This window comes from Triticum aestivum, chromosome 7B (assembly GCF_018294505.1).
Source record: "Triticum aestivum cultivar Chinese Spring chromosome 7B, IWGSC CS RefSeq v2.1, whole genome shotgun sequence".
Lineage (NCBI taxonomy): Eukaryota > Viridiplantae > Streptophyta > Magnoliopsida > Poales > Poaceae > Triticum > Triticum aestivum.
The window spans coordinates 670639002-670711090 of record NC_057813.1 but is presented as its reverse complement, the minus strand read 5'-3'; the positions used below and the strand labels follow the sequence as shown (position 1 = coordinate 670711090).

Below are 72089 nucleotides of genomic sequence, written 5' to 3'. Positions count from 1 at the left end.
TTTTCTTCTTGATTCAATCTCACGGTGCTGCCGGCACTCGGTCCCGAGCCAACATGGCGCGGCTCCATCCAGGGCAGCGTCGCCGGCCACTTCCTCCACGGCGTCGCTCCCTCGGCGGCGACATCCACATCAGTAGGAGCTGCTGGTACTTTAGCTCTCGCTCACGCTGCTGCTCTGCTCTTGCTATTGGTCCCCTACCTGGTCTGCTCTTGCTATTGCTCTTGCTCGCGCTGCTGCTCTTGCTCTTGCTCTTGCTTGCGATGCTGCTCTGATTTAGCTATACTTCAGTCGACTGAATCGACTTTTGGGTCAGTCGATTTTCAGGGGGTGGGGGGGCTCGCCGGGGTGAAGGAAGAACCAGCCGCAGTGGGGAGGGGGGCTCGCCGAAGAGGTACCCCACTATCTATCCTAGGGTTCAGGATGGGGGCGGTGGTCGCCGGCGGTGGCGGGGCGGTGGCATGGGGATCGTCGGAGAAAAAGCTCGGCACGGGGGAGGGGGGCTAGAGGGATGGCCGGGGCGGCGACGGACCGGCGGTGGGGAGTGTTTTCGGGGCGGGCGGGGCGGCGCACCACCTGCCGCGGGCGGCGGGGGGCTGCTGTTTGGCCGGTGGTGGCTGGCGGCTCAGGGGGGTGGAGGTTGAAGATGAACCGCAGGCCCTTGATTTCGTATCCAACGGCTGCAAAATTGACTAACCAGAGATGAAAAAGTCAGTCAACTGACATGTAGCCTCACCTTGCTAGTGTTCAGTTTCGACAGCAAAATTCAGTTCTGACAGCAAAATTCAGTTTCGACAGTTAAGTTCAGTTTTGACAGTTAAGTTCAGTTTCGACAGTTAAGTTCAGTTTTGACAGTTAAGTTCAGAATGAGCGGCTGATGTATTTTACATCAAGCACTTTGTGGTTATGTATTTTACGTCGTGTATTGGAGATGCTATTAGAATTCCACTCAGGTTAATGTTGTTCGTTGTCTCTCTTGTCCTGCTACAGCCTCGGCGTCGTACAACTCACCGGAGCTGCTCCAACGAAGAAACCCTCCATCACAGTGGAGCAGTACCTCGGGCTCCATCTCCAGATGCCTAAGATCTTCTTCCCCTCCCCCGACAGCCAAGTCAGCCGGAGCATCCTCACCCGCCAACCCAATCACGCTAAGATCGACATGGCTTCGCCAAAGAGGTTGTACACTTGTTGCATCTCTTTTTTACTCTACATGTTATATATATTATCCACTGAGCACTCATAGTAACGGGAAATACGATTATTTTATCCTACTATATGACAAGCAGTGAGGTACCAAGCAACTTAGCTATCCGTGATGGACTCTCTTGAACACCATCATTATTTATTTCTGCGCGTTTGAGCTGTGCATTTGTCGATGGGCCTGGGAATTGAGCTAGTATGGCAGTGGCCTGGGTCCAAAGTAATAGAAGTAGCACAAAAACATTTTTTTAGTGTAGGATTTTCCTTGCTCAAGCCTGCCTACTAGAATCGCCAGTGCTTGAAAGGAAAAGTGAATGAAAAACATAGGAATTGGAAAGTTTCCTATGGTACTAGTTTTCATGAATTTGGTGCAAAGGAATGGAGCAAAGGAAAATTGTAGGATTTGTTCCTTTAGTGTCTCCTTGAAAGAAAAACCGTAGGAATTCTAATTTCCACTTTTCCTCCTTTTCATATTTCTATTCATCAAGCACAAGACTAAGAGATAGTAGCATAATAGCATTATAACCGTACATTTTCTTGTGATTTGACTTAATCTCACCATGCTTTTTTGCATCCTGTGATCTTCCAATTGTTGTGAATCAAGCACCTAGTTTGGCAGAAATCCTGTGTTTTTAAATTCTCTGTTTTGCACGTGCATTCCTATCCTATTCCTGTCTATTTCATATCCCTGCATTGTTAGAATCCTCAAATTCAAACAAGCCCTTACTCAATTACTTCTGTTACAGATATGTGTCAAAGAAAACCTTGTGTGGTTTGTCCTGCTCCTGCGGCGCTGTGTTCCACCCCAGCTCAGCTGCTCCAACGACGGAAGGGTTCACCACAGCAGGGATCCGCTCTCCAGACTGTCTTTCGCCACCTCAGATCTTCTTCCCCGCTTCCGGCAGCCACGACAACTGCATTATCATCATCAACTGAGCAGATGACCTTGAGGACTACACGAGTCCGCAAGAGAGGTCGCACTCTTCCATGTCTGCTTACGTTATGCGTCGCTTAATATGATGACATGCTACATTATCGTCGTGTTCACCTATTAGACTTCGAGTCAGGTCCAAACTAATGCTGAAACTTGAGTTTTTAAATGGTTGTGGGGTACATGTTGGGGCAGCAATCAGTACTATCTATCTACTATCTAGTTAATCTCCGGTGTCTACTATGAGTTTCATGTTGGGTGCAAACAAACATTAAAGGAGCAATTATCTGTATTTTTTTAACTAAAGCTATTATCTGCCTGCTATCATTGGTTTTGGGTCTATCCACAGTTTGCTACCATCACTCTGGATTTGTGCATGCACTCCTTACATAATCTCACTATGTTTTATTCCTATGCATGCTAGTTATTGTACACAATGGAACTGATCATGTAGAGAAAAAGAGACGAGCCTTGCGTGGCAATAAAATTTGATGCAGACGTCGTTCCATGGTGGGCGCAAAGGCACCCCTTCCACCCATTTCGGATCGTAATCAAGAGGAAGATAACTGTTCTGAGGGGGATTCAGAAGGAGAAGACCACTCCTATTTACCCCATGAGGTCTTCGCTCTAACTTGGCATGTTGATGTTGGTAATATCATGCATATAGTGCCTTGCATTGCTTACTGTATACATTAAAGATGTCATCTGCTTAGTTTAGACATGCTTTGTGTCAATGCCATCTGTTTAGTTTCTTTATCGTATATGTGAATCATGCAATGCCATCTTGTCTAGCCAGGCATCATATATGTGAATTTTGCAATGCCACCCTGGTTAGCCAGTCATCTTATATGTGAACTATATCATGCCATCATTTTTTATTACGTGTTAAATCTGTCAACAATTTTAGTACATTCAATTAATCTTCCTGTGCATCAGCCATTCGGCACGGTCATGGAAAAAATCTGGAGTGGAAACAAGGTCTTCAGAGCAGACAATGATATCTGATGAAGCGCATGTCTTGCTGGTTACCGATAGCTCCTCGGAGGAGGATTCAGAGACAGATGACCAGTCATATTTCCCCCCCAAGGTGCATGCCCTAACTTGGCAGGGTTATGTTGCTCATATAGTGTATATGGTATCTTGTGTTGCTATGTCATTTGCTTAGTTTAGACATGCTTTGTGTGAGTGCCACCTGTTTAGTGTCTAATTACCATATATGTGAATTATGCAATGCCATCTTGTTGCAAGACATTATATATGTGAATTATGCAATGTTATCTTGTTGCAAGGCATTATGTATGTGAATTATGCAATGCCATGCTGTTTAGGCAAGCGTCATATATGTGAATTATATCATGCCGTCCTTTTTGTATTTCTCATTGCTTTTGTCGACAATGTTTGTATATTCAACTGCTCTTCCTGTGCATCAGCCATTTGAATTGGTGATGGAGAAATCTGGAGTGAAAACAAGGTCTTCAGAGCAGACAATGCTACCTGCTGAAGCAGATATTTTGCTGGTTACAGATAGCTCTTCATAGGAGGATTCAAAGGCAGATGACCAGTCCTATTATCCCCCTGACGTGTATGCTCAAACTTGGCAGGGTTATATTACTCATATAATGCATATGTTGTATTGCAATGCTTAGTTTTTACATCATATACACAATATTGAATGCCATCTCCTTAGTTGACACATCATATATGCGATTGCCCTCTGCTCACTTCCTTAGTATATAAATCATATATTTGAATTATGTCATGCCATGATGTTTACATAGACAGCATGTATCTGAATTATGCCATGCCAACTCATTTTCTAAAGACATAATATAGTTATATCATCTCATCCTGTTTACATAGCCATCATATTTTAAATTATGTCATTCTATCCGTGAATTATATCATGCCATCATGTTTCCATCGATGGCATGTTTGTGATTTATGGCATGCCAACCACTTTAATAGACACATCGTATAGTTATATCATGTCATCCTGTTTACATAGTCATCATATTTTGAAGTATGTCATTCTATCCTGTTTAGTTAGCCATCATACATGTGAAATTGTGTCATGCTATCCTATTTAATTAGCCATCATATATGTGAAATTATGTCATGCTATTCTCTTTGCTTAGGCAACATAAATGTGAATTATTTCATGCCCTGTTTTCTTCCCGACTATCCATTACACCTGTCTATCTTACAATGTCTGTACATTCAATTACTTTTCTTGTTTATCATCCATTTCAATTGGAGGGAGTGATCGCAGTATCTGTGGGAGTAAAAACACGGTCTTCAAAAAAGATCGTGCTACCTGTCAATGCAGATAGAACCACGGTTGTACTTGCCCAAGAACCAACCCCACCACACATAACCCACACTCATGCAGATTGTACCCCTACCCAGTTGGACAGAGAACCAGCTACACCCCTTCTAACCCCAACCCCAGCAGATAGACACCCAGTTCCCGTTGACACAGCACTGTCTCCACCACAGAGCACCCAAACATGAGCATTTAGTAAGGCAACTGCAGTGCCCAAATCACGAGGACCACCACTCCGAACCCGAAGTCAACACTTAAAGCAGAAGAAGAATTGTTCTCAGGTCAGGTTCTGTAGCTATGGTTCATACTACTTTGCTCTTGCATCACTGTATTTACAGATACCAACCAATTTCAAATTTGAAGGATGCAATTAAAACTCCAATGGCGCAACAGGTATGTTTTAAACCTATTTCTTCAACGTGTTTGGTTGTTTGCTGTTGTAACTTGCTCTATGTTGATTTCAATTTCAATTGAATAAACAGTTATGTTCTCATGCCATGCACATTACAAGTGTTGTTATTGCTGTGTAGTTTCCCGCACTTATATTCTGTCTATGCTGCTTTGTCTTAAATAGATATGATTCGAACTGTATCTATCTTGATTTGGCAACATAAACTAGAATGATATAAGACCATACAATGACCATACTACATAGATATATGTTTGTTTCATGCTGTTATCCTGTCCACCTTACTACTAAACTGGTTTACCAAAATGAGTTTCATATACTACATTGTAAACCTGAGATATGTTTGTTTGTTTCTCTTTTAGAACGCGGATAAAATATTGGAGAAGAGTACCCTGTTATGCAATGGTAAAGGAAGTAATGCAGATAAGGTTCAAGATAGTGAGATGTCCCTGTTGGTCTCCAAGAAAGCTGACAAAAACTATATTGAAGACACTGAGACAACCCCAAAGTCCTGTCTTGATGTAGTGTCCGAGTTATTGGCTACCACTGCTGGCACCAGCTCTTCGAACTCGTTGCCTGAATCAGTTCGGCTTCTTCAGTCTCAACTTCAAGTTGAAAGACATCGATCAGATGTTATGCGACAGGAAGCCGAAGGACTGAGGAAGTCCCTGCAGAATTCAGATGCATACTTTCTGGTGCAACAGCAAGCGCTGGAGGACTTAAGCGCCAAACAAGAGAAAGTTAATAAGCTTGCTAAGCATCTTGCCAGCATTATGGGTACCCAGGATATTGTTTCTTGAGCTCTTCTGAAGTGGTTTCAGTTCTGGACTTGTTTTGTTGCGGCGTTTATATGCTGATGTGTTCCCTATATTTGCACTGGTGGCGAACTTTGATGCCCAATGGATGTAATATGTGTAATAGCCGTGATAGCCTAGCATAAGTTGCTTGCTTATTTATTTCCTTGTTGTCTTCTTTATTTGTTTGCTTGTAGTTAGTGCAGTTCTTTTTCTGCGGTTTGCTAGTGGCTGCAATAACCTATTTTTTAAAACTAGGCCACAATAACCATGGGCTAATATTTACTGTAGTGACACTGGGCCTCCTACGGGCCATAGAAACAGTGGGCCTTCTATGGGCTGTATAAACTGTGGACCTTCTACGGGCCGTAGAAAAAGTGGGCCTTCTACGGGCTGTAGAAACAATGGGCCTTCTACGGGCCGTATCATCAATGGGCCTTGTATGGGCCATATGATCGATTGGCCAAACATGGGCCAAACAGACCGCATTCTGGCCGTAAACGGGCTAGAGTTGGAATCGTCCGTTCATGGGCCGACCATAATAGGCCATCGTTAATAGGCCGTATTTGATGACGCTATGAAAATGGCCCAATGTATTAACGGACCACAAACGGGCTGACTGTAACCACGGGCTGAATTTGGCCCACAAGTAGAAAATGACAGTAACAGGCCATAAGTAAATGAATGCTGGAAATGAGCCCAAGAATAAATGGGCTCTGAGAAGGCCGAAAGATAACATGGGCTGGAAATGGCCCAACAGAATAACGGGACGTTAATGGGTATAAAGTGATACACTGTTCTTTACGGGCCAGTTTCACCACGGGCCGTTAATGGGTGTAAAGTGATACACTGTTCATTACGGGCCAGTTTCACCACGGGCCGTTAATAGGCCAAGAGTTACATAGGGCCTCATATGGGCCGAAAGACGTCATGGGCCATACATGGGCCAGAAGTGAAAACGGGCTGGAATCATATTGACGCTACTGGGCCTAATTCGAATAGGGCGTATCAGGCCTTGGGTTAGCAGGTTGTAAATGGGCTATATGCTAACATGCCGTTAACAGGCTTTCCATGGGCCGACCCGCCACCTTTTGACCAAGTCAAACGGGCCGGCCTTTTCACAGGAATGGGCCTCTGTTGGGACGTGCCACGTGTCGACGTATCATAGGCGCCTTCTGTCCAATGAGTGGATGACATCTGTCCCAACGATGAGCCGACACGTGTTTCCTCCAGCCAATGATGATTTTACACGTGGAAAATCCCCATTGGTCGGGGTTGTTAACGGGATATCGGATCCAAAACCCGACCCGATAGCTTAACGGTGTTCCGTTACGGTGGATGCCACGTGTCGATCACCCTTGACGAAAGCACTTCTGTGACGCCCGATTTATCGTCATGGAAGTGGACACTTCCGTGATGATAATTTTGGTCATGGAACACTTCTACGACAGCACAGGTATGACTATCTTGATTCTGTCATAAAATCGTCATGGATGTACATGCATGATAGAAAACGCGACCTACTGTGACAAACATGTATCATCACGAAAGTGTATTTTTTGTAGTGAGGGTGGGGGCGTGCCCACCCTCGTGGCCGCCTCGTTTGTTGGTTGACGTCCACTCCAAGTCTCCTGGTTGGCATTTGTTCCAAAAAGATCGCTCCCGAAGGTTTCATCCCATTTGGACTCCGTTTGATATTCCTTTTCTTCAAAACGCTGAAATAGGCAAAAAAAACAGCAATTCGGGTTGGGCCTCCGGTTAGTAGGTTAGTCCCGAAAATGATATAGAAGTGTAGAGTAAAGCCCATAAACATCCAAAACGGGTAATATAATAGCATGGAACAATCAAAAATTATAGATACGTTGGAGACGTATTAGAGAGCAGCAGCGAACCAAGATGCCTCGGACAGCCAGTCTCATGAAGGCTCTGACTTAATGCTCAACGATGTCACTATGGAAGAGCTTGACCGCAACAGAAAGAGAAGCGCTCTTGCTGAACAAAAAAACCACACATCTGCAACACCCTGTGCTGTCAAACAAAAACCTTCTCATGCTGCCACCGACAATCCCCCAAGCCCCACCTCGAAGCAGGAGACAAAGAGAAACAAGAGGAGTCCTTCAACTGCTGAGACAATCACAACAAAGAGTGCGACACCTAGCAAGACCCTTGATGCGTGTTTGGCGAGCTCCCAAGGAGGTTCGCCTAGTGCAATGAGTCTCCTATGCTGGAACTGCCGCAGAATTGGCAAAGCCGCGACAGTTTGGGAGCTTCGCGATCTTGTGAGGCAGTTTGCCCCCTCTATTCTTGCATTCTTGAAACACAAATAGAGGGTTCGAGGGTAGAGAAGTTGGCACATGGTTTAGGGTTCAATAAAAGTTATGCGGTGAGTAGTTCTGGACGGAGTGGTGGTCTTTGTATTTTTTGGAACGATGAAATAAAAGTGGAAGTTATCAGTTATTCGAGGTACCATATTGATGTTCTAGTAGATAATATGGTGGATATGCAGGTCAGAATCATGTTTGTCTAGGGAGAGGATCAAGTACCGGACAAGTAAAATACTTGGACTACTTTGAAGAATATAGCCGAGTCGCAGAACAGGCCATGGGCGGTCATCAACGATTTCAACTAGGTACTGAACCTTAGCGAACACGATGGTGTTGGAAGCCGGAGCCAAGCTCAGATTGATGGTTTTCGGGAGGCAGTTGATACTTGTGGATTGTCAGATATAGGGTATACAGGCACAAGCTGGACATTCAAAAAAGGGTGGCTAGAGGCACCTTCACCCGAGTACGGCTGGACTAATGCTTGGCAAACCCAGAGTGGGTGGTAGCGATGTCAGCGTCCACTCTGCATCACAAGATGGCAGCGAGCTCCGATCACATCCCGATCCTCCTCACACTATGTGATCAGCATGCATGCAAGGCGGGCCCCAAGGCCTTTAAATATGAGACCATGTGGGAGAGAGACAAATCTCTCTTCACAACAGTGGCGGGTCAGTGGAGCATGCAAGAAGGGGGGACTGTGCAATCATTGCACGCAAAGCTAGGGGATTTAGGTGGAGATTTGTTGGCTTGGGATCGGAATAGCTTTGGCTCATTGTGGAAAGAGATAGCTCAACTAAAAGGTTAGCTACAGGACCTGCGTGCCACCTCAGGAAGATCCGGCCCCACTCGGGAAGAGACAAAAGTCACAGATCGGTTGGTTGAGATGTTTCATGGTGGGTGGAGTGGTTAGCTCATGGTGACAAAAACACTTATTTTTTCCATCTAAGGGCGAGTAGAAGGCGCCGCAAAAATCAAATCAAATCGCTACACGATGAGTAGGGGCAGGTCATCGAGGATCTAGCTGGAATGGAAGAGATGACAACGGCGTACTACAAAAACTTATACACGTCCGAAGGGGTGCATAACATGGGGGAAGTGCTGAGACACGTGCCAACCAAGGTAACATATGAGATGAATGACCTTTTGAGTGCTCCATATACCCAGGAGGAGGTAAAGTGCGCCTTGTTTCAAATGTTTCCAATCAAAGCACCTGGCCCGGATGGATATCTAGCTCATATTTCCAGCGTCATTGGGAGTTGTGTGGAGAAGAGGTCACAAGTGTGGTCCTCAAAATCGTTGAGGGTACTGAGTCAGCAGCTTGCATCAACAACACGATACTGGTTCTCATTCCCAAGGTAAAAACCCCCACACTTCTCAAGAAGTTCAGGCCGATCAGTTTGTTCAAGTGCTCTACAAAATTGCGTCTAAGGTAATATCCAACAGACTCAAGCAAATACTCCCAAATATTATCTCACCAGAGGAGTCAGCTCTTGTTCCCGGCAGATTAATTACAGATAACATCATAACAGCGTATGAGTGCTTGCATTTCATGAAGAGGAACAAGGCCAAAAAACATCAGTCATGTGCCCTCAAGTTAGATATGATGAAGGCCTATGACAGAGTTGAATGGGCCTACCTTTGAGCGATAATGCTTAAGCTGGGTTTCACCACTAGGTGGGTTGATATTGTTATAGCATGGTATCCACAGTAAAATTTCCAGTTCTGTTCAATGGGAAAAAACTTGAGGAGTTCTGTCCTTCATGTGGTATCCGACAAGGGGACCCGATATCTCCATACTTGTTCTTGTTAGCAGCAGAGGGCCTATCGTGCCTGTTAAAATCACAAAGAGAATCATCCAACCTAGGTGGGATTCAACTGGCACCCTCGGCGCCACTGGTTAACCATCTCCTATTCACTGATGACAGCCTGCTGTTCTTCAAGGAAAACCGTGTGGGTGCTACCGAGGTGAACCAAGTGTTGGATATATATTACAATGCAACAGGTCAGCGTATAAACTTTGACAAATCATCTATATTTTTCAGCAAAGGTGTCCCTGAGTCGGTTCGCAATGACATAAAAAATATTTTGAACGTCCGTAATGAAATCCTGAATGAGAAATATCTAGGTATGCCCAAAGATGTGGGGGGCTCGAAAAATGGTTCGTTCAAATATTTGAAGGACAGATTGTGGAATAAGATCCAAGGATGGGTTGAGAGGACGATGTCCTCTGTGGGCAAGGAGGTGTTGGTCAAAGTCGTGGCACAAGCAATTCCAGTCTATTCCATTTCTTGTTTCAAACTGCCGAGGGGGCTATGTGAGCATCTGAACATGTTGATTAGAAAGTTTTGGTGGGGGAGTCAGAATGGTCAACGCAAACCACATTGGGTTTCATGGAAGGCGATTGCTCAACCTAAGAGCATGGGAGGCTTGGGGTTCAAAGACTTCGAGCTTTTCAATCTAGCTATGCTAGCTAGACAGGTATGGCGCATGTTGCAGGACCCTACCTCTCTAAGTGCGCGCATGTGAAGAGCATCTACTTCCCGAATACCACCATATTGGATGCTTCACTTGGGAGTCACCCAAGTCATATATGGAGAGCCCTAGTGGAGGGACGTGACACTTTGAAGCTGGGCCTAATCAGACGCTTTGGAAACAGAGAGAGCACTGACATTTGGATAGACAATTGGCTACCCCGTCCGGAAATGATGAGACCATATGTTTGTATTGCCAATATACCTCCGGTCACAGTAGCGGAATTGATAGATCATACAAGTGCAACTTGGAACACACCAAAGATTGATGCTACGTTCCTTGCATTTGACGCCAAGGTGATTCTCAACATACCGCTGTCCACGACACCCATGGAGGACTTCTGGAGTTGGGCACATGAACGAACTGGCCAATTCACGGTTCGATCGGCCTACAACATGCTTGTGGCGGCGAGGCAAAGGAGAGAAGCCTGGCTGGATGGTGCTTCAGAATCCTCAACAGCACAAGCACATTCCAACTCGTGGAAGACCCTTTGGAAGACAGAGGTACCATCGAAAGTGTGTATGTTCTTGTGGAGGCTATCGAAGCAGTCACTGCCAACTGAAGATGTGAGGGCGCACCCAAAAATGTCGACGACGAGCACCTGTGGCTTTTGCGGCGCTTCGGATTCATGGCGCCACTCCCTTCTTGAATGTACCGCCTCAAGATGCACCTGGGCGCTTGTTGACGAAGAGTTGGGTAGCGCCTTGGTGGCCACGAGTGAGAACCAAGCCAAGAGCTGGCTCTTCAACTTAATGGGATCTCTCTCGCATGAACAGTTTACTCTCATGGCAGTGACATTGTGGGCTGTGTGGACATCTCGAAGAAAAGCCATACATGAAGGAATATTTCAGACTCCACATGCGATAATGGCCTTTGTAACATGGTACATACAAGATCTCGATGTACTCCGAAAGCCGAGGAAACAACGCCGTGTGGTGACGACCGGGACATCATTGATTCGGCGACCAAGGGCACCTCCGGCAAATTTTTCAAAAATACATGTAGATGCAGGAGTTCGGCCACAGAGAGGAGGTTCAGCCGTAGCGATCTGCAGAGACAGCCAAGGTGCTTTTCTGGGCAGCTCAGCTTTCGTGATTGCCGGAGTCTGGGATGGACCGACGCTGGAAGCAATTGCGTGTCGCGAGGCTATTGCACTGGCAGAAGATCTCAACCAACATCACTACATTGTGGCATCCGATTGCAAGCAGGTGGTCGAAGACATAGCTAAAGGAGGCCAGGGAGAATATGGAGTCATAATCACGGAGATTAGACTTAGATCACCACCGACTAGCAAATTTACTTTTGAAAGGCGTGAGGCTAATTTCGAAGCCCACAAGTTAGCTAAATATGCTTTGTCTTTACTTCCAGGGCGTCATGTGTGGCTTGGCCAGCCACATGACCAGATTTGTATCCCACGCATTATGGACTTTGAGTAATAAAAGGCTTTTACCCTAAAAAACTCGTCGCAAAGATCACTCCAACCTTTCTAGGTTACGACAAGTGGCATGCTGCATGTGCGCCACTTGTCGCAACCCGGGAGTTTTCCCTTTTTTTCATAGATCCGTTTATTCAAAACGTTTTATCTCTTAAACCGTGCGTCAAATCTTGAACCGCTTCCACCGTTGGATTCCTCGCGCCGAGATCTTGAAAACTAGATCCCATGTTGATAGGTTTTGACAAGCTTTGTTTTTCACGAAAAAACGGACGAAAAACCGAAACAGGAGCACGGGTTTTTTCCCTTTCTGAAAGAGGCACGTCCGTGCCTCTCACGAAATCAAAACCGTGCCTCTCACGGAAGAAAACCGTGACTCTTGCGGAAGGAAAAAAAGAAGAGGCATGGCTGTGACTCTCGCGAAAGCACAACCGTGCCTCTCGTGGAAGCAAAACCGTGACTCTCGCGAAAGAAAAAAAACGCGTTTTTTCCGTTTTCGAGAGGCACGGCCGTCTCGTGAAAGTACAACCATGCCTCTTGCGGAAGCAAAACCGCGACTCTTGCGGAAGGAAAAAAAATATAAAAATTGTGTTTTTTCCGTTTTCGAGAGGCACGGCCGTGACTCTCGCTAAAGCACAAATGTGCCTCTCGCGGAAGCAAAACCGTGACTCTTGCGAAGGAAAAAAAATAGAAAACATGTTCTTTTTTTCTATTTCTGAGAGGCACCGTCGTGACTCTCGCGAAAGGAAAACCGTGCCTCTCGCGGAAGCAAAACCGTGACTCTCGCGAAAGGGAAAAAACACGTTTTCCAGCACAAATTTTTTTTCGATTTTTTTATTGAAAAGCTTAGGAAGACCGTGGAAAATCAAAACGTCGAAAATACCCAGAAAAAACCGTTTAAAAAGCCGAAAACGCTTGCGGAAAAATTAAAAAAAAATTGAAGCCCAGAGCGCGACATGTGGCGAATGGCTGAGAGTGCGCCAAGTGGCGCTGATCGTTGCGAGGCTCCCGAAGGAGTGCTCGTTAACTAGTTGCTCTCGGATTTGACATTGCCAGAGCACATTGAAAAACTACATACACACGTTTCCTATAAAAAACCTTATCTCATAGTATAAGCTGTTCTTGCAAGGTAAAATAGTTTGCAAAAATAATACTTCATCCGTTTCATAACATAAGATATTTTTGCAAATTATGTTAGACGGAGAGAGTACGTACACTCGTCGCTTTCTTGCAAAAGATTTGTAAGGCGAATAAACCGTCAATTCCTACCTTGAGATCGCTCCTGAGAACAAAATTTCTCAGTGATGACGGTAGGGCCGTGAGTCCATGCTCCAGGAAGTTCAGCTCCGAAACTACTTGGAATTTTCGGCACGCACGCACGAGTGAGAGCCCGCCTTGTTAATAGAAGCAACACATTGAGTGAAGTAACATGTTGAAAAGATGCAAGGGCAAAGATGGTAGAATGAAAGAGACTAACGAAGGTCATAGACGAACTGAAGAAGGGAATGATAGAATGAAAGATAAACTCAAACACTATGCGCGAGGCTGGTAAAATGCTCGAGAAGATACATACTGAAAGCATAAGGAGGACAGTACTATTACCCGTGTTAACATCGGCAACGGCGTCGCTACTGCCTTCTGGCTTAACCTTTTGGCTCGACGACAGTACTCTTGACGCTCGCTTCCCGAGCCTGTTCTCTCACGTCACCAAAACTCATGTCTCTGTTGCGTTAGTGCTCTCGGACCCGGACCTCTGTTTAATGTTACAGCCGCGCCTCTCCAACGCTGCTACCGTCGAACTGGCATGCTTACGTGCCCTATTAGCCACTGTTACACTAATGTCGCAGGTTCCGGATACCCGTTTATGTAGGATCAATGACCGGCCCCTCTCCTCTGCTTCTGCATATATATTTTTTTCGAAAAAGGGACTCCTCGGCCTCTGCATCAGATCGATGCATACGGCCACTTTTATTAAAAAGTGAATAGGTCTCAACAAGGTCTTAACGTCTGCAAACATAAGCAACAGCGAGCTCACATAGAGCGTCAGCTGCAAAACAAAAATCCCAAAAGCCACAACCGGCTGGCACAATAAAAGATAGGTAAATTAATTGCCTATCCTATTACATGATCGTCATCCAAACCGGTTGAAGATATCCCGCGCTACCGTCTCCCACCGGACAGATCCAGTAACCAAACGCTCCCTGGCCTCCGTTGGAGTGAGTAAAGACCGCATACGGATCAGTGATGTAGCCCGGAATAACACCTGCAAAAAATGAATATTTGTTGTTCTGTTAAAAGCCAAATCATTTCTGCAATTCCAAATTGCCCATAACAACGCGCATACTCCTACACAAATGTGTCTGGCTGTTTCGGACTCTATCCCAACAAGCCACGCCCCAAATAACGTGTTGACCGAAGTCGGAGGAGTAATGTTAAAGGCAATTTGCACGGAGCGCCACAACCCTCGTGCCAACGGACAGTCAAAAAATAAATGCTTGATAGTCTCGTCCCGATCACAGAAACTACACCTAGTAGAACCTGTCCAATTGCGCTTAACTAGATTGTCCTTTGTTAAAATTACTTGTTTATGCACAAACCACATAAACACTTTAATCTTCAAAGGAACCTTAACTTTCCAAACCTCTTTGGAACTAGGGATCACAGTAGAGTTAATGATATCGATATACATCGATTTAACTGTGAACACCCCAGATCTAGTCAGCTTCCAATATAACTGATCGGGCTGAGGAGTTAGCTGAACCTCCATCAGTCTGCGGACCAAGTGAAGCCATGCTTCCCATCGATCCCCCACAAGCACCCTCCTGAACTGAATGTTGAGAGGAATAGACTGCATAACCGTGGCAACAAGAGCCACACGACGCTGAACAATACGATATAGGGACGGATATTGGGTCGCCAACGGCGCGTCACCAAGCCACGTATCCTCCCAGAATCGCGTATTAGCACCATTACCGACAATACACCTCGTTCTGTTAAAGAAAGCAGCTTTGATCCTCATGAGCCCTTTCCAGAACGGCGAATCCGTAGGTCTCAGAGTAACCTGGGATAGGGTCTTTGACTGTAGATATTTACTACGTAAAATCTGCGCCCACGTTGCCTCTGTCTCAGAAGACAACTTAAACAGCCACTTACTGAGAAGGCATCTATTCTTGACTTCAAGATTTTCAATACCAAGACCCCCTTGGTCCTTTGGTCGACAAATAATATCCCATTTGGCCAGTCTGTACTTCCTCTTAAGCTCATCACTCTGCCAAAAGAATCGAGATCGATACAAGTCCAGCCTTTTCCTAACCTCGACTGGGACCTCAAAGAAAGATAAGAGAAACATAGGTAAACTCGTGAGCACCGAGTTGATAAGAATCAACCGGCCTCCATAAGACATGAGTTTTCCTTTCCAGCAACTCAGTTTCTTCTCAAACCGATCCTCGATGCACTTCCACTCACCATTTGTTAGCTTACGATGGTGAATGGGAATACCAAGATACGTGAAAGGTAAAGCCCCAACTTCACAACCAAACAATTGTGTATAAGCCTCTTGTTCGTCTTTGGCTCTACCAAAGCAGAACAACTCGCTTTTATGGAAATTAATCTTCAGCCCCGACAACTGTTCAAAAAGGTATAACACTAACTTCATGTTCCTCGCTTTTGCCAAATCGTGTTCCATGAAAATGATTGTATCATCAGCGTATTGCAGGATGTACAAACCACCATCAACTAGATGAGGCACCAATCCCTCCACCTGACCGGCCTCCTTGGCCCTCCCAATCAGGATCGCTAACATATCAACCACAATATTGAACAAAATAGGCGACATAGGGTCGCCCTGTCTCAAGCCCTTGTGAGTTTGGAAGTAATGACCTATGTCGTCATTTACTTTAATTCCAACACTCCCTTTTTGCGTGAATGCTTCCACCTGGCGTCGCCAAGTTTCATCGAAGCCCTTCATTCGTAAAACCTATTGAAGAAACAGCCATTTGACTTTATCATAAGCCTTCTCGAAATCCACTTTGAAAATAACACCATCAAGTTTTTTCGTATGAATTTCATGTAGCGTTTCATGAAGGACCACAACCCCTTCCAGGATGTTCCTGTCCGGCATGAAAGCCGTTTGAGAAGGCTGCACCACGGCGTGCGCAATCTGTGTGAGCCTGATCGTCCCAACCTTGGTAAAAATTTTGAAACTGACATTCAGAAGATAGATAGGCCGAAATTGCTCAATTCTCACGGCCTCTGTTTTCTTAGGCAACAGGGTTATTGTTCCAAAATTAAGTTGGAAAAGCTGCAAATGTCCCGAGAACAAATCATGGAACATCGGCATCAGGTCCCCTTTAATAATATTCCAGCACTTCTTATAAAACTCAGCCGGGAAACCATCCGGCCCCGGTGCCTTGTTACATTTCATCTTGGAAATGGCCTCGAAAACCTCCTTTTCCGAGAAAGGGGCAGTTAAGATATCGTTCTCCACAGCAGTAAGTTGAGGTACATCTTGAACCCTAGACTCATCCAGGGACACATAGTTCTCCTCTGGCGGTCCAAACAAACGTTTGTAGTACTCAGTAATATAGAGCTTCAGGTTATCCTGACCGATAATTGTACCCTCATCTTGTTCTAGCTGGAAGATTCTCTTCTTCCGATGTTTGCCATTGGCTATCATGTGGAAGAATTGAGTGTTCGCGTCCCCCTGGACCACTTTCCGCACCTTGGCACACAGTGCCCACTTTAATTCTTCTTCACGAAGTAACTCTTTCAACCTCATCTCAGCCTCATGCTTGATATGAAGCTCGGTGGCTAACAAAACCGTAGTTTCTGCTTTTATATCTAAGGTCTAAATAAGGGTAAGGAGTCGTTCCTTCTCCACCTTATACACTCCACTTAGATGTTTAGCCCACCCATGTAGGAAACTTCTCAGATGCCTAATCTTATTCTGCCAGCGCTCAAGCGCATTCCTACCGCCTGCATCCTTAGCCCATTCTCTGGCTACAAGATCTAGGAAGCCTTCTCTTTCGAACCACGCAAGCTCAAAAGAGAACAAATTCTTGTTGCCTGAGTAGGTAGCCCCACGAGAGTCAAGCAACAGAGGCATGTGATCAGAAATCCTGCGAGAGAGAGCCTGAACAGTCACAAAGGGAAACTTCTGTTCCCATTCGACACTAGCCAGAACCCGATCCAACTTCTCGAATGTTGGATTTGGCAACGCGTTAGCCCATGTGAACTTCCTACCTGAAAGCTCAATCTCTCTCAAATCCAAGCTTTCAATAATAGTGTTAAACATGAATGACCATCTCCCGTCGAAATTGTCATTATTCTTTTCATCCCGTCTTCTAATAATGTTAAAGTCTCCCCCAACCAGAATTGGAAGTTGCTCAGACCCGCAGACTCTAACGAGATCGGCCAAAAAATCCGGTTTGAATTCGGCCTGTGCGGCACCATACACCGCCACCAGAGCCCAGTCGAAACCATCAGCTTTGGACCGCACCCTGAACTTAACAGCAAAATCTCCCATGATAACACTTCGAACTTCGAGAGAGTCACATCTAACACCAAGTAAGATTCCGCCTGACCTTCCTCTCGGTGGAATACAATGCCAGTCAAACTCAATACCCCCCGAAAGAGTATTGAGAAATTGTGGTGAGAAATTTGCTCTGCCCGTTTCCGACAATGCAATAAAGTCCAATCTATGCTCGATGGACGCTTCTGCAAGGAACCTCCTTTTAGCCAAGTCCTTAAGACCTCTTCTATTCCAAAAGATTCCTCTCATAACTCATCATGGAATTTTTTGGCCGTGCGGATCCTAGCACTCCTACAGACCGCGGACATCGGATATATCTTGCGCTTCCACTTGCGCTTAGGGCTAGTCCTCGTGCCCAACCGGTCCACACTCCCCGTACCTGGGGGTCTAACTACCTCCATGTCGACATTCTCGTCCTCCTCCTCCGGCTCCTGGAGGGGCGGTGCGAGATCATCACAAAATTTATCAAGCATCCGAACTCCCAAAGCATCAATCTCAGAATCGTTCATGGGTTTGACAGCGGCTAAGTTACGAATCAATTCTAAAGCCCTCTCGGCTTCAAGATCAAGCAAATTATTTACGGAATTAGACACTTCACCCTCATTACTACCAAGTGAAATTCCTAATTGGTTTGCCTTATCAACAATCTCATCATTTGAAAAATGCAAGATAGTATTGGAAGTATTCACGGACATACCAGTAGTGACCTGAACGTCACGAAGCTTTGCCGCCCTCATGGCACAGCGCTGCTGCATGTCGTCCACCTCCGGACGGCCCTGAAGCCGACAACTCAGCCGTCGGCCCTCGGATGCCTGGTCCGGAATACCACCGAACTGAATAACCTCCTCCCGCGAGAATTTATCCAGGGAGCGACCGCCTGTCACTCCCCGAACATTCACCCGGTCCCCATGACCGGGTGAGGACGCCGAGTCAGCTGATGGGGAAGCAAGGGCCACCTGCCTCTGCCCCCATCCACTCCAGACCGCATGCCAGGAGTGCACATCGGTGGCGCGAGCGGGGTGATCCCCCTGGGCGCCGAAGGTGAAGAAGGCCTCGAGGCCACCTGCCCCAAGCCCTCTCCAGACACCTGTCCTGCCGCCTGCAGTGCCGTCCCAATGCAAGGCGAAGAGGGTGCCGAGGCCACCTGCCCCGGCCCCCCTTCCGAAGGCCCCTCCTCTCTCCCGGTAGCCCCAACCGGAACAAGAGGAGAAGGAGATGTCGAGGCCACCTGCCCCGAACCCCCAGACAAGATCGGAGCGCCCTCCTGTGGCTCAGCCACCTCACCACAATCCGAGGGAGGCGAGACCACGATCTCCAGCCTCCCTTCCACACCAGAACTCTCCACTCCCGGGTCCTCAAAGTCCAACGCAGGTAAAGAGTGCTCAAAAGCCTCAAGAGACTCCACCCGCTCGCTCCATAGTCTCGGAGGTGCAGTAGCGGGCTCAATGGAACCAAATCTCAAAGTGGTCGACGGCATAGAAGCATTAGGCGCCGTCCCTCCTCCTGTCGCCTGAGAAGTCGACCCGGTCCCTTGGCCATCTCGCGCCCAGGATCAGTGGCCGGAGTCTCCTTACCTGCCATACCATCATCACCCTCGCTCATATCATCACCAACGACAGCAGGTGCCTCAGCAAAGAGGTTGTCATCCTCAAACTCAATCTCAAGGCTGTAAATCTGACCTCGATAAGCCCACTTAACCACGTCCGGCACAAACTCAATGTCCAAAATACTGACCAATAAGCGAGCAACCCCATGAGCTCTAGTAAAGGCCATATCCACTCGCTCGGTCTTTCCCACCATGATACCCAGACTAGCAACGACCCTGGCATCCTGCAGGAGCGTGGAAGGAGCTCCCGAAAAGCGCAACCAGGCTTGGGTGAGAGGTTTACCCTCAGGCTCAATCAACTTCCACTCCTGGAACTCAAGGATGCCCTCCGTACCTGGTACCTTACACATCCCAAAGCTCAGCAACCTCTGTAAATCCTCCACAGTCGGGAACTGAACCCTGAATAAGTTGGCCTCCAGACTGACAAGCTCCCAGTGGAAGTCTCCTGGTGCCAGCTCCCGGAGCCGCTGAATAATCTGGGACTCAGACACTTGACCTTTAGTCACTTTAACCACCCCAGTTGTCATACTATGCACCTCATAAGGAACCTCCCTCTCAGTCGGCGACTCAAAAAACGTGAGCTCAGAACAGAATACTCCATACATCATAAGACTCGGTGTCTGCTCCCGCAAAAGTGGACAAGCCCCTGACTCATGGGCTGGCTTACCACAATTATCACATAAAACAGCCACACACTCAGCAATAAAATGGCCCTTATCACCACAACGGCAACATAGCATTCTTTCCTTCTTTCTTGCAAACTTTGCTGCCCTGTCCAGCTCAGTCCTGTCAGAAGCCTCCACCGACATAGGCTCGATCTCAGCATTATCAAGAATCACCACATCCGCCAGTGCCGTCACCACTTCCATAGCCTGGCAAGACAGCCCAGTCTCCTCAGTAACTCCGCCAACTGCCGCCTCATCAACGACAACACGATGCTGCCTTAGACGGTATCGTCCCCCTCGGCCACCTCGGCCACCACGATTACCACAGAAACCGCCTCGGTTGCGATTGGCCGGTCCAGATGCCGCTTTGACGAAACCACCCGTTGGCCCCAAAAAAGGTCTCTTGGTCGATCCATCGCTCTGCCAGGCATACCCCCGGCCACCACCTGTGGACGAGGATCCCGATGCTGCCCATCACCATATGCATTGATCCCATCGTCCCCCCACTGACCACGAGGCACTGATGAGTCATTCCCCCTAGTCGAGGCTTGCGGCAACTGCGCCTGCTTCAGCACCGGCGCCGTCGAGTTCTGCGCCTGCCGTGCCACAAAATGCGGTGGTCGAGCCCCGGTTTGCACCACCACCGGTCTGAGCTGGCCACCTGAGGCCGGAGACGGCGGCCTCAGAGTCGGGGTACCGCGATCCGCGATGGTCACATAAGTCGGCCCCGGTGGCCTGAGGCCACCCCGCCCCCAAGCCGGCGTCGGAGGCCTAGCGGCCGCAGGCGGCCCGCGGCCAGCCGCTCCAGACCCGAGCGCCCCACCAGCCAGTGGTGGCCTAGGGCCGCCGGCCTCTTGCACCGGCCGGCCGGACCCCGAAACCTGGACCGGGGCAGTGCCACCCCGTCCGGTCTCGAGCGGGACCCCAGCACCGGCGCGCCCCGTCCCCTGTGGCAGCACGTCTCCGCCGCGGCCACCAGCAGCTGGTTGCGCCTGCCCACCCCGGCCCGCACCGGCCGGAGCGGCAGACTTGGCAGGGGGCAACCCTCGACCTGCCATGTCGCGCAGAGGTGGTACGCGCCGAGCACGCCCCACGCCGCGCTCGAAGAAAGACGATCGGCCGACAGAACTACGAACCCTAGAGATAATCGATCGGGAAACCACAGAGAGGGCGTCGGACGTGCATGGGGGTGTAGCCAGATTGTACTGGGCCTCATACCCAGTTACAACCGGCCCAGACTCGATTGGGTCCGGCTCACACAAAGCAGGCCCACCCCCAGGCCCACCGATCCTGCGGCCCGGGAGAGCGTTCAAACGCCCCTGCCGCATCACGGAGATCTCGATCGGCCGCCCCGCCGGCAACGGCGCCCCGGCCGCCGCCGGCCGCCGGGACTCACCAACATTCCGGGAATGGGGTACTTTCTTCTTCCTCTGAACCTTAGTCCAGGAATCAGCCGGAATCAAATCGAAGAGGGTAAGGTTAGGAAGACTAACCTTCGGAAGCGGTCCCTTACATGGCTTGACCGCCGTCGCCGACGTTCTCCGATGCACGACGCGACGCACCATCTCCTTCCTCTCGCCCGCGTGAAGCCCAACTCTCACCGAATCATCTACCGGCAAAACCCTGTCCACCGTAGAGGCAACCTCATCCTCATCATAGCCCGAATGAAAAAACTCGCAGAACAGATCGGAGGGAGTCGGTGTTGGCGGAGAAGCCCCCAGATCATCGCCGTCTCCGTCCACCTCGTCCTCCTCGTCTCCGGCTAGCGCCCAAAACCGGCCACCAACCCTAGGACGATCCACCGGCCCCGGGATCACAGGCCCGGCGATCATCGGACAGCGCCCCGGGTCGCCCCCCCCCTTGTCGCCCTTCATCCGCTACCTGAGCCCCCTCCCCCCCCCCCCCCCCCCCCCCCCCTTAAAAATACATGGTGATTTTACTTTATTGCTTAACTCACGGTCCTGCTTCTGCATATGAGGCAGACTTTTTGTCTAGGCCGGACGATCTGTTCGCAGATTTCATGTGGAGGAAAAATTATGCGACTAACCGGTGCAGGTTGTTTCTCTGGTTGGCGCACCGTGGAAGATTGTTCACTAATGATCGCAGATTCCGTCGTGGCTTGACCGACTCGGCATCCTGTCTGTTCTGTTCAGACACATAAACCACTTCACACATGCTGCTTCACTGCGCCGTCGCTTCTGACACTTGGTTAACCGTGGACTCCCTCATCAACCCGGCCGAATGCTCAACCATCAACGACCTCCAGAACCTTCAGCATTCTTGCAAGGTCCGGAACACGGTTATTTTGGCTATTCTCTGGAACCTTTGGAAAAGAAGGAATGCAAAAGTTTTCAACCATGAAGTGCAATCCCTGGGATCCGTCCTCAAATGTGCGGCCGAAGACCTCTTCCTCTGGGCCAACCGCTGCCCCAACGAAGACCGCAAACAGACCTTAATTGATTGGGGAATAATGTTGTCCCGTCTCGATGTAACCTAGTGTTTCGTTATGTTTTCCTCTCCTCCGCCTCCCTGTATATATTCTCTGTTAAACTCCAAAATTAATAAATGAGTTCAGGCTGGCTTTGCCCGTCGTAGTACCCTAAAAAAAACGTAAGGAGGAGAGAAGCAATGCAAACGTGATTAGCACTACTCTAATTTTGAGTTATTTACAGGGAAAAATGCCCTTACATGCGAAAATACTAAAAATAAGAGGTTGTCGTCCTACCAAGCTCAAAACAAAAAAAAATGAATGATGGACTGAAGAAGAACATACATAATCAAATACTCCCTCTGTCTCAAAATAAGTGACGTGGTTTTAATTCAAATTTAAACTAAAACCAAAATAAGTGACGTGGTTTTAATTCAAATTTGAACTAAAAGCACGCCACTTATTTTAAGACAAAAGGAGTATAATAAGTCATATATATTTTGTAAATTTTAGTTATCATGCTTTCTACACAAATTTACACTAACCAATCCCCACAGCAACGCGCAGGTATCCGTTGCGCATGCACACAGCCCGGATTGACTCAGCTAGGTGATCTTTCGGTGTGTGAGGCCTATCTTTCTTGAGATTCCAAGCTCATGTGAGTGCTTTGACTTGAGGGCTGATGCTGGAGTATTGTCTTCCTCAGACAACCTGAGTTGGCTGCTGGTTTATGTGACTAATTATACTCGAGCTAGTTTGCCTCGTTTGACTAGATGCCGTTGACTATTTGCTCATTCACTTGTGTATTCTGTCCATAGTTTATACCCTTCTACTCTGCTTTCTGAAGTTAAATTAGTAGCCAGTGGTGTACAAACTTCTACCACAGGTTAAATTTGCAGATCAAACTGATTTCAGAGGAACTTGCATACGTCAGGGATGATTCAGAATATAAAGACGAACCTTCATGCAGGCATGATGGCTAATTAAGTTGATCAGACTGAACACTTGCCATCCACTACTAAACAATTCAGAGTCTCAGTACTTTTTTTTTTGAATGGTCACCGGGGGAGGGCAAAGCCCTCCACCTGAATATATTCAATCGAATTTGCCTAGAAGCCTCGCGGCTCCATACAAGATAGGTTCAAATGAACCAGAGTACACGGGGAAAACAAGAGAAGAGAAGCAACCGAAAACACACACACACACATCCAACAGAACCACCGGAAGACCCGCCGAGAAAAGGGCACACAGGGAGAAGAAGGCCTTCCGACAATCCGGAGCTGGACGCACCAACACCACCGACCGCCATCACAAATCTCATCAGCACAACCCGCCAGGAGGAGGACCTCAACTTACATCTTCATCTGACCAAGCAAGGAGAGCCTTGAACGTTGGCCGTCTGGTCGCCACCCAACAACACCCAGCAGAGGTAGAGGTGCCATATGGGAACGAGGTGATCCATTGAGTAGGATAACGACCCCGCTAACCCGGCTTCGGATGAAAATCAGAACCAATCCAGAGCAAGGCTGAGCCATGATCTCGCATACAAAGCACCACCTCCTCACCAACAAAGCACAAGCCACCAACAGCGCTAAGCCGGCCGCGCCACCACAACCGTCAAACCCGCAGCGAGCAGCCACCACAGAGACCAACCGAGCCTAACCCAGACGATGCCTTCAAGAAGGGATGCGACACAATGTGCGCCGCCATCGTCCATTCCAGATGGGCTTGGAACATGGGTTTCCCCTGGGATGTGAAGGGGCAGTCACCATGACAGCGCCGCCTCCAAGGAGGTTAGCCGCGCCCGCAGGCGTCGCCGGCGCCGGCTCTGGCAGGAGCAGGGGCTTTCGCCCAAATGAGCAGACCACCTCCAATAAGCATCGAATTGACCTCGTAGCACCGCTCCCTGCACCACCACAGAGAAGGGCCACTGCAGCCCCATCGCCACACATGACCAAATCCGGGTCGCCGCAGGCCAGATCCGGCAGGATCCAACCTGCCCCCCGCCGCTCCCCACCGGATCGGGCCAAGCCGAATCCGACAGGCGCGCCGCCCACGCCCGCACCGCCAGAAGGCAGACAAGCCAGAGCGGACGGCGGCGCCTCGGGCAAGGGCGAGCACCGCCACCCCGCGCCTCACAGCGACCTCCGCTGAACACAGCTGAGCCGAAACCAGCAGCCATCCCCGACGCCCACCGGTCGCCAGCAGTAGGGAGACGCTGCTTCGGGGAAGGCCAGCGGAAGGGAGCCGCGAACGCATCCGCCCCACTGTCTCCGACCACCACCAGCAGAAGCGACGCACGCCGGAGTCACGTCGCGCCGCCCGCCGCCCCACGGAGCTCCCCCGGCCCGCGAGCGGTCTGCACGAGGAACGACGGCCCGCCGCCGCCAGATCCGCGCGGGCTTCGCCCGGCAGAAGCTTTTGGCGGCGGCGGGAGGAAGGGGGGTGGAGGGGGGGTGGGTCGCCGCCCTGGGGAGGACGGCGCGGGGGGGGGGGGGGGGGTCTTTGGACCAATTTGGTGCACTCCGTCTCAGTACTTTAGGCCATCAGGTTTCATGTTCCCTGCAGCAAAGGACAGCCCACTAGCAGGAAAAATACAGAGCCTCCACATGCACAGACCACCAGCATCTAGCTAACATTTGACCCTGGAAGTTAACTAATCATCAATCAATCACACTGTCATTAGGCAGCAGACAAGAAGATATATAGTAGTAGAAACAGCCACAAGATTCTCTCTCTCTCTCTCTCTCTCTCTCCCCCTTGTTTCAAGCGGATCAAGATCCTCTGGTAAATCCCTAGAAGCCAGCGCTTTGCATTCGTGAAGCACTTGCCTTTGGACTCATCAATGCAAGCCACATAACGCCTTTACACATCAATAAATTAGTTAACAACGCTATAAACTAGATGGAGGTTGAGAGTTTAACTGAAGAAGATTTCACAGTTCAGAGATCTGTCCAGGCAGGAAGTATGCTGAAGCATCTAGCTCTCCCCCCCAAAGCATCAGAGTGATCTTGCCATGCGATGTGGGAACCGCATGTATTAGTTTATCCAGGGTGAGATTACAAGTTACATTTACCTTGGCATACACTTGTAGCCAAATCAGGCAGAAATTGTGCAGATCATGTGTCACTGGACAGAAGAATCAACTGGTGGAATCTTAGTTTAGTAGTAACTTGTCGATTTAACGGTTGAACTCTTCATACTCAAAGCCCTAGCCTTTACTTTGGATCTAAAACAGTAGTAAAAATAATATAAAAAATTAAAAAAATGGAACCAAGGATATCTTTATCTGTCCTTTGAATTCCTGTCTAGGGTCCTACTTAGTTCTCCCTATCCTTCTGCTTGGTCTCATGCATCTTCAGGTCTTCAGGACAGCCCACAAGCATGTTCAGTTGCCATTTTCTCTCTAGAATTCTACTTCTCCCTACCCGAAGATTTGCAGCCTTGGTTCTTCAAGATTATGAATCTATATCCCAAGGAGAACGTAGTAGAGTATCGTGATCGGGAGCGCCACGAGCATTCCAAAAATAACCCTGAAATTTCAGAATCATGCATGCAAAATTTAGTAAAAGAAAACAGGTTCAGTTTTACTCAGATATATATTAGCAAAAGATTGAGAATATAATGGCTAACTTACGCTGTGCTAAGTATTTGAGGATGGCAATTGTACTCCTTGGCGAACACAAATGGAACAATTCCTTGTGGAAGTGCTGCCTGTTGAACAATCACATATTCAAAATTAAGATCATCGTCTCAATAGATTCCACATTTATCAGACCCACTATTGTGTGCAAATTTAATTGGGTATGACTTTGGAGTTAAATTTAGATTTATGGTATAGTTTCTGTCCAAACCTGGACAATGGCAACATGTAGGAGCACTCCCCGGAGCCCGACGGCGATTGAGGTCGCGGCGATCACCGCCGGCCCAGTCAAGAACCTCACTGCCATTGCAAATGTGGCGACAGACTTCCCGCAAGAGATGATCTTTGGTTGCAGAGCCATGAAGAGACCTGGATCAATTGCATAGGTTACCGTTAGCATTTTTTGGAGCAAATGAGAAAGAGAAAGGCACATAATCTGTTATGAATAGACAACAAAATGTCAACGCTGTAGTACCTAAGCTGAACATAGCCATCCCTAGCCCTGCATCAGACAGGATGGATATGGACCCCTTGATTATTGTAGGCATCTGAATGTTCCACCTGAAATATTTTGAAGAGAAAGTTTGGATAATCAACATATATTACTAGCCAAGTAGCGTTTGCATTGAACCATCAACGTGATTAGAGACCCAAAGCTGTAGATGCATGTGCCCCTCTCTCCTAGAAATGCCCTCTGCTTCCTCTTAAGTTTCCTCCAGATGTGAAATAAATAGGGCAATGATATGGATGCTGCAGATATCGTCTGTACGTACAGTGTACACGCGATGTGTCGTGCACCAGCCGTAGATGAGAGTACATAGTTGCATTGTTAGTTTGTTACTGGTCATCATGTCATGTGTGCAACCGATCTGGAACTCTATGGATGCAGACAAGCACGGCATCCGCATGCAGCTGATTTTCTAGATTTGCTCTGCTGCTACAGGGCTCCAGGCCAGGTCTTGCATAAGACCTGCATCTGCAGCTGCACCATGCATGTGCCGGCCGGCGGACCAGATCCAAGACCGACGTGATTATCATGTGCTCTCACATGCATCCATGGGACAATAATAAGCAATCTATCATTAGTGTATAGTTAATGGAGACAGAGCAATGTCAATCTAGACTCGAATCCAGTTTAGCAAACTAACTAACTTGATTTTTGTACGCAAGCACTAATTCTGAGTTCTGATGCATGCATGCATGAGTTGACGAGTGAATTGATGGACGGATGCAGTTTGCCACAGAGTGATGGGATTGTGATTGTACCTGAAGGAGACGAGTGACCAGACGAGGCCGATGAGGCTGGAGTAGGTGTTGGGGTTGCGGATGAGCTTGCGCCACACCATGATGAGGATGAGCCGGGTCATCACGCTCGCCGGCGGCATCGGGTGCGCCGCCTCCTCCAGCCCGGGCACGTCGGCGCCCTTCTTCCGCGGGGCCACGTAGGGGGACCCCGACACCGGGAACTTGGCGCCCAGCCCCGTCGCCGGGCTCTTCATCATGCCGTCCTCGATCTCCACCTCCACCGCGCCGCTGCTGGCGTCCTTCTTCATCACCGGCGTCACGCTGCCGCTCACGCCTGAAGGCCGACGCGTACACAGAATAGTGCACAGTGTGTCATGGAGTGATGCATGGTGGCAACCTTGATCTGGACGGAGGAATCACGTGTTTGTAACGTACCTCTGGGTGTGGCGCCGTCTCGTGGCGTGGCTGCCGCCGGCGGTGCGGCGGCGAAGTCGGTGGACGCGGCGTGGTTGACGGCGTTGCGGAGGTTGGCCTCCGACACGGGCGACGCGCTGGAGCTCCACACGAACATGTGCAGCTCCTTGTTCGAGTTTGAGTTGGAACCCCCAAGCTCCTTCTTCCTGTTGCACATTATTATCCCAAGGAATCCACAAGTCAACTCCAGATTCATCCAACACAAGATCCAAACAAGAACTGAAGACAATTATTCATGTTCATATGGTTGCATTTGAGTGTTGTTGGTGACACGTACCGTGGCGCCGGCATCATCATCCCGGGGTTGGGCGCGGGGTAGGGCGCAGCCGCCTCGCCGCCCTTGAACTTGTTGGCCACCTGCTCGTCGAGCCCCTGCCCGCGCGCACCACCACCTCCGGCGACGGGGGGCTGGCCCTTGGGACTAGCCAGCTTGCTCCCGTTGAACATGGAGTAGAAGTCGGACTGGTTGAAGCTGGACTGCCTCGGCGTGGGCTCCCGCGACGTCTGCAGCGAGTAGATCTCCACGCCCGTGAGGTTGGACGCGCGCGGCGTCATGGCGTTGGACGCGCCACGGTAGATCCCGGAGCGCCCGGCGCCGTGGCCGCCCGTGGTGGACCCCGACGCGGACCGGCGGATGACGACGTGGACGCGGCCGTCGCGGCCGACCTCGGCGTCGGCGTGCAGCGCCTCGCGGCCGTTGAGCGAGACCACGTCGGAGTCGACGCGGAAGGAGGCGATGCTGGCGCCGACGTCGGGCGGGAACTGCTCGGAGATGAGCGCCTTGGCGCCGCGGTACTCGAAGAGGAAGAGCATGAGCGTGTACCAGATGACGCTCTGCAGCACCACGATCTGCACCATGAGCGACCCCGAGAAGTCGCCGTACATGGCGCGCAGCAGCGGGATGCCCATCACCAGCGTGTTGGGCAGCGTCGCCAGGGAGAAGAGCGTGATGGTCCAGTCCAGCGACGACGCCTCGCCGGCCTCCGTGCCGCCGCGGCACCGGTACCGGGACAGCACGTTGTGCCACACGGCGAGGGCGGCCAGGATGACGAGCTTCTGCAGCGAGTCGGCGGCCAGGAAGCGGTAGTCCATGGCGTAGGGGTCGTTGGTGGAGATGAAGTGGAAGGAGAGGAGCGGCACCGCGAAGACGGCGACGAAGCGGTTGATGCCCGAGCACTGGTCCGGCGTGAAGATGCCCCACCACCGCACCGACCCGTACGCCATGAACATGGCCACGTACAGCGGCACCACCGCCGCCAGCACGTCGTAGATGTCCTTCCCGGTGATCATCGCGACGAGCTAGCTAGCTAGATCCCAACGGTTCCTCGTGGGATCTCGTCTCTGCTGCTGGGGATCGATCCAGGTGACCTTAAGAGTGTGGGAAGAGAAGTAGAAGGGTGGCTATATAGGAGAAGATCGTTGAAATGGTTGTTAATTTAATTTAAGTAAGTGGTACGTACCCTACACTGGGCTTAGATTATGCTAAGCATGGTGCATGTGTGCGGGGAAAGATTCCAAGCTAGGGGACAAGGCACGTACACTTGCACGCATTCAATCAATTGGTTTTTGTTTAGCGAATTTCATTTTGTTCTGGCGGTGATCAAATGTATAAACACTTCTACTACTAGCTAGGTTGTGTAGGAGACATGAAGACTAGCTAGGCTTCCTGGCTGGTTGGAAGAACCAAGCTGGTTTTTCTCGAGGCTAGGGGCAAAACCCTAGCCGCCGCCCATCGTGTACCCCTCTCATCGCCGCCAGGGTGCGGCAGCGGGGAGGTCATGAACTCTTGACCAGAGCGCCTACTACGGAGGCGCTAGGGGGTAGTTGTGCGACGACGAAGATGGTCGCTCGAGCGGCGGTCTACGTCAAGCAGTGTGCGACGGTGGTGTTGTTGAATCCAGTGGCACTCTTCATCGGTGGCCCGACATGACTAGACCACCAGAGAAGAGCGCGCCAATTCATGGCTCTGGACGGCAGTGAGCTCGACATCAGACCCAAAATTGTAGTACATCAGCAAGGGTGTTATTTTTCAGGATTTCTTTAGGGTCTTGGTGTTTGGTTTGAGGTGGCGAGATGAAGGTGTTGCCCCAAGGTAGGAATAATGTTCTTCCCGCCCTATTCCTGTTTTGTTGGTGTGCTTTGCGCCAGCAGAGGGCATGTGGAGCCGTGTCTCCGGCGGGTCTTCCAGTATCGGGTTAGTTTAGGTTTCTAGTGGATCCACCTAGATTTGGCCGGTTTTCGTGGCCTTTAGACTTACTACAGACCCTTATCAGTGTTTTGTTTTCTCAGGGGCGACAATTTGTTTGCAGATCATGGCCGCTGACAACTCTGGGTCAGCATTGATGACTACCAGGTCACTACTTCTATAAGCTCTTGAGTTTTAAAAAGTTTTCTCTACCAAGGGGCAGGCCCAGAGGCGGCCTCGAGCTATGCTCACGGCGCGCCACCGGTGGATACGCGAGGAAAAAGACTTCGGCATCCGCAAGATTTTGGACGTAATCTTTTTTCTGTAAGGCTGTGTTTGTAAGGACATGTGATATTCTCGTCATGGATCTACCGTCCACCGCTACTTTGAGATTCATGTTTTTTTCTTGCCAACATTTGTCTTGTTTCAGAGAGTTACCTAACGTTTCACTGTGGTCATCCTCTTGTTTGAAAGCCCAAAAAAGATAAGAGGGCGCTTATTTCAGACTGAATTTACCGATATACAATGAAACATATTGATACATGTTGAAACAAGGAAATAGAAACTAGTGATGTCCAGGGGACAAGGTGCGTACGCTTGCACGCATCGGATTGGTTTTGGTTTCTTGCGGTGATCAAGTGTAAACACCAGCTACTAGGCTACTAGCTGGTTGGAGCCAAGCAGCTGCATGTGGGTGTGTGTGTGGATCAAGTGATGGATCTGATGGATGCCGGAGACAAGACTGAAGCCTCTAGATACCACTTGCCAGAGTAGACATGGCATGGACTCGGCACATAACGTAGCAAGGTAGCTAGATGTCCAGATACGACATTACGAGGCGTACTACGTGCTTTGGATGCATTGCATGAATTTGCCAGGAACGTAGGCCCCGTGAGCCGGCCAAGTCGTGTAGATTGTAGAGTCACGCAACCTTCGAAAAGTCTAGGGGCCGTGCATGATTGCCCGCGTCTGTTTAGCCGAGTCGGGAAAAGGCGTGGCTTGGTTTGGTTGCTCTCGTTTGTGGGAGTCTGCACGAGTGACCGAGGACACAATAATGCAGCCTGGTGATCCATGTGGTTGAGAGCAGATTTTGCATATCTGCTCATCAGATATCTCCCTGGTCCCGGAGAAACGGACGAAGCTGAATTTTTTTGTTTCGATTTGGTATAAGAGCATTTACACCGGGACTTGGTAAATCCGACCTCTTAAACACGTGCGGACGCGTCCGCGGACAGTGACCGCTCACGCCTTAAATATTTGATTCTACAACCAGATACCTTGGATTAGAAACCTCAAATTCATATTATTACATGCAACATAAACCGATCCTTAAGCGGAGCTCGTCCGGCTCCGTCGTGCCCATGTCCGACTGCCGGCTGCGCTCCCCATAGTGTTGGTTCGGTCGCCAGCAAGGTAGAGTAGGGCATGGGACATGAGATGGCTCACACCACTCAAGGCATCGCCGTCTACCATGCCCTACTCTTTCTCATTGGAGCCCGGGGCCCGGAATCCCGACGATGCCGGTGGACGTCGAATCGATGATGGATATGCCATGTAGAGCCGGCGACAACCACCACGACGTGGTTACGGCGCCCGGACTGGTACACAATACAGGGCGCCGAAGAATGCGACTCTGCCTCGCCGACGTCCACCGGCGCGTCCCGCACTCGCTACCTCACACAGCGAACACACCGCACCATGTTTGCATCAGACGACCCTCATGGTGTGTCCATGGTCTTGATACATCCCAAACGTATCTATTTTTTCAAACACGTTTGCTCTTATTTTGGACTCTAGTTTGCTCGAACTCTACTCGTTTACAGCCCTACAAGAGAGATATCAGAAATATAAAGTACAGTTGCTAAAAAAATACAGTATAAAGTACAGATACCGCGAATTAACTCCCAGGAGATATGCCCCCTTCGAAAGTAACCCGCAGAAAATCCCCGACATGTTGTGTCGTTCACGAGGTAGAGACTGGTACAGAGAGTATACTTCCTCCTCTCCTCTTCTAGGTTCATGTGCTCAGACACAACGGCCACAAGAACCTTTTGAGCAAGGTACTCAATGTAAGCGTACTCAAAGCGATCACATCTTCCTGACGGTGATTAGTTTACTAACGTGTGGTCATGGCCATTTTTGACTAGTACCAAACACCACACGACTTCAAGCTGCTTATACTAAATAGTGTTCACTTGATGCTGTTGCATGCCGTTAGAGGTGGAGCAGCTGGTTTTGCAGCCATGGCGTTGACATGAAACGCAGGGCAGAGGGTGCGAATCCACACACCACTGGATGGGATCCCGGCTTGAGTTGACCCACCAACAACCGTAGCAAGCACGAGAGGTGTGTCCGGTCAGACCGTCGGACCGACGATAACTTTTTTCCACTTCCACACTGGCTGGGCTTATAGCTTGAGCCAGCCAAGTAATTAAGTTGAGGTGTCATGTGGTTAGCATATTTAACCGCGGCATGCCGGGTGCACGTCGGGCAAGGCAGGCCCTCGGGGGCAGACCGTGTCGTTGCCGCGGCAGACACCCGCATGCAGGCGGTCACCGCCGCCGACGAACACGGCCGCCGTTCGGACAGTCTGCGTGCGTATGCATGGACTACGTGCACGAAGTCGTCGTGAAGAAGAACCGCAAGTGGTCCGTACGTGCGGTGTAACGTTGGGGTTGTCTGGGTGGGGCTGGCGGAATCTTTGATTCGACGCGGCTTTCACCAGTCGATTTGAGTAATCGGTATCAATAAAAAAAAGTAACCCTAAAAAAAGATAGAAAAAAAGAAGTTCATGTGTGCCTTCCACGCTCCACCCCACTCCACCAGAGATAGAGATGATGTTATTAGAAGCTTTCGGGTATTTTAAGCTTTTTTACAGTAGCATTTTAATTACTCCTATATGTAAGTCGCTTGAAAATTGATTTTGGGTTGGTCATTTTTTTTTGGTATTAATTTCTGCTTTGAGATTCGTGTTATCCCTTTTTTCTGGTCTGTTATGTTAGTTGTTTTGGCGGGTTTCCCATTAAGCATGCAAGGCGCACTAGATACATAATGCCTCATCCAAACGGATGATTGTCATTGATAAGACGGGTTCGTGGTATGTTGATACTAAGCCGCTTCCCCTGTAGTTGTTAGCTTGCTCCTTCCCCCTCCCTCGCTACTTAAAAATTGGCCTGCCAAAGTAGCACAGGCTTCCCCTTCCGGTTTTGGAAAGGTTCTAGAAGCTTCCCAGGCCGGTTTCTCATTTTTAAAAAAGTTTTTCACTTTCTTTACTTTTCTATATTTTCTTTTTCCTTTGTTCTTTCTATGTTCGTTCTTTTCCTTTTATTTTTCCTTTCCTTTCTATTTTGTTTTTATTTACTTTATCATATTTTCAAATTGTATTTCAATCATGAACATTTTATCGATTCATGAAGACTTTTTTATTTGTGAATATTTTTTTGAAACCATGAATTTTTTTTAATCGCAAACATTCTTTTATAAATTTGTGGTATTTTTAAAAATCATTAATATGTTTTACAAATTTGTGAACATTTTCTCAAATCATGAACATTTTACAGAATTTGCAAATATTTTTTACAAATTAGTGAGCATTATTCTGAAATTTTAACATTTTTTATATTTGTGAACTTTTCTACATGTCAGGAATAATTATTTAAATCGTGAAAAAATATTCAAAATCACGTACATTTTTCTGAATTCATGAAAATATTTACAAATTCGCGAACAGTTTCAGAAATTCGTGTTCCACATTTTTTAAATTTGGAAACATTCTTATGAAATTTATGATAATTTTTTAAGTTCGCAACCATTTTTCAAATTAATGAATATTTGTAAATTTGGGGGGTTTTGAATTGACGAAGATTTTTTTCAATCACAAACAATTTGAATTTGTGAATGTTTTCCAAATTGGAGAAAAACAATTTGAACTCCCAGACATTTTTTAAATTTTGTGAACATTTTGACAACCTAAACATTTTTTAATGAAGCAAGAAAAACAAAAATATAAAAAAAGAACGAAAGGATGAAAAACTGGGACCCTGACCCCACACGGGCCGGCCCAAAAGGATACACTATGATGCGCCCCGCGCGTCCTATGCACTAAATACGAGCTCCCTTGTTTTGAGCTGAGTTTTTTGGGGTAACCACATAATTGGGATGGGCAATTTCTAAATAACAAACTTTTGGGGGGGGGGGGAGGCCATCATGGCTAGCTTTATTAAATCACAAAATAATTACACCGTTTACTAATTGGCTGATAACAAAACCCGAAGGTTCATCAGTCCAATTATCATCACTCTTATTACAAAAACTGAATTTAGCTCGCTCATGAGCTACCGAATTAGCATCATGATAACAATGTAAAAAGATGTCCGTCCCTATTGAAGTTGTTGTATCAATGCATTCTGCAAATATTGCAGTTGTTGTATCCCACCATTGATTTTGCCCCTGGCAATAATTCACCACACTCAAAGAATCAGATTCCGCTTCAATTCTGTTAAATCCCAAATTGTTTGCCAAGTTTAAACCATCTCGCATTGCTATGGCCTCAACTGTCGATACATCAGCTGCCACCGGAATGAATCTACGTTGAGCAGCAATAAAACGGCCTTTATCGTCCCATAGGACAGCACCTGTCACCCCGGATCCCTCCTCTGCATGGTAGGAAGCATCTACGTTTAATTTGATAAATTTCGGTTCCGGGGTCTTCCATTTATGCTCCGTCATATCCTTGTTCCGACTGGCAGACTTCATAAAATTTGCAACAATCGCCAGAACTTAACTAGTCCATCGAAAGGAAGGAGGACAAGAATCATGATGTGTATGTCGTCGTCGCAACCACCACAGATACCAACATCCGGCGGCCAGTACCTCCTTATAGTTCAAACTTGGCATAATATGCAAAGGTCAATCTGGTTCTAGAAATAAGAACTCCAAGATTGCTGATCCTGACCGATGCACTTGTATTGCTTGATTGATGCGCTCGAGGAGTCCTAACCCCGACCATAGCTTTTTTGCGATCTCACACTGAAACAACGTATGTCTCATATCCTCCGGAGCATTGTGGTAAATCGAACGTATGTCATTGATAGGTATATGTCTATTTGCCAGTATAGAGTTTAGCGGGACAATACCACAGAGAGCATGCCAACAAAAAAAAACTGAATTTTCCTCGGCACCTGCATCTCCCATAGTTGCTTCCAAATCACCGCTTGCATGGCACTAGTAGATGTCAAATTTCCATTAGAATGACTCCTATATTTGTGTCGCCAGTGTTCATGATATGCACTTCTAACTGAAAAAATACCACTCTTCGTGAGATTCCACGCAATAAAGTCATCAAATGCCTAAAAGTTAAGTGGTATTTGAAGGATTCTAGTTGCATCCATTGGATAAAAAATGTCTCTAATTAACTGTTCATCCCAATGGTTAGTGATCGGTCAATTAGTTCAACAATTTTAGAGATCACTATATGTCCACGAGGAGTGATAATTTTTCCTATCCGGACCGGAGGGGATCCACGGATCAGTCCAAATATTCACGTTCTCCCCTGGTCCAAAACACCATATGTACCCTCTTTTAAAAGTAGTTAATCCAGCAACAATACTCTGCCAGGTGAATGAGGAACCATTCTTTGGGCATGCATGTAATAAATCAGTATTTGGAAAGTACTTTGCCTTCAATATGTGAGCACAAACAGATTCAGGGTTAGTTATCATTCTTCAACATTGTTTTGCAAGGAGTGCCAGGTTAAAAGAATGGAGATCTCTAAAGCCCATGCCACCATCACACTTGGGAATACATATATAGCTTCCACCATGAAAACCAGTGCATCTTTTTATTTTCCTCATCATCACCCCACCAATACTGAGCAATAACATATGTGATATCTTTACAAACACTCTTTGGCAAGAAGAAAACAGACATGGCAAAAATTGGAATAGATTGAGCAACCGCTTTTAGCAAGATTTCCTTACCCCCCGTTGACAATTGCTTCTCCATCCACCCTTTCAACAGATTCTTAATGTTCTCACATAAATGTTTAAAGCAATCACTTCTATCCGCTCCCACCAATGCAGATAACCCAAGATACTTACCTGAAAGAGCTTGATTGGTGATATTTAAGTGATGACAAATCTCATCCCTAGTTTGCATATTGGTATTTGGACTGAAATAAATACTGGATTTCCCAAACTTACCATCTGCCTTGAATTGTCACAATAGATCTCCAACACTTGTTGTAAGGAAATCGCATTTAACATATCTGCTCTCATGAAAATCAGAGAATCGAGAACAAATAAAAGGTGTGAAACTGACGGTGCATTCCTGCACACTCTTATCCCATCAATGCCACCAACTTCTTCATACTGCAACATGCTAGAAAGACCCTCTGCACAGATCAAGAAAAGATAAGGTGATAGTGGGTCACCCTGTCAAATTCCCCTCGAAGGTGTAAACATATATGTTTCTTGGGAATTAAACCGAACTTTGTATCTTACTGAACTCGCACAAGCCATTATAAGATCAATCCACTGTTCATCAAAGCCCAACTGATGCATCATATTTCTTAAAAAAATCCACTCAACTCTATCGTACGCTTTATGCATGTCCAACTTCACTGCACATAATCCCGACTGACTGTTCTTTGTGTTCTTGATTTTATGGATGCACTCACAGGCTACAAGAATATTGTCAGTAATCATTCTACCAGGTACAAAGGCACTTTGGGTGGGTGATATTATATCTGGTAGAATACTTCTAAGCCGAACAAAGAGCATCTTTGAAATAATCTTATACAGAACATTGCATAAGCTAATAGGGCGGTACTGTGTAATTAATTCAGAAGAGTCCAACTTAGGAATCAGTACAATTGAAGTGTCATTCCATTCAGCTGGAATTTGTTTTGAATTTATAGCATTCAACATTGCAACAGTAATTTCCTCTCCCAAGATATGCCAATATTTCTTGGAAAAAACTGCATGTATGCCATCCGGACCAGGGGCCTTAAGATCGCCTATACTGAAAACTGCTTTCCTGGCATCATCAACAGAAAAAGGGAGCCAACAAAAATTAATTCATTTGATCGTTTACCTTCCGATGTACCTTTTCTAGAATTAATAGGTCAGTATGTTGGACTTCTGAAGTGAATAAATTCTCAAAATAATTCTGGATATGTGGGTTTAACTCCGCCATACCCTCCATCAAATCACCAGTTTCATCTTTCAATTTTTTAATATAATTTTTCTTCCTGCGTGCTGCTGCAAAAGCCTGGTAAAACGTTGTGTTTCTATTCTATCCCCAAATCTGAGCCAATCTACTCGTGATCGTTGCATGCACTGAATCTCTGCAAGTTCAAATAAGTATTCTACCAGCTCCGCTAGTTCTTTCCTTTTCTCTTCGTTCTCGGTCATGGGACCTGACGTAGCTTTCTCTAACTCTCGCTGAGCTTTCTTTATCCTTTTCTTTGGTTTTTTCGGGACGCGTTGGTCCCAGTCATGGAACACTGAGTGCATGTGTGAAAGCTTTTGGAAAACTCCTGGAACAGCAGGCTCATCCCGGAATTTGTCCAAGTTTGATGAATCAAATCTGAAAACTGCTCTTCTCGCAACCACCTCGCTTCAAATCTCTTTGGTCCAGCCTGGCTCGGTCTAGAACCCGAGTAGAAATCAGTATCGACCAATAGAGGCATGTGGTCCGAATGGTTCAAGTTAAGGTGCTCAATACTAGCATTAGGAAACAAGCTGGCCCACTCCTCATTAACGAGACTGTAAAATGGTGTGAAGCGTATGCATCTGCAGGGACGCGCTGTGTGTTTATATAGACAGAAAGATTACGTAGTTAGTTGTCAAGTAGTTGCTAGATTGATCTCCAAGTCATGATCTATACAAGAGATATGAGATCATCCGCAACAACCCTAACAACCAGGATTACAACGCAGCGCTAGCCCTTATCTACTTGCATATATGGTTTATACATTTATCGTACATACGTTATACATTATACACTTTAACAAAGACCTCTATCTAGCCAGCCAAGTAATTAAGTTAAGGTGTCATGTGGTTAGTATATTTAACAGCGGCATGCCGGGTGCACGTGGCCAAATTTCATGTTTTGACCCTTTTGTCAAACAAAATCGATATCTGACCCCAGTTTGAAACTTTTTCGAGATCTGACCCTTTTGCTACCGCCAGACCTTCAGGCGGTAGGGTTGCACAGTCTACCGCCGCATGTTCTAGCGGTAGGTGTGGCTGACGACCGTTAAGCCGTTAATGGCTGCTTACGGACCTACTGCCATAGACCACGGCGGTAGTCAGCACAAACCTACCGCCGAGATCCCTGGCGGTAGGTTATCATAGTGGCATAAAGTTAACTGCTTTGATTTTGTCTTCAATTTTTTTGCCATAGACATAAGAAACAATAAGCACAATTTCATAGACATAAGAAGTTTGATCACATCCAAATAGTTTGATCACATAACATAGTTTGATCACATCCAATTAGTTTTGCCATTACGGACTAAGAAACAAGTACAAAATAACATAGTTTGATCACATAACATAGTTTGATCACATCCAAATAGTTTCACGAAGCCAACATAAGAAGTTTAACAAGTTCAACGGTCATCGACCACATAAAAGGTTTCATCCATAGGTAGCAATCAAACATGACGATCATCAGCAGCCACACACATATATAGTTTAGATGATATCGATGACGATCATCATCTTCAAGCCTTGACGGTTGGTGTTCCTGATAGTAACTAGGGGTGGAGGAGATGAGAAAATGGGCGAGAGGAAGAAGAAGGCGGCTGGGGAGGGTGGGGATTAGGGGTTGGGGTGGGGTGGGCGGGCGGTTGGGTTTATAAATTCCCAAACCCTACCGCCATAGGGCGCGGCGGTAGGTCTGTACATCCTACCGCCATCAGACCCGGCGGTAGGATGCCTCCCCCCACGCCCCCTTCTGTGACCAAAAAAATCGAGCCGCGTGGCGGTAGGGTTGCACACCCTACCGCCAGGGCGCTCGGCGGTAGGATCCTACCGCCCAGGTCAACCCTACCGCTGCGCTGCTCGATTTTTTGGTCATAAAAGAGGGCGTGGGGGGAGGCATCCTACCGCCGGGTCTGATGGCGATAGGATGTACAGACCTACCACCTTTGTGTGTGGCGGTAGGGTGGCCCAGTGTGCATTTTTTGCACCTTCTAACTTCTTTTGTCTTCAATTTTTGGCAGACAACATTTAAACAGCATATGTATGACATATGAAGCACACAATGTATGATATATGATGCACACACCACAAATCTATAAATAAGGTAGGTTTGATACATAGCAAATCTATAAATAAGGTAGGTTCGTACATAGCAAATAAGTTATACATAGCAAATTAACGAAACAGTTTCACGAGCAAATTCATATGGTTCACAAAGCAAATATGCAAGTTTTTAGTTCAACGACACGGCAGCAACTTCAGTCCTTCCTTTCCCTCTTCGACTTTCGGTCCTCGTTATCCTTAGATCGCTTCTCGGCCGCCGTATTCTTGCAGGCCGTAGGACGTGCTTTCTGAAACGGGGATGGACTCTTCCAATCCTTCTTCGGCACATTCCTCTTCTCACGCTGGGTTGGCTGAGTTGCTGGAGGTCCATCGTCATCATCGTACTCCTCCTCCTCCTCATCGTCCTCTTCCTCTTCCTCACCATGTTCTTCTTTTGCGCCCTCTTCTTCATCTTCCTCTGCATCATCATTGTCGTCGCTCTCCTCCTCGTCATCTTGAACCGCCCTAGACGATGAGGCTGCATGGCTCGATGAAGTGAGGCTACGCATCGGTGCAGGAGGAAAAACATCCTCGGTGTTTATAGCGCACCCAAGCAGGCCCACAAGCCGGCGTGCTTTGTTGACGTATTTCTGCAATGATAACGAAACAATATGAACTACTCGAATGTCCAATGATAACAAAAATGAACTTCGTATTACCTTCATCGTTTCCCACAACTTGTTCTCACTAGCTCGAGTCCCAGAGACAGCACTAAGCGCATCAGGGGCATGAAAAATGCTTTTGTTCAGCTCTGAAGACTGCAAAGTAATAAAATGAGTCAATAGCACAAAAAGCTGATTTCATCCAACCGTCGGTTCAAAAGAGGTAAAAACAACATACCACTCTGTTCATGAGGGGTCCGTACTCCCTAAACCCGCCTTGAAGCTGTCTGATGCTCTCGTTGTAGGCTTCATTCTCTGAGGCGTCATCGAACAGGTCTTCGGCATCTGCTGTCGTCCATTGGGGCCTCAGACGCAGACGATGCTTGATGCCATCGTCGTACCACAGCATTTGATCCTCGTAGTCGTCCCAGTCAATCACTCTCCTCTCCGTGTCTTTGCGTCCTTTCCACTCGTTTCATTCATTCACGTATCTCTCATGTTCGACTTCCCAATCCGTGATTGATTGATTCTTCTGCCTGCTCATCCTGCAATGCATAAGAAAGAATGTAAAACACCCTTCTTTTATGAATGTAAAGCATCAAAACAAGAACTTAGAATCGATGAGGACAGCTTGTGGTACTCACAGGTGTAGGTCGTAGCCACCAGTATCGCAGACGATGCTGGCTGGTGGTGTGTTGCGCCTTACCAAATTGTGCGGCAACGCGCTGTGGCAAGTGGTACTCCACGGCATAGACACAAATCATGGGCATGATGCACCGGAAGAGAAGCCGGTCCTGCTTGCACATGTTGTTCAGCTCGAACCCCCACTCTTGATCATCAGTATACGGCCGCCAAGTAACCTATAACCAAACAATGTTGGGATCAAGTGAAAGTGTTATCAAAACAATGGTATGCTCAAGTGAAAATGTAGTTCTTATACCTGGAAAGGCGTGAGAGCATCAAGCTCGTTGCTGAAGACCTTGTACAAGGCCTTCGATTCGCCCGTGTAGACACGCACCACGTCCAAGCGTATGCGACGGTCGGGTTCCGATCATCTTCGTCATCTTAGCCATAGTCCGTCCATGCACGTGAGCGCAGCTTCTCCGGACGGCCCACCGGGATTCGCTCCCACATCCAAATGGAGAGATCCCATACACATCCACACATACCGGACGTGACTTCCTCTCTCTGGGTTGCGTCGTCAAGCTATAAACCATGTTTAGATGATAAGATGTCAAAATGTAAAGCAGCACGTCTGATATTTGAAAGAAAGTGATATTCACTTACCGAACGGTATAGGTAGGCGAGTCCGGCAGCCCCCCAGCTGTACCCCGCATCCCAGTCCTTTAGGAAGTCAAGATACATCCATAGGGCAGAGTTCCCGGAGCAGTCCGGAAACACTACCTCCGTGAGAATGTACCACAGGTAGGCTCTGGCGTACTGCTCCACCACCCAGGACTCAGCATCTTCCGGGCACTTGCTCCGATGCTCGAGGTGCCATGACAGCGGTATGCCGGAAGTCAGGTTGCTCTTAGCAGGGGGTAGTCGCCGATGAGGCTGACAACCCTCTCGTGCCAGTTCGCCCTCTCCACTCTTCCTGTGAGAGCACGACCCTCGAGCGGTAGTGCCGTAATCATCGCCCAATCCTCGAGGGTCACGGTCATCTCCCCACATGGAAGATGAAAGCTGTGCGTCTCTGGCCGCCACCGGTCGATCAAAGCCGTGAGAGCTGGGTGAATGAGCATCGGCGGCTTAAACTTGAACTGCAGGACGAACCCCAATAGTCGGGCTCTCCTGAATAACGATCGTCGTACTCCATCTTAACCGTCATCTTGTGAGCCCTCATCCGCAGTGGCGGCAGCATCTGTGAAAATCAATAACCAAAGCATAATTAGCATGGACATAATAGTTAGCAACTTGTTTTCATCAATTCGAAAGATTTGATTTAAAATGGTAATTACCACTCCATTCTCAATGAAACGGGCACGGTGACGCTTGTCGAACCTAGGGTCAAGCATTGTGTACTTCGTACCGATGTTGTCCGCAAGAGGTGGCCTCCTAAAAGAATTGCATAAGCATATCAAAAGATTTTTCAACATGAACTAGGGTTCAACATTAACTATGAAACATATCGATGCATAACAAAAATTAATCACATCCAACAGAACCTATGAGTTCAATCTTTGAATAATCATATATCAAGATTATTATGAACATGAACTAAATACAATACATATATCAAGAACTAAATAAAATACTTTTATGAAGATGCAATCACCATGGTTCAAATGCATCATAACACACATTTCTCCAACAACATCCAACATGCATAATCTCATTTTTTTTGTTAAAAAACAAAAAAAAATGAACTAGGGTTCATCTTGAGGATTCATACACTACATATAACAAATATGTCAAATATTCATCTCCAATATTCATCATACACTACATCCAATACTTGCATCATAGCATAGGAACATGCATCATCCATCATATAAAAAAACCATTCAAATCAATTATGAACTAGGGTTCATCTTAACACAACCATATCAACTATTCAATATAGTTCATATCTAACACGATATAACATCTAGAATCAACCTAAATCAATCCTAGGGTTAAAAAAATTTCAAATAGGAGAGATTTGAATCGAATAATGCGATGAATCGAAAGGTGTTTGATTAAAACTTATAGGAGGGATTGAAAGAGCTTACTTTTCTTTCTTCGGGGCCATCTCGATCTGCAAAATCCGTCAAGAAATGAAGAGGATCGGAGGGGGAGTGGAGGGGATGAGAGAGGGCGAGTTGGAGCAACTGCTCTGTTCTTCGTGGTGGGGGCGGCTGGGTGGGGGAGAAGGGGGTGGGGGCGGCCCGGCCCGCGGTTTATATATGCCCACACCCTACCGCCAGAGACTCTGGCGATAGGTTCAGACCTCCTACCGCCGGGTGGAGCGGCGGTAGGGTGGGACGGAGGGGGCACGGAGGCCGTTATCGTTGCTGACATGGACAAGTTTGCTACCGCCGCAGGTCTCGGCGGTAGGCTGTATGATCCTACCGCCGTGCCTCGTGGCGGTCGGGTAAAGGGTCAGATCTCGAAAAAGTTTCAAACTGGGGTCAGATCTCGATTTTGTTTAACAAAAGGGTCAAAACACGAAATTTAGCCGGTGCACGTCGGGCAATGCAGGCCCTCGGGCGCAGGCCGTGTCGTTGCCACGGCAGACACCCGCATCCAGGCGGTCACCGCCGCCGCCGAACACGGCCGCCGTTTGAGCTAGCTGCTGATGGGCAGTCTGCGTGCGTGCGTGCGTATACATGGACTAAGTAGTACTCCCTCCGTTTCAAATTAAATAACCCAACTTTGTACTAAAGTTAATACAAAGTTGGATCATCTATTTTGAAACGGAGAGAGTACTTGCGAAGTCGTCGTGACGAACGGCAAGTGGTCTGTGCGGTGTAACGTTGGGGTTTGTTGTGGGACTGGCGGAATCGGAATCTTTGATTCGACGCGGCTTTCACCAGTCGATTTGAGTAATTAATCCGTATGTCAAACAAGTTGATGTTCCCGCAAAAGAAAAAAAAAGGTTTATGTGTGCCTTTGTCAATCAAAAAAAAAGTTCATGTGTGCCCTTCCACGCCCCACCCCCCACATTCTTCCAGAGACCGAGAGTATGTTATTAGAAGATTTTGGGTATTTTAAGTTTTGGACTCTGATAAATGCCACACATGTGACACGAATACATGGCAACTTCGAACGTTTTTTATTGCAAATTTGGGAAGGCACGTTTGGTATCCAGTGCGCCCTGCACACTAAATAGGGAACCCGCCAAAACAACTCAGATATCAGACCAGAAAAAAGGATACTCCACACGTATCTCGCAGCAGAAATCGATACCAAAAAGAATCAACTAACCTAAAATCAATTTCAGGCGACTTACATATAAATGAAGCACGATAAAAAAAACTTACTCAAATGATAAGTGCCACACATGGGGCACGAAGTACTCAGATCATGACGTTTTTTACAACTAAAGTTCACATACAAATATAAATAAAGTTGTGATGCTTGACAATAAAGTCCTCGCGTCACTCCTCCCACGCTACTTGAATTTGGGCCGGCACAAGTAGCACAGGCTCCCTTTTCCGGTTTTGGAAAGGTTCTAAAACCTTCCCAGGCCTTTTTTTGTTTTTTGATTTTTTTCACCTTCTTATCTTTTTTTATTTCCTTTTCCTTTCTTTTTCTCTATGCTTGTTCTTGCTTTCTTTTATTTTTATTTATCATTTTTTCTTTATTTTATCTTTTGTTTTCAAATTTTTTTATCACATTTTTATTTAAATCATGAACATTTTTGAATTAAGGAACAATTCTAGAAATGTGAATATTTTTCTTTAAACAATAAAATTGTTTTTTAATTGCGAACATTCTATTAAATATTCTATAATATTATTTTAAATGTTGAATAAGTTTCACAAATTTTTTAACATTTTTCAAATCATGTATTGTTTCGGAATCCGCAAACATTTTTTCCAAATTTGTGAACTTTTTTATGAAAGCATGAAAATTTTTTGTATACCTGATTTTTTTACAAGTCAGGAATATTGTTTGAAATCGTGAAAAAAATTCAAAATCAAGGTCATTTTTTGCATTCATGAACGTAATTACAAATTTGTGATCATTTTCTGAAATTGCTGTTCAGCATTTTTTGAAATTTGGAAACATTTTTCTGAAACTTTTGATCATTTTTTAACTTTGCAAACATTTTTCAAAATCATGAATATTTTTTGAAATTCAAGAAGATTTTTTCAGTCACAAACAATTTTGAATTAGTGAATATTTTCTAAATTTGAGAAAATACATTTTGAACTCCCGAACATTCTTTAAATTTGTGAAGATTTGGTAGTTCTAGTTTCGTTTGAAAACCTGAACATTTTTTAATGACGCAAGAAAAACAAAAACAGAAAAAAAAAGAACAAAAGGATGAAAAATTGGGGCCCCGAACCCAGACATGGGCCGGCCAAAAAGGATGCATTGGATGATAGTGGGGGTGCGGGTTTTGATGCGCCCGCGCGCTCCTATGCGCTAAATACAGGTTCACATGTTTTGGGCTGAGGTTTTTGGGCTAACACGTACTTGTGAAATCACTAATTGATGAGTACTCCTTTTTAAAGATCACTCCCACCTTTCTAGATTGTGACAAATAACGCACTACAATCGCCACTTGTCACAACCTGAGAGTTTTTCCTTTTTCTCTATGATTGTTTACTCAAAACGTGTTTAAATTTTGAACCATTTTCACCGTTGGATTCCTCGCACCGAGATCTTCCAAAATAGATCGCATGTTGATAGGTTTTGATAAACTTTTTTTCACAAAAAGTAACGGACGAAAAAACCGAACCTGGAGCATGTTTTTTTCCTTTCCGAAACACGTTTTCAAGAGGCACAGTCGTGCCTCTCGCGGAAGCAAAACTATGCCCCTCACGAAGGAAAAAAAATGTGTTTTTCTCGTTGCCAAGAGGCGCGGCCGTGCCTCTCGCGGAGCAAATCCGTGCCTCTCGGGAAGCAAAACCATGCCTCTGTCGGAAGGAAAATAAAAGAGAACACATTTTTTTCCTGTTTTCGAGAGGCACGGCCGTGCCTCTCGCGGAAGCAAAATCGTGCCTCTCACGAAAGCAAAACCATGCCTCTCACGCAAGAATAAAAAAGCGAAAACGATATTTTCTCCCGTTTTTGAGAGGCACGGCCGTGCCTCTCGCCGAAGCAAAAAAAACCGCGTTTTTTCGTTTTCGAGAGGCGCAGCCGTGCCTCTCGCAGAAGCAAAAAAAGGCCTTTTTTGTGGGGAAAAAATATTTTTTTCAAAAAAAGGCTGGAAAGGTAAGAAAGGCTGGTGGAAAACAGGAAAGCTGAAAAATAACCGGAAAACAACCATCTAAAAAGCCAAAAACGCGCACGAAAAAAAATCAGAAGAAAGTGCTCAGAGCGCAACACGTCGCGGCGAATAAGAGACACCAAGTAATGCACTCTTAGCCTACCCCAAGTGATTGTTGGGAGGCTCCCGAAGAAGCGATCTTTAATTAGTTGCTCTCACATACTTGAGATGGTCAATTTCTTAACGGACTGAAGCCTATTACCAATGCGACCCATCCTTTCCCTCTCTCCCTTTTTTATTTATTATTTTTATTTGTTTTTCTTTTCTTTTCAATAAGTCAATTTTGATTCTATTTCTATTTTATGAGTATTTTGAAATGTTGGATGAGTGTAAATATATAAAACATAAATACCATAAAATATACACAAAAAATGCATTACTATATAATTATTCTTTGCATACTACAAAAACATGCAACAGTGCAAAGTTCTGTGCAAGTTTATGTTTTCTTTTTCATTTACGCTCTTCTTAAAAGGTTATACCAACGGCACTAATATATTTTTCTTTATTAAAAAACTTTATTATTTTTATTTTTAGTTATTATTTTATTTTATTTTTCTTTAAGGGCAATATCAATGCCACTACTTTATTTCTTCTTAGGAAACTTTTTCTTGTGAAAATGTCACTATTATATGCTTATTCTGGCATATTTTAAGAAAAACATATGTTGTGTGTATATTGTGTGCAAATTTTGTCATTGTTTGTTTTAGTTTTTTTACATTTATGTTCTTCTTAAATGGTTTAATAGCAATGCTACTAATTCATTCCACCTTAGAAAACCTAATTGTTTTGACTTTGTTTTAATTTTTATTTTTTCTTTCTTTCAAAGGGTAATAACAAATCCACTAATTCATTCGTTCTTATAAAGCTTTATTGTTTTCTTTAAAAATGTTTATCTCATTTCGTTTCTTCTTTAATTTTAACACCAATGCCACTAGTTCATTCCTATGGGAAAGCATTTCTTTAATGGATGTTCCCTCAAAGTGTGCATTCCGAATGGACCTGGTGACATCGTTTTGCCTGGTGTAGAGGTACATTGGATGAGCTATGATCCGGCGTGTTCACACGCCGGCTCAGAGCCACATGCATACTTTTTGGTGGAGCCTCTGCACCTCGGATGTCTCATACGGGGTGTTCTTGGTACTAGCGTCTCCAACAGCCGCGCGTACCGCGTTAAAAAGTAGTTTGCCGCGCGTCTATCGTCAGGTTTGGCGCGGCGCACAGCGCTGACTCCAGCAGCCGCGCTAAAATACGGCGCGCACGCGAGCAGCCCGCGCATGTCCATATTTGTTGCATTTTAGACACAAAATAAATTTCACATAGATACAAAAAATGATACAAAGATATTTTACATTGTTCATAGCATAAATAGATAAACAAGATCATAACATAGATAGATAAAACCGAACTACGGTGCAACTACATAAAATTAAAACTACAGTGCAGCTAGAACTACTTCGAGTCCTCATGATCATTCTCATCCTCGGAAATGTTATCCGAGGTATCGATCCACATGTCCTCCCAACGTTCATCGTCTGACGTGAAGATCGACCTCCCACCTGCTTCAACGATATCGCACCGCCATATCGCCAATGCCTTCCGCCGACGCCGGTCCGCCCGCTCCGCGCGGCGCCTTGCCATCCTTTCCGCCCAGTAGGCGCGCTCGTTGGCGACGTCCTCCGGGTGGCGCCGGCGCCACTCCGCATGGCTCGCTCGTCCTCCTCGGTGACGAGGAGGCGGCGCTATAGCCGAACATTGTCCGCACGGTCCTGGTCCGTGATCAGACGAGGCGGAGGGGCGACGGCCTGCTGTTCGCGCGTGTGGATGTCTCGGAAGTTCATCTATGACGGAGACCTCTCTAGCCGCCATGCCGCCGCGTCATACGCGCGGGCCACCTCGTGCGCCGAGCCGGACGTTGCCGGACCGGATCTCGGCGGAGTACCAGCCGTTGGGGCGCTCGCGGTTGCCCGAAGGTCCCCGACGGCGCGGCGGCATGGTGGCGCGGTGGTGGCGGGGCACTGGAAGCGGCGAGAAGCGTTGGAAGCGGCGAGGTGGCGAGGGGATAGGCGTGTGGCAATGTGGTGGAGCACGTGGCGAGTGCCGCATTTTATAGGCGCGCGCGAAGCGGCGCGCCAAATCTACTGGGCGAGCTGCCGCTATCTCCCGCGCGCGTGCAATCGCTTCACGCGCGAGGTAGTTTCCCGCCTCCGCTCGAGCGCGCGGAAACTTGCCACGCGTGCTAAATTGCCAGTTTACCCCGCGCGCGCGTCTTTTGGCGCGTCCGTTGGAGATGCTCTAAGAGTTGCGCTTGACGGGTGAAACTTGGCTTCAGGGTATGACGATTCCGGCCCAAGGAGGGTTCTCCAGCCTACATCCGGGATGTAAAAACCACTCATCCGGCTACTTCGTGTTGGTTTGAAAACTATTGTCCAGGTACTCAGATTCAGGTTGCTTCACTGTTACAAGGTTGTGTGGCGCGGGTTGAGAGCTTTCTGGAGCGAGCGGAGGTTGCTTTGGGTAGACTATCCCTTGTGCCGGCTATGTTGCAGACCACTCTGACGTCACATTCTCCTTGTGCGGCCGGTGTTTGGTCCGCGGGAGATAGGGGTGAGGAGTTGTACGGCTCTTTCTCCCCTCGTGTTGGAGTCCATTCATCGTCAATGCCTACCTCCGCTCCTATGGTGTCTTCCCCTGAGGGCGAGTCCATCGCCGTGCTTGTGGCTTCGATGTTGCAGATCATGCCCGAGCTTAGGGAGTTATGCCTGAGCTTATCAGTGGAGCATACGAAGCTGGACATGTCGGCGGCCTCGATTGAAGGACATGTTCTGCCTCTGTCAAGTGAGCAGTTGGAGGTTCCTTTTGTTGATGATGCTAAAGGGAAGGCAGCTGCAATTTCATGATGGGTAGTGCTCAGTGTTTCGGGTTGTCCATGTGGCTTTCGTCTTTTGAGTCGTAGAAGTTGATGGTTGTGGTTGTTGTGTGTTGGAAGCATTTGGGTCACCTTAGTCTGGAGTTTGACTTGAAAATATCTCCTCCAAGGCTCGATAGTGAAGAAGGCCTCCCAAAGGGTGATGAAGCACGTGATGTGCAGGATGGAGTTCGGGAAGAGGTGAGCATTTGAAGGAAATAAAAATGGAGAAGGTCGTGAAAGTAAGGTTCAAGGTGGTGCATTTAAAGGCAATAAAAATGAAGAGGGTCGCGGAAGAAAGGATGAACTGGGAACCCCAAACCGCGAGCGAGGAAAGGGACAAAATTGACCTGCTCACATGGCTCTAGCTTGGGAAGAGCCTCCACCAGGATGTCTTCGTTCTTCGCCACGATGATCGGACGGAGAGCAAGGAAGTGGTGACAGTGGGTTGAGTAAGATAGCAGGAGTCAATAAGGAGATCCAACGCATCGTTGGTGACGGTGGAAGGCATAAACGGCTATAAACTACTTAAACAAATACACAAGTGAATGAGCCAATAGTCAACGGCATCTAGTCAAACGAGGCAAACTAGAGTATAACTAGTCACATAAACCAGCAGCCAACTCATGTTGTCTGAGGAGTACAATACTCCTGCCGACAAAGCACTCCACATGAGCTTGGAATCCCAAGAAAGATAGGCCTCACACACCGGAAGATCACCTAGCTGAGTCAATCCGAGGTGGGTGCATACGCAACGGATACCCTCGCGTCGCCGCGGGGATTGGTTTATGTAAATCTATGTAGTATAACATGAGAATCAAAATTAAAAATATATATGGCTTATTACACTCCTTTTGTCTCAAAATAAATGACGTGGTTTTACTCAAATTTGTATTAAAACGATATCACTTATTTTGAGATGGAGGGAGTATTTGATTATGTTTCTTCAGTCCATCATTCATTTGTCTTTCAGTTTTGAGCTCGGTAGGACGATAACCTCTTATTTTTAGTATTTTTGCATGTAATAGCAATTTTTTTTCCTGTACATATCTCAAAATTAGAGTAGTGCTAACCATCTTAGCATTGCTGCTCTCCTCCCTATGCTTTCAGTATATATCTTCTCGAGCATTTTACCAGCCTCGTGTATGGTGTTTGAGTTTATCTTTCATTCACTCATTCCCCCCCGCAGCATCTTTTCAACATGTTACTTCACTCAATGTTTTGCTCCCGTTTGCTCCTATTAACAAGGCGGGCTCTTACTCGCGTGTGTGTGTGTGTGTGTGTGTGTGTGTGTGTGTGTGTGTGTGCGTGCGTGTGTGTGTGTGTGTGCGTGTGTGTGTGTGTGTGTTTAATGTGGCATGCAAAAAATTCCAAAGTACTCCCTCCATTCCTAAATACTTCCTCCGTTCGGAAATACTTGTCGGAGAAATGCATAAAAACGTATGTTTCTAAAACTAAAATACGTATAGATACATCCATTCCTCCGACAAGTATTTCCGGACGGAGGGAATATTTGTCTTTCTAGAGATTTCAACAAGTGACTACATACGGAGCAAAATGAATGAATCTACACTCTAAAATATGTCTATATACATTCGTATATGATAGTCCATTTGAATCTCTACAAGGACAAATATTTAGGAACAGACGGAGTAGCTTCAGAGCTGAACTTCCTGGAGCATGGACTCGCGACGCTACCGTCATCACTGAGAAATTTTGGTCTCAGGAGCCATCTCAAGGTAGGAATTGACGTTTTATTCGCATTCCAAATCTTCTGCAAGAAAGCGGTGAGTGTACGTGCTCCCTCCGTCTAATATGGCTTGCAAAAACGTTTTATATTATGTGACGGAAAAAGTATTATTTCTGCAAACTATGTTAGTACTAAAAATGTCTTGTATCGTGGGATGAAGATTTTCTTTTTTCAAGAGACGTGTGTATGTAGTTTTTCATATGCTGTGAGAATGTCAAATTCTCACAGGCGGCGAAGGTGCAATGCAAAACCAGGCCTCGGTCATGTTGTTGTTTTAGGCCCAAAACACCTGTAAAATATACCCCTGTGAAAAAAAAACGATTGGGCCTCGCGTAGGTGCTTGGTTTGTCATTTTTGGGCTGGTTTTCTCGTTTACATCCGGCCGGTATCGCCCGTCGTTTTTCGCCACCTCTCGTCTCGCTCGAGACCCTGCCTCAAAAAAAAAAAAAGTCTCGCTCGAGATCTAGATCGAGGGCTCTGTCGCCGGGAGGCGCCGGCGCCGGCGCCTAGGGTGAGCCAACGGCGTTCGCGAAGGCAACGTGGTGAGGCGCCGACGGCGTTGACCACGACAGGGGTTAGGCGCGACGACGACGGCGATTCGCTCCTGACCTCGACGGCGACTCGCTCATGGCCGCGACGACGACTTTGACCGGCAGTCCTGACCTGACCGGGACGGCGAATCGCTCCTTCTCCTCCAAGCTGCCTCCTCTGCTCCACAAAGGTATCCTCCCTCCTCCTCTGCCCCCCTCCTTGCCCCTTCCCCGGTCAGCCAGCGGCGGGGTGCTCCTCCTTGCGACATGGCCGTCCTGCTTGGTGATGATGAGCCCGAATCCTAACAGCTGCTGTCAAAGTTTCAGAAAAAAAAAATCAGTTTCGTAAGGCGTAGCTGTAGCTGTAGCTGTTCGCCCTGTGTTCTCTGTGTTCTTTTGCTGCTAGCGCTGAAACCTGAAAGAATTGGGGGAGAAAGTAGGAGAAGAGTTGGTTGCCGTTCTTTGTATAGGCCACTTTCATACTCACCTATTTTCAATTGCAAAACGACGGGATTGGATTAACAAAGCTGGTTTGCTTGCTCCTGCTTGTTTGCCATAGATGGTTAAGAAAGGAAGTTCAGGGTTGAAAACATTAGTTTCAAATGTCATGCTAGTTGCCTTTTTTTTTTGAAAAAGAAGACGTGAGCCGAAATTTGAGCAATACTTGAATCTTGCACATTTCTCATGAAATCAGGGAAGGCTTGCCGTATTACCTTCTTTGTTGCCCCATTGCACGTACTTGTAGCTGTAGCTGTTAAAGTTCAGTTTCGTCAGTTGCACTCATCGTGGGATTTTCTTCAGCTAGTGAAATAAGCCAAGCTGCGACTTTGTCCTAGTTTGTTAGTGTAGCCCACCGCTTTGATCGGATCGTGGGATGGCATGATACTAAAATGATCATGGCGCCGAGGTAGGGTAGCGGGCGAAATAGGGAAGAAGAAATATAGAAAAGCTGTAAGTTGAACACAGCACCAAAACATCGAGTCTCCTGTTCATTGTTTTCTAACTGAGTTTTAGCTGGAGCTGACACCTCCCTCCTTCTTCTTGTATAGGATGTTCACCTGGCAGCTTGGTAGCAATCCATGGAATAACAATCTAGCAGCAGCAGCATAGTCTATGGGATAGTGAAATAACATGACTGATCTATGGAATAACAGCAGCAGCAGCAGCAGCAGCAGCTTTGCTAATAATTCATGGAATAACAAATAAACAAACTGTTAAACAAATAAGCCCATTTGAACAAGCAGTTAGCAGCAGCTTGCTAACTGTTTATTGGGTCTTCCTCTGAAACAAATAAACAAGCAAGAAAACAAACATATTCACTGCATTCTATATACACATGGTCTCACCTTGGGAGTTATACTGCTGGTGCTGGTGTTCCAGTCCCCCCTTTGTACATCTTTTAGGAATTGACGTGATTGTCATGTTTCTTTCAGGGAACAGTGTTGCTGATCATTTCTGGCTGAATTCCGAGAAATCCTTGATTTCTTCTGGCCATACATATATCATGTCAGCCTACCATATCCTTTATTGTGACAAAATATTCTGGATATGTGCATTATTATCCACAATAGACTTGTGTTGAGAACAAGAAGTTCTTGGAGCTATCATTTTTGCATTCAAAATCATAATTCATGGGAACCTGCTGCTGTCTAGAACTTCCATTCCTATTTGAAGATGTTTATATTGCTGCCATGTTGTTTCTTCATCGGTTTTTCTTCAAAAATGACATAGTTACTTTAAACTTGAGGAAATTGTTGCTGAGTACATGCCAAACCAAAGTGATCATGAGATAGGACGGTGTATATGCTCAAGTTGCTAATGATGAACCAAAGTGGTCATTACATAGCTAATGTTTTTCTTTTTTATTGTGCAATTTGTGTGGAAGTGCATGTGTAACTCCAAATTCTTTGTGAATGTTGTTCCTCTTTATTGTTACAGCGTGGCAGAAAAACAACATTCCAATCAGGCCCTTATAGTTTTTGGTTTTGCGTCTTGCACATGCAAGTGGCTGGACTGACCGGACCCAAATGAACAATCAGAACGAGTCCAGGCAAGAGTAGTTAGGGCAGCTCCAACGACTTTGATGACTGGAGACTTTGGCGATCCAACACCATGGATCAAACGTCCGTGGCGTGGTCCGGACGTTCACAGTCTCACAAACCGGAAGCAAAGCTGGAGGAAGTTTGTAGGCGTGCAGACATCCACCATGTAGGCCTTCGACACCCTCGGCCCACGAAAACCTTCTCCCTCTCGTTGCATAGATCGCTGATGAGCGGGCTGTCACGGTCATGCTCGCAGAGAAACCGGGCTTCATGGGTGAGCAGCCAGCGTTGTACGAGTCCATGCACAGTGCCTGCACCATCAGTCTTGACTCTTGAGTGGTGGTAGCTCTATGTCAACAAGGCTGATGGACGAGAATGCTGCCAACGTCGGTCGCTCCGTGTTGTTTGCGCCAGGCCACAACAACTATGAGGCCGGATTGTTGACTCCACCTCCATTGGCGGCGTCGACTACCAGGCGGCGAACTCAAACGAGTAGGACGTGAAACACAGACATGCCCAGGTCCGGCGAAGAGTAGACTACGGTCGGCTACTTTTGCTATGAATTCTTTTTCTAATATTAACGAAATGTCGTGTATGCCATTATTTGGTTCGGATTGGATGACCGGCTTTCCTAATTTCATCCTCTTGGTTGTAAATATTATCTGGTTCACATGAATTTCATTTGTCTTTTTATAATTGTTCTTTTGAACTGTCACGCACGTTTGGTGCACAAGGTTGGATGGCCGTCCCCTTATCTGCTTGTCGGTGCACATGTCCGTCCCCTTATCTGCTTATCGGTGCACATGTCCTGACGTATGTTCGCGGATGTTTGGTGTGTCTGATTTTCATGTTGGTGTGGAGTTGCCCTAGACTGAAGTGAGAGTCAGTTTTTCTTTATTAGAAGAACAGGGAGGCTCCTCCCCGGTTTCATTACTCGAATGAAACCCTCATAGTAGTGGCATACATCCTCTCACCAAGAGGAGCAGTTCGAAAGCAACAGTTAAAGAAAAATACACAATGACCGTAAGAAGGAAATACGAGTTATCCTGCGCCTCAAAGGGTTGAAACAAGCAACTAGTGTAGCCGAAGAACAAACTACTGGACGCAGGCGACTCCCAGAGATCTGAGAGATGCCCTCCTAGTCTTCATGGGCGGCGCCGCAGCGGCTTGAGGTGACCAGCAAGTGACGAGTGTAGACACAGGACTAGTCGAAGGAGTAGAGTCAGTTTTATTATATACTCCCTTACAAGGTTGAGTCGAAGGAGTAGAGTCAGTTTTATTATATACTCCCTTACAAGGTTGAGTCACTTATTTTGGGAGGGAGGAAGTACTTATTAGGGATCTACTTGTACGCGACCTAGCCAGCAGCCACCGCTTCCCAAAAAGCTAGGGTTTTCTGCCTTCCGTCGGCGTCGGCACCGGAGGAGAAGTGGATCTCGGCCCTTACTGGTGGGAGGGCCTCGTTTTTAGATACTTTTTTCGAGCTTTGTTAGGGTTTGTGTCCTGCTCAGGAAGGCGAGATGGCGGCGGCTTCCTGAAGATGGAATAAAGGTCTCATCGCCTAGCCCTCGTTCCAGTGATGCGTCTAGCATCATCAGTGGGCGTGTGGAGGTGTGTCTCCGACAGATCTGTCTTTGGTGAATTTGCTTGTATCTCTTCATCGTTTATCTTCGTTCGTGTGTCTTGAGGTTGGATCCTTTTGACCTACAGTCTTCTTTCGTGGCGGTTGTTGTTTTGGTGCGTAGGTTCTATGGGTCTTAGCACGACGACTTTCCGACTGTCTACTAAAACAAGGTTTGTCCGGCTCCGACGAGGGAGAGGCGATGACGGCGGCGCGTCTTCGGCTCGCTTCGGTGATTGTAGTCGTCGCTAGATATATCGTCGTGTTCCTTATTCCTCGTCGTGAAGGAAATCAAATCAGAGTAGGGGTAGCGACCCGAGTACCCGATCCCAAGCTCTCCTACTAGCGCGCACCCGCGGCGGCCCCGTCGGCCACCCCACCGCTGGCCCACAGCCCAGTCGCCGCCTCCCCCCTCGCGGAAAGAAATCTTATACGACCGGGTCGTACAACCCAGATCGAACGACCCTTTCCTCTGAGAGACACGTGGACTGCGTGAATCTTAAAGCAAGTATCCACTTCCATCTTCTTCCCCGGGACATGAAATTCTTGTGCCGCAGCCACAACTCCTCGCTTACCGTGTACCAGTCGTTCCCGGCCGGAGTCACCTCTGGAGACTGTCCGGCAGCGCCGTAAATCTGGCCGGCGCAGACTTTATGCTCCCTAATTTATGTTGTTATTGCAATCGCTAAATTCCTAAATTCATGGAGGATTAGTTCCCGGCGTTCCTGCTCCTTTTCTTGGCGCTCCGTTCATGCTCCCATGCAAAGATTTATCGAACGGGTGACAACACCAACATCGAGCAGCCATGCCACCGCCGAGGCAGTCAAGTAGCAGCCGGGGACGACGAGGTGGTGGCCATGGACGGAGCACTGATGGCTCCACAGGCGAGCTGCCGGGGCGCGAATGAGCGCGGTCGTCGACGAGGGGGAGAGCAGCGGGGACGGAGCTCCGATACTTCCGCGGTAGCGCGACAAGGCGAGTTGCAGCGGCGGCGATGAACAGCGAGCATCGGAGGCAGGAGCGCTGGAGAGGAAACAAACACATTCACGATTTATTTGTGAGAAGGGGATAACTGCCTTTGAGATTCGTTTCGCCACGTGTCAGCCGATGGAGAGGGTCTTACCATTGGGAGCGTGCGACCCGGGTCACATAAGATTCCCAACCCCCCCTCCCCCCCGCGCGCTGCCCGTGAGCAAGCCGGTTGTCGCCCCGCCGCCATCCCTATCGTCTTCCCGGTCAAATCTGGATCGTGACCTCTTGCTTCCGACGCCGCCGACGATGCCGGACCTGCCCACCCAGCTTCATGCCGTGCCCATGCCGATGCCGGTGATGCCTCCGTGCGAGCTCGTAGCGCCCGTGTCACCGAAGCTTCCCATGCCCGCGGCTATCGGCAACTGCCCAACTCCTGCGCCGGCCACTACGACCCCAATGCCCCCCATGCCCGCGGCAGCTGGTGGCTGCCCCGCTCCGTCTACGGCGGCTACTGCTGTCAACATCCTCGTCCCCGTGGCTCCATCCCTCCCAACCGGCTGCGTCCCGGAGCTCGCGTCCGTCACCACCGAGCTAGCTCCCCTCCGAGCCAGCGCCCGTGGACCCTCCGGCACCATCGTTCGCCGCCGCTGCACTTGCTTGCCGTAGATCGGACCAGGCCATTGGAGGGCGGAAGGCTCGTTCACAGGAGGGCCTGGATCCCTTTGCTTGGACGCCCTTGCCCGCCTGGCGGCCAACCTCCTGCACTCACTACTCCTGCGCCGCGCGATGTTGCTGGAGGCGATCGGTTCATCCCGCCCGTGCGTCCAGGTTGGGACAATTGGCGTGGATGCTTCCATCGTGAGGAGGCGACGGCCGTTCTCGAGTGTGAGCTTGGGGGTGGTAGACTGTCTCCAAGGGGCGCCGCTCGCGCCTCCTACAGCTTTTCCTCGCCCCTCCATCAATGTGTGGCGTTCCCCTCCGGCGTGGCTGAGAGAAGTTTCCGATGTCTCTGTCAAGGTCATCGCACACACTCCTGCAGGGATCCAATCCGATGCACGGACTGCCTTCGATCTGGACACATCCCTCTTTTCTGTCGTCCTAAGAAGCCTATCCACCAAGCTTCGCCGCTCCAATGTCATGCTCCATCGCTTGCATCCACCGGTGATGTCTCCATGATAGATGTGCAGTTCTGGTCTGTCTCAGCTGAGCAAGTCGACTTGGTGGAGGAGACCGAGATGCTTCGCACTGAGCTTCGCGACTGCCTTGCGCGTGTTGGCAGTGTTTTGGGAAGGGCAGAGGCCGCTCTTGCCAAACTAGAGGTGGTGCCTGATGTGTCTTCGTTGCCTGAGCTTCAGATTGGGTCTGTGCCTGATGGGTCCCTGCTGTCCAAGATCCAGATTGGCTTTGTCGATGGGGAAGCTGGCATGTATGGAGATCTCTCCCCTCGTGCTACAGCCTGTCGGTTGCCGCTGCCCGTCGTGTCGATTGCTTCTAGGAGTGAATTCGTTATCGAGGTCATGGCTCCGGTGCTGCAGATTATGCCCGAGCTTCAGAAGCTCTGTGGGGAGCCCACTTCGCCTATTTCGATGGTGCTTCCTGAGGAGACGGGGTCTCTTAGAGGGGACTTGGCGATGCCGACTGCGACTTCATCATCTTCGTTGGAGCCGAGTCAGGCGCTCGCCTTTGTGGACCTTGGAGGTTTGGTTGTTGCTACTGCTCTCTCACCTGAGGTTGTTGGCCTAGTGGCGTCTGTTGGTGCTGAGGTTGATGAGGAAGGTGCTTTGGCACCTATTTCTGAGGCGTCGAAGCCCGCCCGGTCTCTCATCTTTGACCGTGACGCTATGTTGGCACTTATTGACGAGGTGGTCTTCGCGAAAAATCTTGGCCGGTTGCTCGACGGCTTGGATGCAGCTTGTCCTGGGTCTGCCAAGACGATTGCTTGCCTCCTAGCGGAGGAGGTTTCTACGGGCAAAATGAAGAAGGTGAAGAAGGCTGTCAGGAGCATAGGCAAGAAGAGTGACGCCATTAGAAAGGCGTCTGCGGCTGCTTAATGGAGGATGCTCAGTCTCTTCGTCGTCCATCTTCGACTGACTCGCCTATTTGGTGGCGTTCGGTGGTTACGTTGAGGGTTTTGTTGCGACGTCGATATGCGAGGGTTTGTGGTTGCATGTTATGTATGTTTGTCGGGTTGACCATGGTGTCATGGAGTTTCTTTCTTAGAGAGTAGTCCACATGTGATCTATATGTATCGGTTTTCGCCCAGATTTTCATTAATTAACCAGACAATTCACTTCTTCTTAATTAATCGATAAGGCAAATCTTTTGCCTCCCTTTCGAAAAAATATCGTCTGTATTTTACTCATTGTAGATGCCCTTGTAGCAAGTATAGCGAGTCACCATATTGATCCATTCGTTACAATAACTGTCCAACTCTCAGCGACAACGCGTAAGAACGCAACCTGTTGGCCCAACTTGGCGGTGGAGCGTCGCAGATGTCGTGCAAAATGTCAAATATGAATAAAACTAATTTTGTTCTCCCCCAAATCCTTTGAAACCTTTTCAGGGTTATTCTATCCATCAATCACAAATGATCCAAAAATCACCACAATAACACAATATTTTTATATAAAAAGAGATATACACAGCATTAGTCACACAGCTCTTGCGAGATGAGTAGTTTGGTCACGCATCTTCTAAAATGTTACTATAAATCAGTCACACAAGACTGTTTTATGAGCAAAAGCGTTACTCATGTTGAGGTGTCCTGCAAGTAGACCGTTTTCTTGTGAAAAGAACCCTGGCAATATTTTTGAAGGTGTTGTTTGCGAATCATTGGGTCCATAAGGTCAGGATAACCTTAGTGCAACATTTCCTCAAACGCATCCCTTGTGGTCGCTCTCCCCATGCCCCCGGTACCACCTTGTCGGTGACATTCACGCTACCGTCGAATAGGATGCTGGCGACCACCCTGCCATTCACGGCGTCGAGGTGCACAGACTAGCACGTCGGGCACATGGACATGGGGTGCACCAGCACCGCGAATGGAGCCGCCAGGAACCAAGCCGTCGTCCGTGCTGTCATTGAGGAGGCTATTGGGTGGTGCGTCGCCAACTGCGCTTCAACAATAATACTTACCACTGTGGAGGAGGCTTGCTAGCCGCGCCCTCGAACTCCAAGGGATGTTTTCACAGAGGAGAGGCGACATGCCTCCGGTGACTCAAGAGACATGCACATCATTAATTTCACAAAATTTTGAAAGCATATAACTAGCCACAAGACCTCTCCATGCCATTCCTCGTTATGCGGTGACTGCCCCAGTGGCATTGCCAAAACAGTGGTCACCGCCACTGCTCTAGCCGGCCCCTACCACGACACTGCGCCGCTCGCGCTCGTCCCCTACCCCTAGCCTCCCTGTGCTTCCTACGACGCTCCCCTGATCCTCCCCTGTGTTGTGGTCGCGTGCCCGGACCCTGGCAGAGGCCAGCCACGTCCACCATTGTTCTGTTCGACCAACAACCTACTACTGTCGTCTTGTCACAACTGTGGACTTACAGGTCCATGCGTCACCTCTAAGCTCCACCTCCTCTCGCAGTCTCGCTCCTGACCTCTCTGTCGTCGAGCACCGACACCTCCCGAGTAGCGTCCTTAACTCCTCCTCTCGGCCTCGCCTATATAAGCCCCCGAGCATGCCAGAGCGCTCCAGTATCTTCATCTCGTGTCCAGTAGCACGCACGTGCACGGGATCGATCTGCCGAGCCCTTCTTCCTCCTCTCCGGCGAGGTGCCGCCGCCCAACCCCTCTGTCCATTTTGAGCCACTTGTACCCCCCTCGAATTAGTCCCGACGTGTGTTCCTTTGGGAAATTTGCTCCCCGAACCACCTTAAATTGATCGAACGCTGCCCACAACACCGATCCAAACGGACAAAATTGACGTCCGTTTGCGTCAACACATTTGAGTTGCCCTAACAACAAGGAAAAGGTTCACTTGATTTTAATTTATGATGTCCATCAATTGGGACCAGACCCACAAGGTTAAAATTCATAAATGTATAAGAACACCAGGTCTTTTCTCCCATAAGGCCAACTCCAACACGCAACCCCAAATGGTTCCGGATTTCATTCATTTGGGTCGGGCAAATGGGCGGCGGCCGGCCCTTTCTACCCATGCATTTTTCGTGTGGCCAACGAGCGGAGACATTTTGTCCGGTCGCATGAACTTAATACAAAATGAAAATGGAATAGAAATTCGCCGCGGGCAGTCATGCCAGCGGCCATAGTTTCATGCCGGTGAGAGCGCCAGTGGCCGACACCTATGACAGCCTACAAAAAAATCATCATCCCCCATAGTTTTCACGTCGGCAAACAAATGCTAGCGGTCGACACATTTGCCAGCATAGAAAAAATGGCCATAGTTCATGTCTCACGCCCCCAGTTCATGCCGGTATACAAAATGACGTCGCTCTTAGCCGTGGCTCAATCATCTAGATCAAGCATCTTTGCTTCTTCTCAAACCAACTTCTTCTCCGAGGACATCTTGCTAAGTCCACGGTCATGAAAGCTAGTGCCACCTCTTTTGCTTTGGTGTTTGCATTGGTGGCCTCGATCTCGAGCTTCTTCCTTGGCCTCCTCCATGTCAAGCTTCCTACTCTTGACGGTCTCCTTCATGCCGAGCTTCTTTGTTTGGAGCTCCATGTAGGCCTTCATTTGCTCCTATTTTTCTTGGCGCTTCCTCTCGTCCCTTGCTTCCTTTTGGGTCATCATGCCTTGAAAAGTTTCACGGTGAAAGATGCCGCATCACGCTTCTCGTCCACCTTGGAGTTGGTCTTGCCCCTCGGCCTCTTCACTCCATCTCCATCCCCAGCCGCGGTTACCGGCCATCCATTCTTCTTTAGAGCAGCATATTGATCTTTGAACTTGGGACAATCTTTGATGAGCGTCCAATAATGGATGAGGGTGAATGGCTTGTTCGCATGTCGGGCCTTGAAGGCTTACAAAGTTTGGAATGCCTACATAATCAAAGCCAAAATGTAATAGGGACCGGCACATAATGTAATAAACATGAACATGGCATTGAAACAAAGAGAAGAAGTCCATACCAAGTAGCCCACGCTTAGGCCACTCACGGGGCGGGCTTCAATGCTCTCAAGCACGACACAAAACTTCTTGCATCTATTATATAATTAAGACAAAAGACAAACAAAGCATCACGTTTGTCCACATAGATTGAATTATCATGACCGTAAATTTCTATTATTACTGGTCGGATTTAAAAGATGTAGCGTAACATATAGTTTTTGTCTACACACAATTTGACACATCACGTGTCACGTACTAATAGTTCAACATGTCTTTGCTTTGTTAGAAAAAAAACTCAGATGACTTCCTATTAAAAAGTTAGTCCGAATCAAGCCGGACTAGCGTACGTTTGGTGCATAAAAAAAGACCACCTTACGTTTAGGTTCTGCAGCCAGCTCGCTAGGTAAGAGTCCAATTAGGAAACAAAACAGTACGGAAGTGTCCCACGATAACGCTCCCACCCACAAAAAGAACAAGCGTCCGAGCAGAGTAAGTACGTGGCCTGATGTCCTCTCATATTTCAGCAAATCAGTCCGGGTGTTGGCTTTTTTTTTTGCGCTATTTTTTTTATGCTCTACATGTTGCTAAAAATAATAGTAGCGCTCTACATTGGGAAACAAACTTTCTCTAAGATTGAGAAAATAGATTAGATAAACAAACCTGAAAAATGGAACGGCTAAAACAGAACATGGCATGAACGTACTTTGCCATAGCAAAGTAGAACTGCCAACATCTAAAAAAAAAAGAAGGAAAGCATCACTGCCAACAACTTAAAAAAAAGGAAAGAACCGCTGGCAACTATAAAGGAGTGTGAGCGCCCCCCAACAAAATAAACTGTGATATGAGTTCAGCAAATTAATCAATCCAGACTCTTTTTTTTTTGTTAACAAAAATCTATCTACATCTACATTTGTGCTTCACATTGGGATAATAAACCCGTGAGCAGGTTTTTTTTCTCAAAGCAGATTAAAAGAGTAGATGTGTGTGCACAAGGCATAGAGCATGGGCAAACAATTTCAAAAAATACATTTTTAATAATAAAGTATGCCCACAATAGGATGTAAGCATCAATAAATCAAAACCAGACATCTGATACTCAAAAGACATGAACATCTAAGTGCGAACTTTTTATTTCTATTCTCACATTTTTTTCAAATGAACCGTGATGTGTGTTCTAATTACAAAGGTTTTTTTTTGCGAATGCTAATTACAAGGGTTGATAGTATAAATTAAGGAATTTTCATAAGAGATAGTCATGTGAAGGACCACGTGAAAGCATAGAAAATGTAAGTACATGCAATAGATAAACACCTCTTCCTTCTCAAAATATAAGGCGCACAACTAAATGTTCAATCAATGTTTGAAATTTTATACAAAATATAGTAAAAGTGTATGGATTATATATGCAAGAATAACATCATTTATTTTTTGATTTATCATAAATTAGAATCATAAAACAAATTGTGGATTTGAAACTACGAATAATTTTGGAACATATGGAGCAGTGTATTATTATACTATTAAGAGTAGGCCACTTGCACCCATCAACCCAAAGTCGCAGAACTCTTGGAGAACCTATGAATATCCCAATGATGTATACTTATGAGTTTAGTTTGTAGCAGTAATTGTGTTGAGAGAAGACGCGAGAGCGATACTCATAACCATCATGGATAAGTTGGACGGCTCTAGAGTTCCTTTATAATATCCCAATTATGTAAGTTTAAGCAATTTGATTGGTAATAGTAAATGTATTGAAGCAGACCAATGGATTGATGAGCAAACAAATTGAGTTAGATTTTATTCCTGGGAAAAAGGAGGGTGATAATAGAACACGGTAAAAGATGGAGCGGTAAAATGGTCAATATGATTGTGTAAATATGATGAAATGAGACATATGTTTATATTTGCATGTACACGCAGAAGAAAAATGGAAATTCTACTGCCATAAAGACAGGTCTTGGGGTCTACCCATGGAATCCAAGTATGTAATGTTGACGTCGAGTGGTGACTTCAGGAACATATGATATTAGGGAGAAATTATCCACAATGTGGATTATACGCAGAATCCTATTTATGATAGTTGAGATTAAAAACTTAAATTAAAAGGTATACGTGTAGTAGTAGCTAAATCAGCTTTGATGAATTAATCTGTAGCAAATATACTGCATGAAGTGCATGCAATACCATTATTACTAATGACACCAATTAACCAACTAACCAGTAAAATCTATTTTATATAAATTATGAGAATCAGTCATATTAGATAGCCATAAAACAACCTCGAAGACGATTTTCTTGGAGAATAAGTACTCAAAAAATGTTACTATATGTCATGAACAAACTTATTGTCAAAAATCTATTAAATAATCCACATTGATTACACGTTGCTATTTTTATGAAAAAGGAAGGGATACTATCGGTGAAACGATAGATGCGGTAGTAATAGGAGAAGTATTGACTGGAATAGAAGTATAAATACAATTTTCATAAGGACACTAAAATAGTACTGCTTCAAAAAAAGACCGTAAGTGATTCTATCGAGCTAATTGATATGTTTCCATGGAATAAATTTTTATAACATTTAAATATATTTGTACATATGAAAAGGTCAATGTATACATGCATATAATCCACCAATATATTAGATAGCCATAAAACAACCTCGAAGATGATTTTCTTGGAGAATAAGTACTCAAAAAATGTTACTATATGTCATGAACAAACTTATTGTCAAAAATCTATTAAATAATCCACATTGATTACACGTTGCTATTTTTATGAAAAAGGAAGGGATACTATCGGTGAAAAGATAGATGAGGTAGTAATAGGAGAAGTATTTGACTGGAATAGAAGTATAAATACAATTTTCATAAGGACACTAAAATAGTACTGCTTCAAAAAAAGACCGTAAGTGATTCTATCGAGCTAATTGATATGTTTCCATGGAATAAATTTTTATAACATTTAAATATATTTGTACATATGAAAAGGTCAATGTATGCATGCATATAATCCACCAATAACAAATATTGTCGAAGGACAAACTAATGAAATAAATATACTGAGCACGAGAACATGTAAGAAATCTGGGGGCATGAATGCACGAGCTGCCACACAGGTAATGATAAGGCGTACAGAAGAAGAAAAAACAAGTTTGGATGGAAGACGTCATATTTAGATTTTGCTCTTGGTTGAGGTTTATTTATCGTTTTGAAATATCATATAGATTTATGCCTTCTCTACAGTCATTGCCAACCCATGATGAATGAAGAATAGACCAAGAGCGACAATAATCTGTGCTGCCTAAGTTTCTAAAACTACGTTCTAATATATTAATGATATTTTAATTGTAAACGAAAATAGTATCAATTTATCAATTGTTTACTTACAATACTAACAATTTATATAGCATATTCATAGGAAAATAATGGGAAAACTAATGACCTGGAGACCCTATCAAAAATCTAAAACAACGCATGCAAATAAATGCGAAAAATCTAGCCGCGCAAATGCGCGGGCCACACTGCTAGTTCTTATTGAATAAACCCCCATCTCTTTTGGATTGAGTTGATGCCACATGTGCTCGCAAACTTGTAGGGTGGAAACTTCCTATGTTCATGAAAGGTTGTATATATGAGGTACCCCCCCCCCCCCCAAATGGCACCTTTTTGCTCGGCGTCGGTCTTGGGATCTTGCCCTATTTCCTTTCAACTCTCGCAAATCAACATGTCCTCATCCTTGGTGTATGATCTCATGCGAATGCTTTGCTTCCTCTTTTGTGCATTTGCTCTTTGGGTGACCTCATCAATAAACAATGGCTCCTCGTCAATGTCTAAGTCCTCTTCTTCCTATTCGCAATAGATGTGTTCATGCCATGAGTTGCCATGGTCGTCAGCCTCTTCTTCTTCGTGGTCACCGAAGTGTTCAACACCATCTTGGCCGCGACCGTCTTAGCTTTGGGTCTCGTCAAGATTGAAGGCTTGGCCTTGACCATCGGGGTGGAAGGCTTGGCCACAACCCTCGTAGATGACGTTCTCCATGAAATTGTTGAAGTCAGGGTTGCCTTGCGCATGCGTCGGGTTGGGAGTTCCGTCGAACAGGTTGCGGGCATGATGTTTGCTTGAACTACGTCGGTATTTCCCCAGAGAGGAAGGGATGATGCATAACAGCAACGGTAGATATTGTAAGTGCATCTAGTGCCCCTTAGTTATTTTGGTGTATTGAATACTTATAGGTTAAGGGACTAATATGTTTGTGAGTGTACACAAGCTCTATAAGTCGATGAGGAGTTTGATATTTACGATGAAAGTCGACCCCTAAAAATGTATGTCTTCAGCTGCAGACTTTGGTTCTCCTGAAGATTTTGAAAGTGAAGAAATTGGTGTGACCTTGAAGATTTGGATATTCATGCGAGGATTATGAAGCGTGAATACTTTTGTTTTGGTTGTTTCATTTTCTCTTTCTCGAGTCATAGGAAACACCGTACTGTTAAAGGGGGTCGAGCTAATACTAAGGAAACTGATTTCCAAGTGATGCTCATCTCAAAATCCTACACCTACCCAATCCTTTCGAGTGAAGCCATTGGAATTCTCATATCAGTTCAGTCAATTTCTTTAGTGACAGAGACGAAGATCTTCTAGTCTCTAAGGAATTTGTTCTGACTGAGGAGTTAGGAACTCGCCAGTGCAAATTGCCTACACAGTGAGGAACATGATAGCCCTGAGGAATTTGAACCTCATATTTCCGACCGTTGATGTGCTATGCGCCAACTGTCCAAAATATCTTCCCACCTAACGGTCATATCACTGAAGGGCATTTATGTCTTATCATGTCGGGCTGCTCCCTAGGCTATAAATAGCTGCGCCCTACAACCACTAGCTGGTTGGCTGCTCTGAGAGAAACTAACACTTGTCATTGAGAGCATCCCATCCTCCGAGGACTTTGGGCAAAAATCATCAAGTAAGGAAAACCCAAAACCCAAACCCAAACACCTACAAACCCAAAGTTATTGAGCATAACTGAAGAGATTGTTCCTATGTGGAACCGACGCTTGTTACCTTTGAGGACTATGTATCCTCCAAACGGTTAGGTGTCATGGTCTGAGCATCCAAGAGGAATTGTGGATCGCCGAGTGACCAAGTCTGTGAAGGTTTGGAAGTCACCTGAAGACTTACCACGAGTGTTGGGTGAGGTCTGTGTGACTTTAGCTCAAGGAGAATATGGTGAGGACTGTTTGTCCGGGACTAGGTGTCCTCGAGTTTAAATACTCGGCCTCTCCAACCAGACGTACAACTATCACAACAGTTGGAACTGGTCTACCAAATCATTGTCTTCACCAAGCCAACTGGTTCTATTTCCTCAACCCTTTCATTTCCTCATTCTTGTGTTGATGAACCTGATCATTACTGTTTGAAGACTTTGACTGAAGACTTTCTCTAATTCCTCAATCCTAATTCTTCAGTCACATAGTCTTCAGCCTGCTTATCCTGTTTTCACGCTATATGTACTCTGTGCTTGTTTTCATTTTATCATGATGACTATGTTGTTGCTTTGTTATGTTTATACCTGAGTACTTATTCCGCTGCTAGTGTGTCGTTGCTTAGGAATTTGTTCACCTAGAAATTCCTCAGTGACAAATTTGTAAAAATCGCCTATTCACCCCCCTCTAGTAGATATAACGCACTTTCAATTGGTATCAGAGCAAGGTACTCCCTTGTTCTTTGTGATTTTGGTTTAACCACCTGGAGTTTTAGTAAAGTCGACTGCAGGAATGAAGAAAGTGACATGCCCCATCTTTGACGGTCATGATTATCCCAAGTGGATGGCCATGATGAAGAAGCGCCTCATGGCGATGAACAACGAATTGTGGACCGTCACTAAGATTGGTCTTACTGATCTATGCAAGATGGCGGAGGCTGGTGATATTCACAAGTACACTCTACTTAACCTGACGGTGAAGGACATCATCTGCTCCTGTTTGTCCCAAAATTAGTTCAGGAACATCATGCATCTCAACCATGCGAAGCTTATCTGGGACCAACTCTCTGAGGTCTATGAAGGTCATCGAACTCGGCATGATCCCTGGTTTGAGGATTTCAAGGAATCGCTCAATGAGATGACTTTCGATCCAGAATCATCATCTTCTGCATCATGCCTTTAACTGATAATGTAACCGAATTCTACCTTTCTGAGTCTGGATTCTACCTTTCTGAGTCTAGTGATGATGAATCTGGTGATGAATTTAGACCTAGCTATACCAAACTTGCTTCCCTTGCTGTTAAACAACAAAAGGCTTTGGAAAAGATTCAAAATCTGCTAGACAAAAGCGATGACCTGTTGGGTGAGGAATTGAATCAAACTGAGACTTTAACTGATAATCTTCAGAGACTTCAGCTTAAGTTTGACAATCTTCAGGTTCATCATAACTCTCTCTTAACTGATCATGAAAAGCTTTATTATGAATTTCTTCAGAGAAAGCAAGATCTTGAGAAGTTAAAAGTGATTTATGAAGATCTTTAGAAGGAAAACGATTCATTGCTTGCTCAACAGATCAGTTCCGCGCAGGAAGAATTTATTCCACCATGTCTGAAATGCATTAAGCATGAATCTGCTAATTCTTCATCTGAATGTTCAAATGCTTCTATTGCTGCAAATTCTTCAACTGTCTCTGTGGTCACAAATTCCTCATCCGAGGATACCACAAGTATCACTGATGATAATGCAGGGTTGAAGGAATTGTATGTGACATGCATATACAAAAGCCTAAAAGGGTATCAGACTCTTTGTGATGTGCTCAAAAAGCAGATCTTGAACAGGAATCCCAGGAAAGAGGGTATTGCCTTTGAGAGGAAACTCAATGTTGATGGGACCTACTGAAAACCTGAGCAGTACCCCAAAACCTCATGGGTTGCTGCGAACGGACCTCCTGTAGATCCATGCACTTTATCTGGCTTTACCTGTGAATCTTCATATTCCTCTGATGACTCATTTGACTCCAACTATAAACTGTTCAAGAATCAAAATGGTGAAGTATTTGCTCGATATGTTGCTCGAGAGGCTGTAGTTCAACTCGGGCACTTGTCGCCCAGAGTTAACTGCCGCTCGTTCTACTACTACCCCAGCCGTGACGGGTATGGTGGGCCACCCCAGGTTGCCAACGGAGATCACGAGACGGATCCTGCATTGTTGCATCTGGTGCGCTATGTAAGTGCACTAGAGGATTTGTTTGATCAAATCACTCTTGATCTGATCGCAGCTCATGGAGAACTGATACGCCGAGCCCCGGCAAGAGGAGAAGATGAGCCCGACGCCGACAACACAATCGTGTTGTTCGGACAACCGATCGAGTCCTTGAGGTCTGCCCCAGCCATCAACCAAAATACTTTGATGTCCCCCGAAGTGCTTCGTCGCCTTTTGGGAACACGCTCCAACGGGATTGTGGCCAACAATCCCCGGGATGGTCATCATCGCTACCCCGACCCTGCAGCCCCTCAACCCCCTCCAGCTAATCCCGACGGTGAAAACCGTGGAGAAACCTTGACATCCACGAGGCACGCCCACTTAGATATTAACGAGGTAGACTAAGTTACTCGAGTAGTACCGAGTCTTAGTATGACCACGCCCTGTAATTGTGTGATCCTGTATCGCCATAATTAAATGTTGTTTGCTCGTACGCCCCTTTTTTAAATAGTAGCCAAACCTTTTGGTTTCAGGTAATAGGAATAATATTTTCAAAACAACTCTTAGCAAAATCTCGAGGACGAGATTTTTCTTAAGGGGGGGGGGGGGGGTAGTGTTGTAACACCCCAAAAATTTAACCATGTTTTGTTTATTAAAATTTTGCCGGGAAATTAAAAAATTTATTTTTTTGGATTTATTTTTGATCTCAGAACCTCTCTTTTCTTCTATGTTGTGGAGTTTTCTAAAGGAAATATGCCCTAGAGGCAATAATAAAGTTATTATTTATTTCCTTATTTCATGATAAATGTTTATTATTCATGCTAGAATTGTATTAACCGGAAACATGATACATGTGTGTGAATACATAGACAAACATAACGTCACTAGTATGCCTCTACTTGACTAGCTCATTAATCAAAGTGTTGGGGAACGTAGTAATTTCAAAATTTTCCTACGCACACGCAAGATCATGGTGATGGCATAGCAGCGAGAGGGGAGAGTGTTGGTCCACGTACCCTCGTAGACCGTAAGCGGAAGTGTTATCACAACGCGGTTGATGTAGTCGTACGTCTTCACGATCCGACCGATCCAAGCACCGAACGTACGGCACCTCCGAGTTCAGCACACGTTCAGCTTGATGATGATCTCCGGGCTCCGATCCAGCAAAGCTCCGGAGATGAGTTCCATCAGCACGACGGCGTGGTGACGATGATGATGTTCTACCAGCGCAGGGCTTCGCCTAAACTCCGCGACGATATGACCGAGGTGGAATATGGTGGAAGGGGGCACCGCACACGGCTAAGGAACGATCCGCAGATCAACTTGTGTGTCTATGGGGTGCCCCCCCGCCCCCGTATATAAAGGAGCAAGGGGGGAGGCCGGACGGCCCTTGGAAGGCGCGCCAAGGAGGAGGAATCGTCCTCCTAGTAGGAGTAGGACTCCTCCTTTCCTACTCCTACTAGGAGGGGGAAGGAAGGGGGAGAGGGGGAAGGAAAGGGGGGGCGCCGCCCCCCCTCCTAGTCCAATTCAGACCAGAGGGGGGAGGGGGCACGCGGCCCATGCTGGCCACCCCTCTCTCCTTTCCCCTAAGGCCCATAAGGCCCATTATTCTCCCGGGGGGGGGGGGGTTCCGGTAACCCCTCCGGCACTTCGATTTTCTCCGAAATCACTCGTAACACTTCCGGTGTCCGAATATAGTCGTCCAATATATCAATCTTTATGTCTCGACCATTTCGAGACTCCTCGTCATGTCCGTGATCACATCCGGGACTCCGAACAAACTTCGGTACATCAAAACTTATAAACTGATAATAAAACTGTCATCGTAACGTTAAGCGTGCGGACCCTACGGGTTCGAGAACTATGTAGACATGACCTAGAACTATTCTCGGTCAATAACCAATAGCGGAACCTGGATGCCCATATTGGTTCCTACATATTCTACGAAGATCTTTATCGGTCAAACCGCATAACAACATACGTTGTTCCCTTTGTCATCGGTATGTTACTTGCCCGAGATTTGATCGTTGGTATCCAATACCTAGTTCAATCTCGTTACCGGCAAGTCTCTTTACTCGTTACGTAATGCATCATCCCATAACCAACTCATTGGTCACATTGCTTGCAAGGCTTATAATGATGTGCATTACCGAGAGGGCCCAGAGATACCTCTCCGACAATCAGAGTGACAAAACCTAATCTCGAAATACGCCAACTCAACATGTACCTTCGGAGACACCTGTAGTACTCCTTTATAATCACACAGTTACGTTGTGACGTTTGGTAGTACCCAAAGTGTTCCTCCGGTAAACGGGAGTTGCATAATTCTCATAGTTACAGGAACATGTATAAGTCATGAAGAAAGTAATAGCAATATACTAAACGATCAAGTGCTAGGCTAACGGACTGGGTCATGTCAATCACATCATTCTCCTAATGATGTGATCCCATTAATCAAATGACAACACATGTCTATGGTTAGGAAACATAACCATCTTTGATTAATGAGCTAGTCAAGTAGAGGCATACTAGTGACTATATGTTTGTCTATGTATTCACACATGTATCATGTTTCCGGTTAATACAATTCTAGCATGAATAATAAACATTTATCATGAAATAAGGAAATAAATAATAACTTTATTATTGCCTCTAGGGCATATTTCCTTCAGTCTCCCACTTGCACTAGAGTCAATAATCTAGTTCACATCGCCATGTGATTTAACACCAATATTCATATCTGTATATGATTAACACCCATAGTTCACATCATCATGTGACCAACACCCAAAGTGTTTACTAGAGTCAATAATCTAGTTCACATCTCTATGTGATTAACACCCAAAGAGTACTAAGGTGTGATCATGTTTTGCTCATGAGAGAAGCTTGGCATAGGGAATGACTTTCATTCTCTTTTCTATTTTCTGCCGTGGTCGGGATTTGAGTCTTACTCAATTTCACACCTTTGCAACACAGGCAAGAACTCTTTCTTTGACTGTTCCATTTTGAACTACTTCAAAATCTTGACAAGGTATGTATTTATTGAAAAACTTATCAAGCGTCTTGATCTATCTCAATAGATCTTGATGCTCAATATGTAAGTAGCTTTACTGAGGTCTTTCTTTTAAAGAACTCCTTTCAGACACTCCTTTATGCTTTGCAGAATAATTCTACATTATTTCCGATCAACAATATGTCATTCACATATACTTATCAGAAATGCTGTAGTGCTCCCACTCACTTTCTTGTAAATACAGGCTTCACCGTAAGTCTGTACAAAACTATATGCTTTGATCAACTTATCAAAGCGTATATTCCAACCCTGAGATGCTTGCACCAGTCCATAAATGGATCGCTGGAGCTTGCACATTTTGTTAGCACCTTTAGGATTGACAAAACCTTCTGGTTGCATCATATACAACTCTTCTTTAAGAAAACCATTAAGGAATGCAGTTTTGACATCCATTTGCCAGATTTCATAAAATGTGGCAATTGCTAACATGATTCGGACAGACTTAAGCATCGCTACAGTTGAGAAAATCTCATTGTAGTCAACACCTTGAACTTGTCGAAAAACCTTTCACAACAAGTCGAGCTTTGTAGATAGTAACACTACTATCAGTGTCCGTCTTCCTCTTGAAGATCCATTTATTTTCTATGGCTTGCTGATCATCGGGCAAGTCAATCAAAGTCCATACTTTGTTTTCATACATGGATCCCATCTCAAATTTCATGGCCTCCAGCCATTTTGCGGAATCTGGGCTCATCGTCGCTTCCTCATAGTTCGTAGGTTCATCATGGTCAAGTAACATGACTTCCAGAATAGGATTACCGTACCACTCTGGTGCGGATCTTACTCTGGTAGACCTACGAGGTTCAGTAGAAACTTGATCTGAAGTTTCATGATCAATATCATTAGCTTCCTCACTAATTGGTGTAGTTGTCACAGGAACCGGTTCTTGTGATGAACTACTTTCCAATAAGGGAGTAGATATAGTTATCTCATCAAGTTCTACTTTCCTCCCACTCACTTCTTTCGAGAGAAACTCCTTCTCTAGAAAGGATCCGATTTTAGCAACGAAAATCTTGCCTTCAGATCTGTGATAGAAGGTGTACCCAATAGTCTCTTTTGGGTATCCTATGAAGATACATTTCTCCGATTTGTGTTCGAGCTTATCTGGTTGAAGTTTCTTCACATAAGCATCGCAACCCCAAACTTTAAGAAACGACAACTTTGGTTTCTTGCCAAACCAAAGTTCATAAGGCGTCGTCTCAACGGATTTTGATGGTGCCCTATTTAACGTGAATGCGGCCGTCTCTAAAGCATAACCCAAAACGATAGTGGTAAATCAGTAAGAGACATCATAGATCGCACCATATCTAGTAAAGTGTGATTACGACGTTCGGACACACCATTTCATTGTGGTGTTCCGGGTGCCGTGAGTTGCGAAACTATT

The 72089-nt window shown here is 46.5% G+C and overlaps 1 protein-coding gene and 1 long non-coding RNA gene across 3 annotated transcripts; one reads left to right on the top strand and one right to left on the bottom strand.

Moving 5' to 3' along the window:
• Nucleotides 1–25193: 25193 nt before the first annotated feature.
• On the bottom strand, nt 25194–29202 carry LOC123160434 (auxin efflux carrier component 2). The gene is made up of 7 exons (XM_044578249.1): nt 27811–29202; nt 27495–27679; nt 27081–27393; nt 26290–26375; nt 26026–26183; nt 25809–25885; nt 25194–25704 (listed from the first exon to the last, which is right to left on the bottom strand). Exons 1-7 carry the CDS (start codon nt 28821–28823, stop codon nt 25638–25640), a joined length of 1899 nt encoding a protein of 632 aa, XP_044434184.1. The 5' UTR covers nt 28824–29202; the 3' UTR covers nt 25194–25637.
• A 21308-nt stretch (nt 29203–50510) lies between these two features.
• On the top strand, nt 50511–53460 carry LOC123161133 (uncharacterized). 2 transcript variants are annotated; one of them, XR_006480561.1, is made up of 3 exons: nt 50605–50933; nt 52176–52950; nt 53041–53460. It is a non-coding gene; the product is annotated as an uncharacterized lncRNA (long non-coding RNA). The 2 variants fall into 2 exon arrangements; XR_006480560.1 differs by having other exon boundaries at nt 50511–50933; nt 52176–53460.
• The last annotated feature ends 18629 nt before the right edge of the window (nt 53461–72089 follow it).

Coding starts and splice junctions, on each gene's coding strand:
- LOC123160434 (XM_044578249.1), bottom strand. CDS start 28,823: ATGATCACCGGGAAGGACATCTACGACGTGCTGGCGGCGGTGGTGCCG. Junction 25,886..26,025: donor TACATGTTGCCATTGTCCAG/GTTTGGACAGAA, acceptor ATTGTTCAACAG/GCAGCACTTCCACAAGGAAT. Junction 25,705..25,808: donor CCTCAAATACTTAGCACAGC/GTAAGTTAGCCA, acceptor CTGAAATTTCAG/GGTTATTTTTGGAATGCTCG.